This window comes from Chiloscyllium plagiosum, unplaced genomic scaffold (assembly GCF_037043375.1).
Source record: "Chiloscyllium plagiosum isolate Xiang-an unplaced genomic scaffold, Cpla_swu_hap1 HiC_scaffold_31, whole genome shotgun sequence".
NCBI lineage: Eukaryota > Metazoa > Chordata > Chondrichthyes > Orectolobiformes > Hemiscylliidae > Chiloscyllium > Chiloscyllium plagiosum.
In genome coordinates, this window is record NW_028270169.1 from 77,686,608 (window position 1) to 77,758,696 (window position 72,089).

Below are 72,089 nucleotides of genomic sequence, written 5' to 3' on the forward strand. Positions count from 1 at the left end.
GGCAGGAGACAGTGTGGTCGTGGATGATTGTGTGTGTTTCTGTGTATATTTGTTTAATGGCAGAAAACAAGGTGGTGGTGAAGGGTTGTGTGTGTGTGTGTGTGTGTGTATGTGTGTTTCTGTTATATTTGTTTAATGGCAGGAGACAGGGAGGTGCTTTAGAAATTTGTGTGTGTCCTCTGTGTATATCTGTTTATTGACCGGAGGCAAGGTGTTGGTGCAAGGTTGTGTGTGTGTGTGCTTCTGCGTATATCTGCTTAATAGCGTGAACCAACGTGGTGGAGGAGGCTTGTGTTGTGTCTTTTAGTGTATATCGGATTACTGGCAAGAAACAGGGTTTTGGTGAAGAGTTGTGTGTGTGTGTTTTTGTGTATATCTATTTAATGGAAGGAGACAGCGTGATGATGGGGGATTGTGTGTGTGTTTCTGCATATATCTGCTTAATGGCAGGAGAAAGTGTAGTGGTGGAAGGTTGTGTGTTTGCGTTTCTGTCTGTACCTGTTTAATAACATGAGACAGGTATTGGTGCAGGTTGGTGTGTATGTGTTTCTGCAATTTACGTTAACTGTGCAATTTGCTGCAGCGATGTTCACACCTGGACATGAGCCACATGGATACCAATTGAGTTGGAAATGTGTTGGAACTGAGTTGGAAACGTGTTTTTTTTTTACCTTTTCAAGATGCCAATTACGCTGGACAACAACGAGCTATTGGTAACAGAAAGGTGAAACGTAGAATGGCTTCAACTTTCAAGGCAGGATGCCGCTGAGACGTAGGACGGGCGGCTGAGGCTTGTTTCTGTAGAAGGGCTTTTGCCCGAAACGTTGATTTTCCTGCTCCTCTGATGCTGCTTGAACTGCTGTGCTTTTCCAGCACCACTCTAATCTAAACTCTGGGTTCCAGTAACTGCAGTCATTGTTTTTACCTAGGTAAGGTGCATTAGTCAGGGGAAATGTCGAGTAATAGAGCAAGGGAGTGTCTGGGTGGGTTACTCTTTGGATGGTCAGTGTGGACTGTTGGGCCAAATGGCTGTTTCAACACTGAAGGGATTCTATGACTCTATGATCCTATGATTTTGGGTTAAAATGATAAGTGAGTGATAAAGATACTACTAAAAGTCAACAAAATCTTTTAAGTTTAGCAAGGTACATTGAAGCCATCATGCATGAAGTGAGATAAATGTGTGTGTGAGAGAGAGACAAATTAAATGTTCAAATGAAAACACGCCAATAGTTTCACAGCATATCAATCTTACATTCAATATGAATAGGTGAATGGAAAATAAAAATAAATTCCTGACAATTCATGAATAAGTAATAATTAGGAAATAAATTTGATCAAAGCACATACCAGTATTTAGATGAATTGCAATATTTAGTTACAAATGTAGGTGATCAGCTGACCAATGAATAACATGAAGTTGCATTTGGTTATTTTGCTAAAGAAGAATTTCGACTGTTTTCATCTTTATAATACCGGAGAATAAGGATTTATGTGCTTGAAATGTTTGAACGAGGTTCCTTTAAACAGTAAAACAAATCATGATTGCCATGTCTTAGACTCTTCCAACTTTAATATTGCAACATCGTCAACTATTTTTCCAAGAATGTAGAACCAGCAAAATTAGATGCATCATTTTATTAATAAACTGAAGAAAATAAATAGGAAATATGGTGATGATTGAAATGCAGAACAGATTGAAGAATATCTAATGTTGTGGTAAAAAGCAGTTCAATCTATACTCAGATATTTTGTAATGACATTTCCGAGCTGCTCTGACACATCTCCGCTGAAGGTGGAAATTGAAATCATTCCTCCTGATCTTGTCGTAGAGACACTGTCATAGCTCCACAACGACCCGTCATAACGTTACCATCCGGGAAGGGCAGGTGTACAGTCGCATGCTTACGGCGGCAACTCAAATGAAAATTAATCAGATGTTTCTTGTAATTATTTGAATGGGAATTAATTGCGTATTTCCTGTGTAGAATGAACTGACAAAACGAATTAGTAATTTACAGTAATGATGTAACAAAGCAATAATGACTTTAATTAAATATGAATCTCGTGATTATTCATGACAAGAAAAAAACTAATTATTTGATCAGTGTACACTGATGAACGAAAGTCAATCAATCAAATAGTTCCATATGTTCAATGCAGTTTGTCACAGAATGAAAAGAAAATTAATATGCATTTGCAACATAAATGATTTTAGGAAAATAAATGAATTAGTCACTCAATACGGCTATTCATCTGAAGACAACTTCCCTTCTTTCCAGAAATGTTCAACTTCCCAAAGTTTAAAATGTACTGTGACTATTTCATGCAACAATAAAGATGTTAGTTCCTTTTGTTGTACTTCAAACAGTCACAAAAAGTTTAAATGATTTGTTCCATGAAAAGTGATTAACTTGTATTGTGTTTATAAATACAGTAAATGTTAACATTGAAGTTAAACATAATTAAATCAATTCAACTGTTTCCCACGGTTAAAATAAAAATTGATATTCACAATGCCCGCTGCAAAATCTTTGCATTATTTAATTTATGAGCCATAATTTCGTAGTCATACCCTGAACTATATTGAGCAATGATTAGATAATAGCAACAATTGAATTGTCAAAATTATATAATTTCGTTTAAGAATACTGAGAAATCCCAATTAATTATTTCACTGAACAATGTGGAGAAACGACCAGGAATTATTCTAATGAAAAGTAATTACAGTTCTCTGAATGCTTCAGGCTGAGATTACCGCGATCATTCAAATGAGCAATCATAAAATATTTACAATGAGGCATCGAAAGGGAAGTCATTGGTTCCATTATGGGATCGTTCACTTGAACAGTAAATTGATTTTTATGTTGTAGTGTTCGTACGAAGAAGCAATTGATGCAATTAAAATGCGAATAGCACTATATTTGTTAGCAAGACTAACTCCAATAATTGTGCAATTATTGCCATGGCAGTGACTGGAAAATTACGTTGTAATCTAAAAAAAAGATTCAATATTTTAAAAGCACTTTGTTGTGATGATGATTGGATATTAATTAAGGTCGGTAAACTGAGAAATATAATATGGTAGCTACCTTTATGATTCACAAAAACGAGCCATTCAGTGATTATTCAGCAGAATTGCTTTTGGTTCAAAAATGCAGGATTACAAGAATTACATGTTTCGATCCATTGGTTTGCTTATTGAGATGTAGCTTTAATTTACAACTCTCTTTGTTCATGACCAATGTTTAGACATTCATGTCAGACGTAGGAAGTAAATAAGTAAAGAGTGAAAGTGCATATTGCAGTGAACATAAGATACAAGGATCTTCCATAATTTTGTGATTATTGCACATCGACAAATAACTCGGGAGTAAAAAATAATTAGAAATCAACATGGAAAGCAGTTTTTTTTTCTTATAACAAATTGAAAGAAATCCTTATGCGTTGCACATGGTTTGAAAACACATCACTGTAAGTAATCTAATCTAATCTAATCTAATCAGTCGCAAAAACACCAGTCAGAAATAAAATCAAGGTCATAAAAAGCTTCGGTTGAAGACAATAAGACCCTTATGAAGAGTATTCTGCTTAACAGTAATTAGAGGACCTTGAACATCTTCATGTCGTTCTTGCAGAGAAAACTCTTTCATTATGCATAAAGAGTTAATATCGTATATATTTTGATATGTGTATCAGAACTAGGAAGAAAATGAGAAGCAATTCACATGATTGTTTTGGTGAAAGAAACTCAAAATAAATTAAATTTACAGTGCTACCTTTCAGTATTTTCTCTGAATAAGCAGATAACGATTTTTAATGCGTAAAATCAACATGTTTTCACCTACAGTTGTACTAGGCCGAAATTAAATTATTTTAATTTGCAATACTTCAACTGGAACCTTGATTGGCAAGCTGCTACATATGTTGATGTTAGCATCCTCGGTCATTTGTGATAAAGCATGGTTATTGGTTTTAGGTAAATATTTTGTGTGCAATTACTGAACCAAAATGTAAGAAATCAAATGCATTTATTGGATGGAACTGGTCACCAAATGTTTATTGTTGCTCTTGTTTTCAGGAACGATAAGATACTTACTCCGGTTTTTCTCCTAAGCAGTAATTAGATGACCAGGAAGACAGTTGTGTGGCTGTAACTGCCCTATTGTGTGAGCATTGATTTCATTGACATTGAGATGTTTTGCTTATATAGGAATAGATTAATAATCACGTGTTAAAGTTCTTAATTAAAGTCATATTTTCTTTTTAAAAATTATGAGAATTCCTTTGTGAAACAATGATTTAGAGATGCCGGAGTTGGACTGGGGTGAGCAAAGTTAAAAATCACATGACACTAGGTTAGCGTCCAACAGGTTTATTGAGAAGCACGAACTTTCAAGCTGCTGCCTCTTCATCAGGCGATCTTCAGCTCTTCAGCTGCTCGGCCAAGAGAATAAGGATTGGTGTACGTGAGGTGTTGAAATGCACAATAATGATGTGTTAAATGTTTATTGAAACTCTTCTGCAGAATTAAGTTCACAGGATAAACAATATTTGAACATTCTTGAGCTGACTGGAAGTAAAATCCTGTTGCCCACCATATGGATAACACTTGGATGTATTTTGATTAAATAAAATGATTTTCATTACTTAGATACTTTAAAATGTTAAAAATTGCAGTGTCCTCAAATCTAAAATTTAAATACAATGTAATGTGATATATACTTTTATTAATGACCTGAAGATAATAAATTGCAGATTGAGAGATTATTGGAATGAACAACAGACAGAAGCAGATCCAAAACTGGATTTAAAATCAATTCAAACTCTGCTTAAATATTTTCTAATCACCATTCTAAACTGCTCTGGAGTATCTCTGTTGGAGATGGGAACTGAACCCACACCTCCTAGTCTCATAGGAGTGACACACTAGAGATCCACAAGTGTATTTCATTATATTCCTAACAAGGAAGGGTGGGATTATAATCAATTGTGATTACTCAAATGAAAACTAATCAGTATTCATTCCGATGATTGGGCTGGGAACTAATTAGACTGTTTCTGTGTGTAATGGATTGAGAATGAAATGGTAATTCACAATAATGATGGTACTAAGCACATATGCTTTTACTTAAAAATTAAAACCATGGCAATTTAAAGAAAGATAAATACACACATATCATGCGCTTATTGTAAATTCATGAAAAATACAACTGCGGAATATGTTTAAAGCAGTTTTTTTATAATAAAAAGATAACTAGAATGCTTAGCAGCAGGATGTAATCGCAAAAAAAACATTCAATGTGACTATTCAGCTGCAGGCAGCTCCCCTTCCTTACACACATGTATAACTTCCAACAATTCAAACTTTACTCTGATAAAGAAAAGAACGTGTGCATGTAAATTATTTTTTCTTGTTGACAAAAAAGTCACAAATTTGATTTTTTTTAGCTTTAAAATATTTAACTATTACTGTGATCAGAAATACAATAAATCTTCACGTTGAAGAAAAATATAACCAAATCAAATCGAATCAAAATACACATCGATATTCACAATAATTGGGCGAGTGAACACAACAATATCTTTCCATCAGTTAAGCCATAAGTCCACTGTTATATCCCTTACTGGATTGATCAATTATTAGATATTAACAGTAACTAAATTATTAATATGCTGTCAGTGAACTGAATATTAATGAGAAATCTCATTAATGTTTGAACGAGCAATGTGTCGACATAAACAGTAATTATTAGTGAAATGTCTTAGACATCTCTTAATCGATGAGGCTGTGATTACTTTGATTGTTGAAATGAGTAGCATTCAGATATTTATAATGAGCATTGGCTGGAAAATCAATGCTTTTTGGTGTAGACCAGAAAGATTTTGTTATTATTGTATAGGCAGTAAGAAATAATGGATTAAATTATGATGTGCATCTCACCTTACTGAATATTTTCAAGTTTTCTAACAGGTTTCTGGTCCAATCTTCAGTTTAACAAGGGTAATTTTGGGTCAGAACATCAGTAACTGCAAACATTTTCAACACATCTCCATCAAAGTTACTAATCTGATAATTCAGAACAAATATCAAAAAATTACCTCTGTAAATTTAATTGACTATATCTTTAGATTATAGTCAAGTTCGTTCTCTACTTATTGCCTTCCTATTTATGACACCAGTGGCTAAATATTGATTAGATTAATTGTCATATGAGTTAGACATTAGTTTTCTCTCAAAGGCCTGTGCAGCACAGGAATTGGCCATTTGGCCCATAACGTTGTGCTGAACGTAATGCAAAAGAAACTCATCCCTTCTGCCTACCCTTGGTCCATATCCTTCCAAATTATCAAAATGAACATTAAAGAGCCTTAATGTATCTGCCTCCACCACCAACCCTGGAAGTTCATTCCAGACACCTACCACTCCCTGTGTAAAAACAAATTGCCCCTTACATGCCCCTTGAACTTTCCCCCCTAATCTTAAACGCATGTCACATAGTTTTTTATGCTTCAACTCTGGGAAAAGCTTTCTGACCGTCAACCCTATCTACGTATCTAATGATTGTACAGACTTCCGTCAAGTCTTTCCCCAGTCTCCACCACTCCACAAAAAAGCAATCTGAGTTTTTCTCGCCTCTCCAAATCCAGGCAGCATCCTGGTAAACGCCCTCTATATCCTCTCCAAAGCCTCCATACCCTTCCTGGAACATGGTGAACAAAAGTGAACACAATACTTTAAGTATGCATTAACCAAAGTCTTATAAAGTTACAACATGACTTCCTGACTCTTGTAACCAGTTCCCTGACCAATAAAGGCAAGCATGCCATTTGCCTTCCTAACCACCTAATTACTTGCATGGCCACTTTCAGGGAGCCATGATCTTGAACGCCAAGATCCCTTTGAATAATAAAGCTGTTAGGGTCCTGCCATTAACTATCTACCTTTCCTTAAAATTTGAGCTTCCAATGTGAAACACCTCACACTTGTATGGATTAAACTTTACCTTTAATTACTCTGCCCATAGCTGCAATTTATCTTTTTCCTGCTGATTTATTTGACAACCCTCTACATTGTCCCCAACTGCACTGAACGTTATATCATCTGCAAACTTATTAACTCACCCAATTAGATTTTAATCTATGTCACTTCTATATAATTGTATCGTAAACAGAAGGGTTCCAGTACAGATCCCTGTGGAAAAAAAGACAGAAAATTAGGGAAATGCAGAATTCTTGAAGAACTGAGGTTTTTTTCAATGACACAACAATTCTGATGAATAATCTTCTAAAGTGTGATTTTTTAAAAAAATAACCCAATATTTCAATTCTGAGGTTACTGATCTTAATGAATATCCAGTACAAACTGCTTTGAAAATATTGAATCATTTTAAGTGTTGCGTTCTCACATTAAATATTATTTAATTGTCATTTAAATTAGCACACCATCATGAGATTTACATTTCAGTTCAATCCATTATTTATTAGAGCCGGTATCATAATGAACTATTAACATTCTTTTCAGTTCAACACCTGCAATCAACCAAAGTTCTCTCACCCAACAAGCATTCTAACTCTCTCATTTTCTTTCATTTGAATTCTTGCATTAATGGAAGGATCATTAATCAGTCTTATCAATTAAGAGATGGATAACTATTTTTCACATCAATATTTCAGTTTTTTCCAACATGATGTACAATTACATTGCAATAGGGTTTTCTCATCTTTCTTAAATTTGTTACCAGCCATTTTAAAACTAATTATTACCAAAATCTAACCGGTAATCATTGTTGAAATCCAATATCTCCAGCTGTAGATGTGGAACTATGTCTCAGTACATCAACTAATACAACAATACTGCACTCTACAATCTCGTAATCTTAGCAAAAATAATTTTAAGTGTGGAATCTTAGCTGGATTGAATCGGTTGTGAGAAAAAGTGCAGTCTGAAGAAAGGTCACTGGGCCCAAGTATGAACACTGATTTCTCTCCAAAGAGGCTGCCAGACCTGCTGAGTTATTTTCCAGCAATTACTGATTTTGTTTGTGATTTCCAGCATCCACAGTTTTGTTTACGTTCTTGTATTGATTGTATTTCACTTCAATTCTAACATTTCTACATTTCTGATTATTACAATAAGAGCTAAGTATTTTTCGTGTTAAGCATTATTTAAATTTCACGTGTTCCTTGTGTAAATAAACCAGAATTAACAAATGTTTGTTCTATGCTTTTACAATAGATCTTGAATTCTTAGAAATCACATTTTTTTAAAAAATGAGGTAAGTTGTCTTTCGCTGAGTAGTCACATTGAATGACTAATGCTTTATTTCCAATTCATGTGCATTAAAAGGCAGGTTAATTTTAGTTTATACAGATGAATCACTGCTTCAAACAATTTGACTTACTTGATTATCATGAGATTTATATTTATTTAAGACCATTGTTGCTTCGTTCCATCATTATTAGAAATTACTAATTCTTTTTATCGGTCCATTACACACTGGAACTGTCTAATACAATCCTAGTCCAATTATAACAATAAATATCTGAGCGGTTTTCCCTGTGAATAAACGCAGTAAGTATATGATTATATCCTGCCCTTCCTGCATGGGAATTTTATGGAGGGCTCTGGTAATGTGTGTACTAGGAGACCAGGTGCCATGGGTTCAATTCCCACCTTCAACAGAGATGTGTCAAAACACCTCAGAGTTGATAAGAAAATATCTAAGTGTCTACTGAATTGCTTTTCAACCAACGTTGTCTCAACTTGTAACTGTTGTTCATTATAATTATCACAACATCTTGAATTTATTTGCTTCACATCACTGATTAAAGTATGAATGTTCTTACGCTGCTTCTCAATACCTCTCAACTTTTAATAATTTTGCAGTCTAAAGATTCTACGGTGTAAATAATATTCAAGGTGAGGGGGAAAGATTTAAAAAGTGTCTGAGGGGCAACTTTTCCACACAGTGGGTTTCACATATTGGGATGAGCTGTGAGAGAAAGGGCAGTGGCTGGTACAACTACAACATCTAAAAGACTTTTGGACAGTTTATTGGATAGAAAACGTCTAAAGGGGTATGGAACAAACACAGGGAAATGGGACTAGTTTAGTTTCGGAAACCTGGCCGGAATGCCAAGTTAGGCTGAATGGCCTGTTTCCGTTCTGTATCAATCTAGCATTGTACAATTCAAACTTCACTGTGATTGGTAAAGAAAAGAACAAACGGGTGTTAATTCTATTTTGTGTCCATAAAAAAGTGACATGAACTTTAAATAATTTTGTCACATGAAATAGTTCGCTCTTATTGTGATTAGAAATACAATGAATGTGAGCATTGAAGTGAAATATAATTAAATCAATTCAATTCGTTCATGTGTTTCCATGGTTAAAATAAACATTGATATTCACAATCATTGTGAGTTTGTACTTTGCAATATCTTCACATTACTTCATGTACTGAGCCATTATTACGCATTTATACCCCTTACTGAACTGAACAATAATTAGATATTAGCAACACTTAGATTTTCGAAACTCTATCAGTACACTGAGAAGAAGGAAAATTTAATTTTGCTACATGACTGTGCAATGCGCAGACATGAACAGGAATTATTGCAGTGAAAAGTAGTTATAGTTCTCTGAATTCATAAGGCTGAGATTACTGTGATTATTCAAATGAGCAAAAGTCAGTTTGCAAACGGTGTTGGATGCAAAATGATTGCTTTCATTGTGGGATAGTTGACCTGAAAACAATAGCATTGTTGCAATGGATTAAATTAAAATATGGATTGAAATAATATATGGATCTGACGATACACGTTGGAAAGACAAACAAATTATTCTGCAATTATTATAAGGATAACAAATTCCTAATAAATGTTGTATTCTGAACAAATAAATTGACTCAATATTTTAAAAACACTTTGCTCTGATGTTGATTAGACGTACATTAAGATCGGTAAACTGAAGACTGAAATATAATACCTGGATTGTTGGATTGAGGACAATAAATGAGCCATTCAATAGTTATTGAAAATAATTTATTTTTTGTCAAAATGAAGACAATACAGATGTAATGTATTTCATTCAATTAGTTTACTTGTAGAAACATGTGTTTTTAAGTTATGTAATTTTATTCCGATCGATGTTCAAACATTTGTGTCTGAATTCGGAAAAAAATAAAAAGATAATTAAAGTGAATATGAGAGTGACCACAAGATACAGTCCATGACATTTGATAGAAAAAGGAATTTGCATAATCTCATGACTATTTAATGTCAATAAATAATTAACTCCTCAGGTACTGAAGCAGTCCAAGTCCAAGTACAACAATATCTGGACAATATCCAGGCTTGGGCTTACAGGAGGCAAGTAACATACATGCCACACAAATGCAGGCTATCACGTATAAGAAGTAACCTAACCACCATCCCTTCACATTCGACGGTGTTACCATGACTGAACAACAACTATCAACATTATCCTGTGGATAATCATTGATCAGGAACTGAATAGGTCTCACCACATAAACACAGTGGCTACAAGAGTAATTCAACTACTGGCTCCTGAAATCCTGTCCAAACGCTACCAGGCACAAGTCAGGAGTGTGTTGGAATACTCCCCACTTGCCTGGATGAGTGCAGCCCTAACAACACTCACGAAACTTGATACCATCCGGAATAAAGCACTTGATTGGCACTGCTGCTACTGAGCATCAGTGATGGTGAGGGTGGATGCTTGTGGATGTCCTAGCTGCATTCTCTGCCTGTTCTTATTAACAAAGATAAAAGAATCCTACATTGCTCAACTTTCTCGTCAAAACCGAGTACAGTATTCACCCCAGCCCTCTGTTATACCAACCAGCAGCATTTCCACCACCAATAGCAGCTCCTCTTAAAATATTTTGTCAGTAACTTGTAATTAACTGGATACTACAATTACAACTGAAAATGTGTTGCTGGAAAAGCGCAACAGGTCAGGCAGCATCAAAGGAGCAGGAGAACCGACGTTTCAGGCATGAGCCCTTCTTCAGTAGATCCTGAAGAAGCAGTGAACCAAATTTTGAAATGATCTTTCTGAACATAATATAGATCAGGTTAAAACTGAAATAGGTGTCTTGCACAACTTGCTGCAAGGACACAGACAGAAGAATCTGAGGTGATCATGAGTATGTGGAGGTGAATGTGGGAGACAAGCTGGGACTGTATTGGATTAGTGATGGTAAGAGGGAACAAATGCTGGATGCAGGGTTTCAGCAGCTGGTGGACTGACACTCAGGTCAGCCATCGGAAACTGAGCAAGTGATCACCATCTAATAGGACAGAGATACTGATCCATCAGCCTGAAACTGACTGACCACGTGGCTGTCAGTGATTCCAACACAAGTGAATGGAAACATTGCTCAGAGCCTGTTTCTGTAACATTCAACACAACCAGGAAAAGGAAAGTGAATAATTAGCTGAAAACAAAGCCACTGCTCTGTTAGAGGCTAAACCGTTCAATGGTCAGTTATTGAACATTATTGACTCTCACAATATTCTAACCTGCACAATCACAGTAAAAGGTGAAAGTAAACAACATTCTTGGCGAAGACATCATTAACCAACTGCTTGTATAAAAACAGCTCAAAACAAAGGGGCTGAATCATCCACAAACTGACAAACACAGATACCATCAGATTATAGATAGACAATGACATTCTTCAGAAAAACACTTCCCTGCTTATGATGTGTGGTAGCCACCATTCTCAGTGAGAACTGCCACTTATTTCCTTTGAAAAGAATCTCTGTTTCCCCTCAGAAAAGCAGGTATGTCGCGCACTTATAGATTGACTTACAGACAAAGGAAACCTGATCAGGGACTCGCAGGTTAATTAAGCTATTAGTGACAGTCCATTGCACACAACAAGAGCTTAGACCACATAGATTCTAGTGAAACCAACAATGCAATGAAAAGGGTGAATTAGTCTTTATAATCATGCAGCCTCTCTCAATCAAATAATCCCAGTCAACTTCCAAGCAGTTTAAAATCATTAATATCAATGTATACATATTTATTTCCTTTCCTAATTTCCTCCAAAAAATATATCTGACTATTCTCTTCAAAATATATTTTAAATGGTCAATTCATAATCACAATTCATTTCCAATTATGCTTAGTACAAAACAACTTGCAAACTAAAATAGTTTTCACGTCAATAATGACACTGGAAACTTTGTTATGTAGTTTAACCGTATTTCCAAATATTGTTTTGGTTCAGTATTGCAGTGAAGCTAAAATTAAAGTCTATTTATTTTCTCTGATATCCTTCCATTACTTTATTCCCTAATAACAATGCCCATGATGCATGAGTGACAAACATTAAATAAAAGTGAATTTTCAATGCAAGAACTGGTACAAATAATCACATATTATTCACTTCATTCATTGTCGTTGATTATCAGTTATTTTCACTGTATGATCACGTTAAAATCACTTAAATAATCACAGTAGAATTTTCACCTCTTTAGATCTGTAAAGTGATTGTCAAATTATTCTTATTTCAAGTCAAACCAAATTCACATTTGCTCTGTTTTATTCCAGGAATGACAGGATGTGTTACATTATTATGGGAAACAGGAACAAGTGAAGGTGGTGGCTCTCAGACGTGAGGCCTTAAAGGCAAAGGGCCAGGTGGTAGTTACAGTGGGGGAGGTACCGAGTCTCCCACTCTCCTCAGAAGGCAGTGAGGATGGTGACACTGACTGGAACAGGTTAGATGACAAAGCGCCCATGTATGGACAGAGGGACGGCAATGGGTGGGATGACCCACCGTCCTGTAAGGTCCAGAAGGCCGTGTCTATGGCACCACTGGGCATCAAAGCTCAAACTTGGACAGACAGGAGTGGGGCAAGAAAGGGAACTGACAGAAACCAAACTGAACCGTTTAACAGGCTGAACGACAGATGATGGTGAATGAATACCCAGCCTGAAAGAGAAATGGTAATAATGGGCCTCATTGGAAGAATACAGATAAATTAGTTGAGGTACAGTCTCACCGATGATGGTGTCAGGTCAAAATCTTTTAGGCCATGATGCCCCGACGTGTACAGCAGAACCTGCCTCTGCAATTAGAGGGTGAGGGTGTGTGCCAGTCCCCCCCACCCCACCCCAGTGCACAGCCGATCAGTGCCTCCAGGCATTTACAGATATTACAGGGATACACTGGGGAAGGGACAGGCTGAATGGGCTAAAATACCCTTGGTGACTCCGGGAGCCAAGGGTAATATCGAGGATCATACAGAGAGGAATCCTGAGGAGTGTAAGGACCACGGGGGATTACCAAACCCCAACCTGTGATGATGAAATAGGTTTGATGTATTTTAAAGATGACATGGGACCCTATTTAACTGTAATTATCTCCAGTGGGAGATAATTCTAACCACATTCTGAATTGGGCCATGAGAGCTGAGGCAAACTCAGAAACACAGGGGAATAGCTGCAGTACAGGGAGGGTAACCAGACCCACAATGTTACAAGTGAAGCATGAAAGGGCATATAGCCAAGGAACGTAGGCAGAGAGAGGGAGGTAGATGTTCACATTGTGTGTGTACCTGTGTTCACGTGGGCACATGAATATTCATTGATGCTGTGTTTGGGAACCAGCAGAACATAATATTAATACAGGAGCATCTATATCAGTTACCGATACGGATTTGCCCCTCACCCCTCAATTACTAAAATGAGAGCAGTTGGAGAGGGAATCGAGGAAGCTGGATGAAATAAACCTGTCCCAGTGCAGATCATGGATATGGCAAAATATATTCAGATATGGGAGTGTGAAACTGAATTAGATTAGATTACTTACAGTGTGGAAACAGGCCCTTCGGCCCAACAAGTCCACACCGACCCGCCGAAGCGCAACCCACCCATACCCCTACATTTACCCCTTACCTAACACTATGGGCAATTTAGCATAGCCAATTCACCTGACCTGCACATTTTTGGACTGTGGGTGGAAACCGGAGCACCCGGAGGAAACCCACGCAGACACGGGGAGAATGTGCAAACTCCACACAGTCAGTCGCCTGAGGTGGGAAGGGACCATTCCGGGAGGGACCATTCCGGGAGTTGCCATTTTAGAACAGTTCGGAACAACTATTGATGTAGAGACACAAACTGTAACATGGGAACAACCTAGCCAGCCCCGGGACAGGAAGCAAAGGAGAGGCGACATCTCCAGAGTAGTTACCTTGCAGGGAGACTGGAACAGTCAGAGAATCTGGGGAGTTATAGCTAGGACCCAAAGAGCAGGACGGGTAACTCAAACAGGAATGTGGGTTATTATCTATAGATCCTGTAAAGATCGAGGGCCCTCTCACTCCCCACACAAACCGGATCCCATTAAAGTTGGGGCTGAGGAGGCAATAATTGTGTCAGTAACAGATTGAGAGAAGCAGGGAATAGTCAGACCAACAGTATTCCAGACTAACTCACAGAAGCTGAACGGTTCATCCCACCTCACTTTTGAGTATACCTCCCTCAGTAAATCCGCCACTAAAGAGTATCCTACAGTAGTGAACCACACCACTGTATTTAATGGATTAAAATTGCAACAGGATACAGTCTCAGCCCTTGATATTGTGAATGGGTTCCTGTGGACCTAGAATGGCAGAATAAGCTAGTATTTACTGTCTGAGGAAAGCAGTAGAACTGGTTCCAGTTACCTCAGGGATCCCATAATATTCCAGTATATCCCACTGATACATGGCTGATGGAGTTCGTCGATTTAATCTTACCAACACCTCATTACCTCAGTTGGAGAGAACGAACATATCCGGATATTACACAGATTATTGAGTCAGGTCAGGCAGGCCGGGCTTAAAATTAACCCACACAGCGTGGGAAGGTTGGGAGAGATGTACCTGGGACATCACACCAGGGAGATTAAATCAGGAAGGGAGAGGGACAATCCCAGTGGAACGAAAGATCATGATTTCAAAACAATCCACCCGCACACCGTGAAGGGGGTAAGGCAAACTTTAGGATTGTTTAATTATTGGAGGACTTTTGTGGAGAATTACCCAGAAATGGCAGAACCATCACGAGCCCTGACTGAAGCACGGACATTAGCCAGGGGTCAGGGAGTCAGCATATTCAGAGACAGACAGCATGCCTTTGTTATAGTTCATGACCAAGTGATGGCCTGGGCTCGGTGAGGGTAAATCACCCTGTCTGGGGGCACATAGAGCATGAAGGAAAGGTCAGAGAGTTAGTGGAAGCAGCTAACGTTCCCAGTGGAGCAACAATAATGAAGATTATAGCTCACAGGAAAGTAGAAACCTCACACGACCGAGCAGTGAGTATGTGGGTAAGGCAGGTGAATAGGCAATAGACAATAGGTGCAGGAGTAGGCTCTTCTGCCCTTCGAGACAGCATCACCATTCATTATGATGATGGCTGTTCATCCTCAATCAGTATCCTGCTACTGCCTTATCCCCATAACCCTTGATTCCACTATCCTTAATAACTCTCTCCAACTCTTTCTTGAAAGTATCCAGAGACTTGGCCTCCACAGCCTCCTGGGGCAGAGCATTCCATACACTCACCACTCTCTGGGTGAAGAAGTTTCTCCCCAACTCTGTTCTAAGTGGCCTACCCCTTATTTGTAAACTGTTTCCTCTGGTTCGGGACTCACCCATCAGCGGAAACATGCTTCCTGCCTCCAGAGTGTCAAATCCTTTAATAATCTTATATGTGAAATACTGACTGAAACAGTGCAGACATTTGAGGAGATGGCAATGGCCGTAGCGACAGAAGTGATAGAGGAAGGTTTAAAGATATTCCCAGAAACAGTCCCACAACAGGAGAAACAGGAATGGGAAAAGGGTGGGGCAGTAAAAGGACACGTCAGAGTCTGGATGATCCAGCAGTGCCACTACATTGTACAATACAAACATTATTAAAACATATCATTGGCTGGCCCATATTGGGGAAGATAAAATGCAATATCAGATGATCCACTACAATCCTTGCCTGGAACAGGGAGAAATATAGCAAGGTTTTGTCGAAGGTGTGTAGTCTGTTCACAGTGTGAGCCAGGGAAAGCAATAAAATGGAGGCAGCAGCAGGGACCCAGGGGCCCATGGGAACAATTACAGATGGATTTTACAGACACACCCATCCCAATCCCAGGGAAGGAAGTCCTGTTGGGTTTTAATAAATAGGTTTACTCAGTGGATGGAAGCATTCCCCTGCAGATTCTGACCAAGGGAGAAATGTTACAGGGAACATAGCTAAAGAGCTATGTGCCCTGTTTGGTACTGAACAGAAATCCCATCCCCCATACCACCCCCAGAGCTCTGGGACAGTAGAAGGAATGACGCAGACACTGAAAGCTAGTCTGACTAAGGGTCTCTCAGAGACAGGACAGCGATGGGTTGGAGTACTCCCCCTTTGAATTAGTGACTGGATGCACTATGCAGATGCCACAGGGTATGGTAGTGGGAGGGCCGGAGACATGTGGTAGTGGGAGGCTGGAGATGTACAATGACAGGATAGGGTTAAACCATTTGTGAAAGAACTGGCAAAGCAGCTGCATGAGCTGAGAGATTCCGAGACTGTGAAAGGGAACATGGAAATATCCGAGCTGACATTCCAAACGCTGAAGTTCAGGTCAGGGGGAAAATATTACTGGAACGTATGAAGTAAACACATCAAAATGCTGGAATTATCTGGGGGAGCCAGAGAGGGACCTCTCCCATCATGTATTAGTAAGGAGCTCTGAATAAACGTTGGTCATGCTGCTCAACACAGATCTCAAGGCTCCTCTTTGATATTTCTCCCAGCAACAGTTGTGCAGGGGCATGTTGCTGGCCGGAGGTCTATGGCTAGTGCTGTTCCACAAGGATCAGAACTGAGACATCTGTTGCTTGCAATGTATATAAATGAAAAGTTTGAAAATGTAAACGATTTATTAGCAAGTTTGTAGATGGCACAAACTGTTGAAGTTGTGAATCATGAAGAATGATGTCAAAGGATACAGCAAGAAAGAGAGGAGTCAGAAAGTTTTGTGGAGCAATTGCAGATATATTTTAATTCAGACAAGTGTGAGGTGATGGGTTTTGGAAGACACGTGGCAAGAGGAATGTATACAATAAACGGAAGGGTCCTGAGCAGCACTGATATACAGAGGGATATTCAGTTGCAAGCTGAAAGATCCCTGAAAGTGGTGAAGGAGGTGAATGGCAGGCTTGCCTTCTTCTGTCAGGGGAGTGAATATAAAACTATTATCAGACCACCTTTTTGGTATTGTGTGTCGTTTTGATCACACATTATGGGTAGAATGTGAAGGCTTTTTGGAAGGTGGAAACAGGTTTGCCAGGATGTTGCCTGGATTGGGAGAGGTTGGAAAATCTTGGATTGTTGTCTTTGGAAAGTCAATGGCTGTGGGGTGACCCAACTGGCACAGACAGAGTTTGTAAACCATGGTTTACTACAGAAATTGCATCTCTTGTTGAGAAGAAGAATGAGACTTATGTGTTGATGAGGCAAAATGGTACAGATGAAGCAATAGGGAGCTAAAGATCAGCGAGGAAGGATTTAAAGAGAGAGTTAAAAAATAGCAAAGGGAGGACACGAGCAGTTTTTAGCAAACAGAATAAAGGACATCCCTGAAATTTTCTATAGGTATGTGAAGAATAAAAGGATGATTAGGGTAGGAATAGGGCTAATCAAAGACAGAAGTGGGAAGTTGATTGTGGACCCTGCAGAGATCGGAGAAGAGCAAAATGAACATTTCTCATCGGTGTTTACACAGGAAAAGGAGAATATTGTAGAGGACAAAAATGTGGTACGAGATATTAGACTAGAAAGGATTGAGGTTAGTTCCGCATGGGTGTTATCAATTCTAGAAGGAGTGAAAGTAGACAAGTCCCCAGGCCGGATGGGGTTTATCCGTGGATTCTCTGCAAAGCCAGGGAGGAGATAGCAGATCCTTTGGCTTTGATATTTGAGTCATCATTGTCTGTGGGTTTAGTACCCGAGGACTGGAAGATTGCAAATGTTGTGCCCTTGTTCAAGAAGGGCAGCAGAGATGACCCAGGTAATTATAGACCAGTGAGCCTTACTTCCATTGTAGGAAAGGTTTTGGAAAGGATTATAAGAGATAACAGTTATAATCATCGAACAAGCAACAATTTGATTTTAGATAATCAACATGTTTCGTCAAGGGCAGGTCGTGTCTCACAAACCTCATTGAGTTTTTTGAGAAGGTGACCAAGTGTTTAGATGAGACTAGGGCAGTTGACGTGGTATACAAGGACTTCAGTAAAGCCTTTGATAAGGTTCCACATGGTAGGTTGATGGAGAAAATGCAGAGGCATGGAGCTGAGGGTGATTTAGCAGTTTGGATTAGAAACTGGATTTCTGAAAGATGGCAGCGAGTGGTGGTTGATGGAAAATATTCAGTCTGGAGCCCTGTTACTTATGGTGTTCCAAAAGGATCTGTTTTGGGACCACTGCTGTATGTCATTTTTAGAAATGACTTAGACGCAGGCATAGGTGGATGGATTAGTAAATTTGCAGATGACACTAAAGTCTGTAGAGCAGTAGACAGTTTGGAAGAATGTTACAGGTTGCAGTGGGATTTAGATAAATTGCAGAATTGGGCTGAGAGGTGCAAGTGGAGTTCAATGCAGCTAAATGTGAGGTGACGCACTTTGGGAAGAATAACAGGAAGGCAGAGTACTGAGTCAATGGAAAGATTCTTGGTAGTATGGATGTGCAGAGGGATCTTGGACTCCATGTACATAGATCCCTGAAAGTTGCCACCCAGGTGGATAGGGCTGTTTAGGCGGCATACGTTGTGTTAGGTTTCATTGGTAGAGGGATTGAGTTCTGGAACCGCAATATCATGCTGCAACTATACAATATACTGTTGCGGCCACAGTTTTAACATTGTGTGCAGTTCTGGTCGCCCCATTACAAAAAGGATGCGTAAGCATTGGAAAAGGTGCAGAGGAGATTTATCAGGATGGTGCCTGATCTGGAGGGAAGGTCTTATGAGGAAAGGCTGAGAGACTTGGATCTGTTCTCATTGGAAAGAAGGCGGCTAAGGGGGGATTTGATAGAGACACACAAGATGATCAGAGGATTAGATGTGGTAGACAGTGAAAGTCTTTTTCTTCGGATGATGACGACAGCTTGTATGAGAGGGCACAACTACAACTTGAGGGGTGATAGATTTAAGACAGATGTCAGAGGCAAATTCTTTACACAGAGAGAGTGGTAAGTGTGTGGAATGCCCTACCAGCTAAGGTAGTCAACTCAGCCACATTAGGGAGTTTTAAACAATCCTTAGATAAACTCATGGATGATTTTGGAATAGTGTAGGGGGACGAGTTGAGAAAATTCCACAGGTCGGCGCAACATTGAGGGCCGAAGGGCCTGTTCTGCACTGTATTGTTCTATGTCCTATGTTCTATAATCTGAATCTTTTTCCAAGGTAGCAATGACAAATTCTAGAAGCCATAGATTTCAGGGGACAGGGGGACATTTAAAGAAAATAAAAACCGAGAGAACAGCAGATGCTGTAAATCAGAAACAAAAACAGAAGTTTCTGAAAATGCTCAACAAGTCTGGAAGCATCTGTAAGGAGAAATCAGAGTTCACATTTCTGAGGAAGGACCCGAAACATTAACTTTTTTTTATTTTCTCAGATGCTGCAAGACCTGCTGAGCATTTCCAACAACATGTGAAAGTTTAAAGGGAGTTATGTCAGGCAAGTTTCTTATGCAAAAGGTGGTAGATGACTAGAATATACTCTCCTGCGAAGTTGTAAAAGCAGAAACAATCTCGATGATTAAGAGGCATTTGGGCAGGCGCATACGCTGGCAGGGGTTGGCAGGGATATGGATCATGTCCAGGCAGGTGGAATTAATTTGGAATGGCATCATGGTCCGCACAGACATGGTGGGCCGATTATTCCAGTGCTGCACTGTTCTGTTTTCCGGGGGTAGAATGTGTGCAGCGAGAGATAATATTTTGAGTGGAAGATGCCTCTTCTTTAGAACTCAAAGTAAGTTGATGCATTTTGAGAGAAGCAATGTAGAAAGGGAATATATATTTGAATGGCACAGACACAGAGAACAGGACAGCAGGAATGGGGGACAATGTGTACAAATCATTATAGGAGAGAAAGCATAAAGTGTTTTGAGTAAAACAAATGGGATGCTGGGCTTCATTAATGGGGGAATGATAACAAACTCACGGAAAAGATGCTGACCCTTGACAAAGCTCTAGTTAGGTCAGAATCAATCATTGCATTCAATTCTGATCAACAGATTCCTGGTCAGAACGAGGAAGTTAAAATACCATAGAGGGACCAGTTCCATACCTTTTGCTTCTCTTTCGGGGCACCGTGGGGTCTCAAGGGTTAAACATTCCCTTGGCAAAGGCCTTATTTCATCAACTGAATGCCTGTAGTCTTAGAATACAGACAGAACTCCTCAGAAGGGGGGAGGCTGACCGTATCTCAAAATAGAACCTCTTGCAGCCACACATGTGGATTGCCCCGTAACTCCAGACAGAGGAATTTGCCCTTTCCAGACAAGACTGAGAGCGCTGGGCACAACCTTGTTAAACTGCCTCCCACTCCCATTATCTTACCTCCCCGCCATATGAGCATAGGTAAGTGAATCCCCCATTTACTGAAGGAAGAACCCTACTGCCTTAAACTCTTCCAATCAACACATAATCATGAACAATATGATAATCGATTTCTGTAATCCACTCGCACGTTATCACCGGACATCGTCATTCATCAAGCTTTGTAAGGTCATAATTACCTGCTTTAAACTATGTAATGACAATCGCCCATGTGACTGATATGCCTTTGTCTAATTCCTATTAAATATACTGTCTCTGTGGGTAAGGCAGAGATTCGTGAAGAAGAGTCTCTACAAGTAGACATTCGGCTTTGAAACTCTCACCGGCTGTCCAATACTAAAGCTACTGCTGTTGTGCAGAAAACTTGCATCGTCTGGATTCGTGGAACAAAATAGGCATCAGCAATGAAGGATATGAGTGATCTTCAGAGTGTGGAGTACAGACTTACTGGAGTGGTTCACTGATGAAGAAAATGCAGTCACTGGATTGATTTGAAGAAATTGCGATTTTCTTTGAAGTGAAGAAGTTGGATATATTTTTGATAGAGCTGTATAAAATTATAACACCTCGATATAGCAGACAAAAATATATGTATTCGATAGGCGATGGCACAAGAGTTAAGGTCAGATGTAAGGTTTTGAGACAGCGGGAGATGAGCAAGTGTTTCTGCTGATTGTATTGGCTGGAAATATGCAGAACATGTTGCCTATTATGGTGGTGCAAGTAGAGAAGATCAATTATTGATAAAAACAATTAGATCAGTTCTGAGGGAAATGAACTTGCAGAGTTTGGGGTTCGTATGGGGAATGAGAATATTGGATTCTGCTACAGAGAGCCAGCTTGGATTTGATGGGCCTCTTTCTGTGCTATAATGCATTTTATTTGGACTTGCTTAACTTGCTCTGGTCACCGATTAAGTTGTTTTTTAGGTAAAACTGCTCAGTGTTCCTTCTCAGACCAATACAGGCTATCCCTCCACAGCAGGAGATAATGTTTATTGTTTTATACTGGGTTAATTGGGGGTGGGTTGGGGGCAGGCTAACGGTGTGTGTAACAGTCTGCTAGCATTTATCTGAAATGGCAAAACGCCAGTGCAGCCGCACTAGGGATCGACTCTGGAAATGTGGGGAATGCCAGAAGCGAATTATTTACCCATCCCACCTGGAAACTGGCCAAACCAGTCAGACTGGGGAGCTGTTCACCTGCTCTGTGTGTGTGTATGGTGGTGGGGGGGCGGGGGAGGGAGGGGGTAGGGGTGGGGGGGGAAGGAATTCACTCAGGCATCTATCCTGCTGAGACACCAGTCAATTTACTGATAGCCACAGTTGAAGATTTTTTTCTCTTTTTCACGCCAAGTAATGAACAATGGTTTTGGCAGCTCATAAAGTTGTGCACATAGAGATCTTAGCTTTGGAAATATTCACAACATTGTTGAACATGTACAGATTTTTATTTTCCTTGATTTATTCACAGGATGAGGGTGTCGCTGGCCCGGCAGCATTTACTGCCCATCCCTAATTGCCCAAAGGGCAGGTAAGAGTTGACCACATTGTTTTGGGTCTGAGGTCACAATGTTGGCCAGACCAGGTAAGGATGGCAGCTTCCTTCCTGAAAGGGCATTAGTGAACCAGATGGGTTTTTCTGACAATAGATTAATGGTCATCAGTAGACTCTAAATTCACAAGTTTTTTTGATTGTATTAAAATTCCCCCATCTACTGCAGCAGGCTTTGAACCCTGGTCTCTAGAACGCTATCTGGGGTTTTAGATTAACTGTCTCGCGACAATACCACTAGGCCAGTACTTCCCCACATCGCTGTCCATCTGCACAGAGTGAACAGCGATTTTCTGGGTCATCAGAACTGGGTAATCACACATAAGTTTGCTCAATGATTGCAGGAGTTGGATGTTGATTGGCTATTGACATCCATCTCTGAACCATGTATTCTGGGGTTTGTTTCTGGTGATGATTGGAAGCATCATCAGTCTTGTTATCTTTTGGGGATAAAACCAGTTTCAATTAGCTTTCTGTTAAATGCATGGCAATCAATTCTATCTCACAACTCTCAGGCAGATTACTTTCTTTTGAAGGACTCTCCATCTCGCCAACCTCCTCCACCCTCACCTCCAACAATACAATAATCTCACAGAGTCTCTTTGTGACTATGAATGAGACAATCTGATCAGCTGCTTCTTTCCCAACTCCGATGTCAAGTTGGATCTTAAACTCCCCTTGCTGCAGTTGTGATCCTGCATCATTGTACAGTGTTGCTCATATTTCATGTCTTGGCCTAACAGTGTTTGTGATACTGCATGTAATATATGGGGCCAACGGTGCAAGAGTTTAGCTCTTTCCTTCCAACAACAGCAGTAGAATTGTACTCCAACAAAACTTACAGAATCATGGCCCCGCATATTCCCCAACTTACCTCTTACCATCAAACCAGAGGATCAATCCTCATTCAACTGAGAGAATTCAGGAGGGCATGTCAGTAACAGCAGCATGACTAACTAAAAATGAGGTGTTAACCTGATGAAGTTAACAAAGAGGACTACTTGTGTTCCAAACAGCATAAGCAGCAAGTGATAGACAGAGTGAAGCAATCCGGGAAACAACAGAACAGATCTAAGATATGCAGTCCCCAGCTACATCCAGTTGTGAATGAAGTCAGAGCACAGGTGGAGTTCTGAGGACAGTTCTCTTCAAGATATTAACAAATAAGAATGTCAGACTGGATTAATTATCATAAATGCAAGTCCGTTTGATATTCATATATTTCCAATCAGTGTTCAATTATCCAAATGTAGCTAAAGGTAAAGATAATCTTCAAGTGATTGTAACCGTGAAGACATCTGAATACTTGATCAGCAAATTAAAGCCAGTTGTGTTTAGATAGTAATAATTTTAAAGTGATTTTAAAAAGTAAGGTGACTTGAGTATAATGGAAGAAGTTGATTGGTGGGTAGCTGATAATCTTGTTTTAATCTGAAGTTAATTTAGGATTAGTTAACACATGGTAGGGAATCCCAGCCCCATGGAGTGCACATCCAGTTCCATGTGGGAAATCCAAGAAACTTCTTGTGTGATTGACAACCAGAGGACACGGAGGCGACGGGAGAAATGTCAGGAACACTCGTTTGACCACAGCTAAAGTACTGCACACACTTCTGATCCCCACATTCCAGGGTTAATGTGATCACACGAGAGCGAGTACAGAGGAGATTGATCAGAATGTTTCTACAATTGGAAAATTTCTGCTCTGAGGAAAGGTTGGATAGGCTGGGGTTGATTTCCGAGGAGGATGAGCTGAGATTTAATTGAAGTGATAAAATGCTGAGGAATCCAGATCAAGTGGATAGGAAGGAGCTATTCATTAACTGAGAGGTCACTAAATGAGGTTTTAGATTGAAACTAATTCTCAGAAAGAAGGGGAGGGAAGAATTCATTTCACTCAGAGATGGTGGGGAGCAGGAACTCACTGATGGGGTGGGGCAGAGGCAGTAACCAGCATCACATTAGAATAAAAGGATATGGATGTGACTGAAATGCTGGAGCACGCAGGGCTCCGGATTAAAGTCTGCAGAATGGGATCATTGTGATTTAGATTAGATTACAGTGTGGAAACAGGCCCTTCGGCCCAACAAGTCCACACCGACCCGCCGAAGCGAAACCCACCCATACCCCTACATTTACCCCTTACCTAACACTATGGGCAATTTAGCATGGCCAATTCACCTGACCCTGCACATCTTTGGACTGTGGGAGGAAACCGGAGCACCCGGAGGAAACCCACGCAGACACGGGGAGAACGTGCAAACTCCACACAGTCAGTCGCCTGAGGCGGGAATTGAATCCGGGTCTCTGGCGCTGTGAGGCAGCAGTGCTAACCACTGTGCCACCGTGCCACCCACAATTCTCCAGAATATTAAAGTCAAGTCCAATTTGAGAATTTATGAACATCATCCAACCTGAATTCCAAATGTCAGAATAAATTTATCAGAAAGTTACAGCACAGATCGAGGCCACTTGGCCTATCCTGCATGTGTTGGCTGTAATAGGCTTTACGGCGTTCTGTACTCACCAATGAGAGCAACAATTTCAGAGAGCGTACTCTGCCCTCTATGTTGTTATCTGTTTTTTCAATGTATTTCTTTGACAGCTGCTCACCTTGTTTCCTGGTTTCTTTCCCAGCCCAAACTCCATTCTCCATGGCCTTGAGGGACTACCATTTCTGTAATTTAATCTCTCCTGCCTTCCCCCGTGTGACAGACTGTCTTTTTGTCCTTGTCTCACTCCCACCTTGCTCACAACTTGTTACACTTCTGATGGTTCCCAGACCTCTGTGACTTAACTGCGCCCCCTGGGTCAATGGCGCGAGTTTTGAATTCTCTTCCTGATGAGATAATCGGAAATCTTTCTGGCTGCAGTTTCCCCCAGATTTTATTTTGAAAAAAAAAGAGGATTTGCGTCAGTGTCAAGTATTGGTGAGCCTTCATCCACAATCCTGAGCACTTAGACATAATATGTGACCCTCTCACAGATGTGCAGGTTTGATGGATTGGCCGTGCTAACATGGCCTGTAGTGTGTAGGTTAGGTGGTTTGGGTGAGCTACGCTAAATGTGGGGTTATGGAGGCAGGGTGGGACAGCAGGTCATTGCAGACTCGATGGACCAAATAGTCTCTTGGTGTGCCTAAGGGATTCTGTAATTCTAACTAGTTGTGATTGTTGTCACATTTTCCTAAGTCCAGGTTCATTCAACTCAGGTACACATGCTGCCTTTTGTGTTTCTGTGGGTGCTCACTCAATCCTTTCCTTCTGTTTTACATCAATTTCACACTGTATGTGAGGGTGGGAATGAATGTGTAAATTTAAATACTCCAACCGAAACCCCTCACAAGTCAGGAACTGTTTCTGCTACTAGCATCACCCACAACAGGAAAATAAAGGTTCAGTCACAAATCTGACAGAAAGCAGAATTTATAATCACCAGGTAAGGCTTAACAGCTTAAAACTCTTTACTTAAGAAAAGAGGAGGCTGAGAGACAACCTGGTACAAGTAGGAAGCTTTGTGTCTGTGTTTTCAGAGAATTGAGGTTGAAATCATTGGGATGGAAGCATGTTTCATTGCCTCAGGTCATCAAAGGTGCTATCTAAATGTGCATCTTTCTTTCTGCCGATCTGTCTGAGTCAACAATCAGATGGATATGTCATCGTCTGAGTGTTTTCCCAAATCCCTGATTGAATCTGCCTCCCCCCACAATCTCAGGTGCCAGCTGCCTCTAGTCCACCTCCATGGACATGTTGAAGAGCATGACAGGAGAATGGATTGAAAACGAGAGTTCAATGCCAGAATGAAATAGGAAAAAGGAAATAAACGGGATTTTTGGATCCCAGGGGATACAGACTCCAGGATTAGTCCTTGTTGGCATTCCCGCAGTAACACGAGACAGCATTCCATGATGAGAGTTAAATCCGGGTGGCAGTAGAGGGAATCACTGAGCATGAGCAGGTTTAGTTCAAACACAGGAGGTTTGTTCAGTCAGTAACAGTGTGTTAAACATGGATTTGAAGTGAGCAGTGAGGGGAAATGTTACCACAAGCTGCAGATGGATGACTTTCATTGGAACAGGAGGAAGCCATTCAGCCCTTCAACCCTGCTCTGCCATTCAATAGATTACTGCTGATTTGTGGTCTAAGTTGCAATATTCAAAACTCTCCAAACTCATCAATAAACTCCTCTGCAACAGACAAGATCAATATTCAAAAATGAAACATCTGCAAATGCTGGGAAATCAGGAACAAAAACAGAAATTGCTGGAAAAATCAGCAGAGTGGAGAGTTAACCTTTGGGTCCAGTGACCGGTCAGGTAACCACCTGCAGCTGACCATTCTGCCTTTTCTGTAACACTCTCTGGTACAGGTTCTGGTGCGAGGGGAATGAGATTGTCAATAGCAACTGAGAAAACAGGAGGACGTGCTCAATCAGAATAAAACACATTTTGGTCTTTCACTTTTAATTCAACTGCAAACATTATTCATTATCATTTCAGAAATAAGATAATAGGCCAGAAATCAACTCTTCATGACATTAGGTCTGAGAAACTGTTAATTCTGACCAGGACCAGCCTACATGTGAATCCAGACCCTGAATAACGTGGTTGACTCTGAACCATCTCCTGGGCAGGTGGAATGGATGGCAAATACTGCCCCAGCAAGTGATGCCATGATCCCATGAACAAACAAAACAAATCCAATCGCTGTGGTTACTTGTGAACTCGCCGGTGTTATTGGAAGAGGATGAATGGGAAAGTTTATGGGGTAAAGGGAGAAGAATAGCATTCGGTGAGGTGATCCTTTGGAGAGCTGATGAGCCAATCAGCCTACTTTCGCACAGTAACAATTCTGTGAATATTTCATTCTGAGCCCTTTAAGGAAATATCCGGGCAGGGTTTATAAAGAGGTCAGACTGAATGAGTGTCTCAGTGAACACAAGTGAGACACAGGTACAGAGAGGTTTCAGGATGAATTAAATTATATTTTATACATTTGCATAGTCATCAACAATACATCAGTTAAAACTGGGAGTGTAATGAGAGCAGCAAATAAATCTTAAGCATTCATGCAGCTAAAGGGAATGCTGGGTGAAGATACCGTAGTTAGTGCTTATTTTACTCCAGGCGCACCAGCCTAGGAGCACATCCTTCCTGTATCTATCCTCTCAAGCTCTTTTAGATTTTTGTTCATTTGAAGTGTTTCATGTTTAGATAGTACAGAGAAGACAGCTTCAAGCTCCTCAATCTCTCCTGCCAGGGCAATGCTGCTGTTAGAATTCAATTCACTGGTGCATGCTACTGGCCTTTTCATGGACTGGAACTGGCAATGGCAATTGAGACTGAAAGGTTACTGTATAAAATATCTTCAATGGTATTGCCAGACGTGAGTGGTTTTAGGAAAATGACCTTGCCTTACGGGCATTGAGTGTCAGAGCACTTCCTGTTGTGGGGCATCCTGTTTAGATACAATCTATTGATAACTATTAGAACTGACTTGCACTGGCTCTGTCAAAGTGGTCAGAGCATTATGGCTGTCATCGGAGCTGGTAACAAACTTCCCATGGGTTAAAAATCGCAAATGATAGAGTAGGTACGAGGTCTGGTGGCACTGCTGGAGTATTGATGTTGTTATTAATCTCATTAACTCGGCTGGAGTTGACTGAACTTCCATTGCCACTTTCTGAACCTCAGGATGTCTCTCTGGGCAGTAAGACTCCACAGACAGCAATCTGACAAGGAGCAGGGATCATCTGTTTTGATTTACATTGTGACTGTAGCACTGCTGCTTCACAGCACCAGGTACAAGGTTGGAGTCCAGCCTTGGCCAAAGGCTTGTGTGGGGCTCCTACATTCTCCCCATGATAGTGTGGGTCCCCTCCAGGAGCTCTGGTTTCCTTCCACAGTTCAAATATTTGTGGGTTAGGTGGATCAGTTGTGCGAAATTGTCCACAGTGTCCAGGATTGTGCAGACTCAGTGGATCAGCCATGGGAAATGCAGTGTTACAAGGATGGAGTGCTCCAGGTGGGATGCTCTTTGGATGGTTGTTGGGGTTTGATGGGCCAATGCTCTCCTGCCACACTGTTGGGATTCTAATCTATGATTGAGGATAAAGCAGGTTGTCCTTAGAGAAGGAGCATGTGGTATGTTTCAATGCTCTCGATGCATTTAGATAGAGGTTGGCATCGCAGGGGATACCGTGCTTTATCTCCACTGCTGCCTCCTCACCCCGAACTCGACTTTGATTTAGTCCCTTCCCATTCTGTCATTTGAAATGGTTCGCTTTGCCCGTAATGGGCTTTGTTTGTAAATATTCAATTGGTTACACGGGTGGATTACTGCAGGTGATTATATATTAACAAAACCCAAAATGGCGTAATGATGAACGTCGAAATGTTGCTCAGCTGTCTGTGATAACACTTCTGGGTAGGAGAAATGGGGGAAAAAACACTTCACAGCTCACAGAAGGAAAACTGAAAAGCAGTGAAATCAAACCAAAGGTTCAGACAGGGAGGGTTCAGACAGGGAGGGTTCAGACAGGGAGGGAATATTTCCCCGGAGTTTGAGTAACTGGAAAGAGATGGTGTCTGGGAATAGACAGGATTTTGTTTTACAAGGCATTTGAAATTTTTAAAAACTGTTATATTCAGATAGTTTCATTTCTTTTCTTTTAGTTTTATTTATTGTGGAATAAATAGCTACAATATTTTAAAACCAACTTCACAAATGTTAAATAAAATCCATCAAACCGTCCCTCACTGAAAACTGATGTGGAGGTGCAATCTCCTGGAGAATCCCTGCCTACTTCTTCCTAACAGGGCTCCAAGGCTATATACATACCTGGGAGATAGCAGCAGGAGGCCATTCGGCCTTTCAATCCTGCTCCACCATTCAAGGGAAAACAGCTAACCATGCAGCTCAATCTCCTGTTCCTGCTGTGCTCCAATCCCCTTTCATGACTTTACCTTGAAGAACTATATCTAAGTCCTCCTTTGGCTTCACCACCTTTTGTTCCAGTGGCGTTGCAGTGTTAATGTGTGGGTATAGGCAGGGGTATTGTGATGGTGCTGCCTCCTGGAGGATGCACTCAGCGTCCCTCATCATCCTACAGTAACATCAACTGGGTTTCAGCAACTAGAGATAGAAACCGTTTCCAGGATATGGGCATCACTGGCTCAGCCAGCATTTATTCCCCATCTCTAGTTACCCTTCAGAAGATGGTAGTGAGCTGCTGTCTCGTACCATTCACAGTCCATTTGGCGCAGAGAGACCGACAATGCTGGGAGGGAGAGTGTTGCAGGATTTTGGCTGAGTGATTCTCTATCTTTGGTTCTTCAAATGTTGTTTAACTTAATCACGATTGGCACATGATTTTGAGATTTCAGTCTGTAAATCTTCACCATCTCGCACCCTGTATAAAGGAATATGTACAGGTTAGAAATTCAGAGCAGACAATTCTAGTTTCTCTGGAATATCTTTTCCCCCCTTTCTTCCCTCAAAGCTGTAACCCTCCAGCCCACTTACTCTCTCCCACCATTCTGAGTCTTCTACCCCCTAAGGTACACCCTCCCCATTCTCATGGAGTTGTTGATAAACAGATCCATGCCACCACTTCCCGTCCCTGGTTAGACTCTGCACCCTTTCTGGGTTCACTTCCTTTCCCTTCAGTTGCTGCAAGTCAATAATGTAACAGCAGAATGAAACGAAAGGAAACAGGCACGGAGGTGGCAGATCCTGGATAGTAGAGGAACCTTCAGTCTGGGAGAATGGGTCAGATCCTTCTTTGTTTCTCATTGGTAGATTCCAGTGTTATGACAAGTTGGGGATGGAACTTGGTCCCATGTGGGTGTGGTGACACTTTGACCCTCCAACAGATCAATACTACAAGCAAATACGTTCCTCCTCCAGCCAATCACAGTGTGAAATCCTTTCCACTAGTTACCCCAAAGCACAAGCTCCAAAACTCACCCACATTATGTACTTGTGCAGTGCCAGGTTTCCCCACAGACGTGTGGTCCCTGCCTCGGAATTTGGGAGTTGCAGTCCTCATGCAGCCACTGGATCCCTGTCTCTGGAACTTGAATGAAAAGTGTGGGGTGGAGGATGTTGTGTATCGGATCCCCATTCAGACACATGGGACTTGTGGGCTGTCACTGGGATTTACTGAGACATCCGCTTAGACAACCTGATTTCTGATGTAAGGAACATAGATTCAGCCAATTGGGGGTTAGGGAGGTTAATAAGGGGCAGCAGATTTTAAGCAGAGGTGGCTCAGTGGCTAGCACTGCTGCCTCACAGCATCAGAGACCTTGGCGACTGTGGGGAGCTTATACATTCTCCCCATGTTTGCATGGTTTCGTGCAGTTCTCCAGTTTCCTCACACAGTCCAAAGATGTGCAGGTCAGGTGGATTGCCCATGCTAAATTGCTGATAGTGTCCATGCATATGCCGGTCAGACAATTAGCCATGGGAAATGCAATGTTACAGGGAATGAGTGGGTCTGAACGGGATGCACATCATAGGGTTGGTGTGGACTCGATGGATGAATACCCTGTTTCTGCACTATAGGGAATCTATTCTATTCTCATGAGGAAGAATGTACTTATCTCGATGTGTTGTGAATCTGTGGAATTCCCTATTCAAAATGCGGTGGATGCCAGGAAAATGAGCTAATGTAATGAAGAGATACAGATGTTGAATTTGCAATGAGTTGGAGGGTGAAAAAGAGCTGGCAGGAAAATCCAGCTGAGACCGATGTGAGCTCAATGATCACCGTATTAAATGGTGGGGCTGGTTCTCCTGTGCCCAGTGCGTCTCTTCTTACGGTAATAACTGGAAAGCTGAATCCAAAACTCACCACCTTCACCAAAGGAGATTTTCAGAAAATGACATAGTCAGGTGGATTAGCGTTCCAAACTTAGATAGTAAGGAAGTGTGTAGGAGATAATGATTTTGCAATTTTAAACTGAGGGGAGACAGTGATTTATGGTTTTAGATTGCGTCGTACATTCGCAGCGTCCAGTGTGCGCTGTTGTGAATATCTATCCTGTACTTTATTACAAAGCCAAGGTCACTGACAATGAAAACCAAAACACCCAGGTAACATCGTCTCACCTCGCAATCTGATAAAAGACTTGTGATAAGTCTGGTTGAACTTAGAACACAGATGGAAAGCTGGAAGATTAGATCCACTCCCAAGATCCTGTGCTTTTCAAACAAAAGGAGACTACAATAGGATGAGGCAGAAGTTGGCGAATGTAGACTGGAAACAAAGACTTTACCGTGGGAAAGTTGACAGACTGCGGGAATATCAAAGCAATTTTTTGAAGTGCTCAGCAAAAGTATATATCAGTGAAAAGGAAGGACTGTAGGAAAAGGAATAATCTGCCATGGGTGGCTCAGGAAATAAGAGTCTATCAAACTGAAATAGAATGCATACAAATTGCCAAAGACCAAGGAGATTAAAAAAAACTTTAAAGGTCAACAGAAAGCGAGATGGGATTGGGGGAGAAAAGTGATGAGTAGCTATCCCCAGGGCCAGAATAACAGTTTACCCTGCTAGAGGGGAACCTATTGTGTGGGGAACATATGGCCTCTGTAATTGTTGAAGCACTGAACTGTTACCATAGAGATAATCCTGATCAAGTTACAAATCACAGCACACTCCAAAAGCTTGTTCTTCCAAATAAACCTGTTGCACTATAACCTGGTGATGTGTGGTTTTTAAACTTTGTCCACCCCGCTCCAGCACCGGCTCCTCCACATCAGAATCCTGATAGACAGCCCCACTGAAACTGAAGCGCCTGTCAGATACTTGAGGGAGCCACGGGGGCATGGGGGAGGGGTGTGTGGTTTAACCACAAAGTGCTGAACTGAACCAGACTTTCTAACTGACCGTTGCCATGGAGATAATACTGAGAGACAGTCTCTATTCAAAGTCCCAAACCACAAAGGTATAAGAATGGGAGCGGCACATCGGACAGGCGGGGAGTTACCTGATGCTGCCTGGAGGTGTTTTGCATGTACACTATCCAGGTAACTGCCATGTCTCATCAATAAAGACTCAAAGAAGACCTCTCAGAGTTCTGTGTCTAGTTATACCTATCCAGCAGGGTTCAGGAATATGAGTACACAGCAGTCAGTCTACACAGTGGAGGATACGAAGAACATGCCAGTAATTGATAAGGAGACTGAGAAAGGTGAGGACCTAGATAACCATTATCATGAAAGAGTTAGAGCTGGTCAAGGTATTGGAGCTAAAGGTAGACAAGTCTCATTGCCCTGATGGAATACATCCCAGGATACCAACAGAGTTAGTGGGAGAAATAGCAAATGCACTTAGAGTTATAAAATCCTACAGCAGAGACAGGACCTTTGGCCCAAACTGGCCCATACTGACCAGAATGTCCATCCATGCTAACGCCATTTCCCTGCACTTGGCCCATCTGCTTCTGACCCTTTCCTATCCATGTATTTGTCCAAATGTCTTTTACCTGTTGTGAGTGTTCCTGCCTGAACCACTTCCACTGGCAGCTCATTCCATATACTTAGCACGCTCTGTGTAAAACAGTTGCCCCTCAGCTTCCCTTTTATTCTTTCTCCTCTAACCTTAAACTGATCCAATCAAGCCGTCCAACCCTTGAGTTCCTGGGAAAAAAGACTGAGTGCATTTACCTTATCCAGGCCTCTCATGGTGTTATACACTTCGAGAAAAGAACCCCCTCTGTTTCCTCTGCTCTAAACATAAAATCCTCACTTGTCCAACCTCTCCCTATAACTCAGACCCCTGAGCCCTGGCAACATCCTTGTAAATTGTTCTGCACTTATTACAGTTTACTAACTGAAACCTACATTACATTCATATTTCCAGTATTTCCCCACAGCGCTGGAACCGACGTGACAATATCAACGGATTAGAATCCATGATCGAGAATGAACTCCTTTACAACAATCCCGTTTTCATTGTGTTTCCCATGGTGCAGGTATCCTTGTGTCTTTCTGGTTGCATGGTTAATTAAAGACTTATCCTTCTACAAAGCAAAGTTGTGGCTTAATTGTTCCTGGGAAATGTGCCATGATTTTCCAGACTTTCAAAAGCAAATGTAATCTCTCTCCACACTCACCATGCTGACATGGACTTGGCTGTGTCTTAGTACTTTTGCAGTCACACTGAGATTTGGAATATTCGCCCACGGACAGAATGCACACCTTTCCTTCCAGATGAAAAGGCCAATGATATTCAGAGCGGCACGGATCAAGTAACTATCACATCTGAACATGAAGTTCAATTTGAATTTCTCATCTGCAAATCCACCCTTTCAGTACCTTACAACAGAGCACACAAGTTACCACTGTTAATACAGGATGGAAATTCATAAGACAATTGTAGTATTAAACTGTAGCTTCCTTGTTCCTCCAAAGCTTTAAGCCTCAGTCTCTCAATTTCTCTCTTCTGTGAACTGAAATCCAAACCAATCCCCCCACTCCTTTCCTCCACACCCAGTTCTCACACACTCTCTCTTCGAATTCAGTTTCCTAGCTCCTGATGAGAACCATCCTGCATACACTGCTTCCTGCACACTCTGGCCAAGACCCATCTTACTAAAATGAGCCAAATTAGAATTCTAATTGCAGGCCCATCCTTGTCCCTTTCCATAACAACTCTGAATCTTCACAAAAGAGTTCTGATAATTTTCTGCAAAACGCTGCACCACTGATAGTCTGATCACATGTCAGGGTAGCAAGAAAAGGGCCATTCCCCTGGGTCCTGCTCCCAGAGGGATGAAGCTGCTAATGATAGATTAATTCCTCACACCCACAACCTCCTTCCCAGGCACTGACCTAGACTGTGCATACTCCCACAGTTGCCAGCACTGCGACCGTGCACTGGTCTCCCTCCTACAGCACGTGCTCCCGATCATACAGGAGTCCGGGTGATTGACAGCAGCTGCTGCCCAATATATCAGAATCCCTACAGTATGGAAACAGGTCCTTCGGCCAAACAAGTCCATACTGACCCTGCAAACAGTAACTTACACAGACCCATGCCCCCTAACTAATGTAACTAATACTATGGGCAATTTAGAATGGCCAATTCACCTGCCCTGCACATCTTTGGATTGTGGGAGGAAACCCGCTCAGACACGGGGAGCACACGCAAACTCCACACAGACAGTTGCTCGTGGCCGGAATCTAACCCGGGTACCTGATGCTGTGAGGCAGCAGTGCTAACCACTGAGCCGTCTCTATCGAGTGGAGGGGGCGTGGCTGGAGGACTGGGTCAATGGGATTGTGAACAGTGAATGAATGTGGAGGACACTGGGGGATGGACATGTCAGTGAGCGACAGGATCAGTGCAGCAGCAAGAGGGGATCCTGGACAAACTGAGCAATGGGAGAGTCCGACAGGAGAGAAACTACAGGAAGGTTCTGTTTGGAGGCTCAGGCAGGGACAGCTGGGAGACAGCATGGCCTGGTGGCTTGGGCAGGTTTACTAATCAGCCTCTTCAAAGATGCTTTTACACAACTCAGTCTGATCCTCCTAGTCCAGAGGTAAGGACACTTACACTATTTCCTGGTGGGCAAGGGATACAGGGACTGCCTTTCAAAAGGAACTCACCTGTGTTGGTGACATTAACAGGACTCAATACAGACTCACTGACAAAATGCTGGTGTACTTGAACTTCATCCAGAATATTAACACCTATAACTGGGCAACGCAGACCCCAATGTACAGAGTTAAATCCTGGATACTAATAACAGCTTTGTGCATGGGAAATCATATCTCATGAATTTGACTCTGTTTTTTTGAAGAAGTAACAAAAAGGATTGCTGAGGTCAGAGCATGGACATGATCTACATGGACTTCAGTAACGTGTTTGACAAGGTTCCTTATGGGAGACTGGTCAGCAAGGTTAGATCGCATGGAGTACAGAACTGGCCCGAAAGTAAAAGTGGAGTGTCACAAGGATCGGAGCTGGATCCACTACTTTTCGCAATTTATATCCATGATTTGGATGTGAACATAAGAGGTATTGTTAGTAAGTTTGCAGATGACACCAAAATGGGAGGTGTAGCAGACAGTGAAAAAGATTACCTCAGAGTACAAGGGGATCTGGATCAGAAGGGTGAATGGGCTGAGGAGTTCAGTTCAGAAAAATGCAAGCTGCTGCATTTTGGAAAAGCAAACTTTAGCAGGACTAATACAGTTTATAGTAAGTTCTAGGGGAGTGCTGTTAAACAAAGAGTCCTTGGAGTGCAGGTTCATAGTTCCTTGACAGTAGAGTAGCAAGTAGATAGAATAGTGAAGGCAGCAGTTGGTCTGCTTGCCTTTATTGGTCAGAGCATGGAGTGTAGCGGTTGGGAGGTCATATTGTGGCTGTACAGGACATTGATTCGGCAACTTTTGTAATATTCCATGCAATTCTGGTCTCCTTCCTATCAGATGGATGTTCTCAAACTTGAAAGGGGTCAGAAAAGAATTACAAGGATATTGCCAGGGTTGGATAGGCTGTTTTCGCTAGAGCGTCAGAGGCTGAACGGTGACCTGAAAGAGATTTTTAAAATCAGGCCGGGCATGGATAGGGGAAATAGACAAGATATTTTCCCTGCAGAGAGGGGAGTACAGAACTAGGGGGCTGAGAGGGGAGGGTAGGCAGAGAGGGGGTGGGCGGAGGGTAGGAGAGGGTGGATGGATTGAGAGGGTTGGGACAGAAATGGGTGGGGACAGAGAGGGGGGATAGAGAGGGGAGGCACAGAAATGGATGGGGACAGAAAGCGGGATTAGAGAGGAGGAGAACAGACAGGGGGATCAGAGGGGGCGACCGACCGACGATTGGGGGGGGCGACCAACAAAGAGGGGGAACAGACTGGAGGGGGGAAAGAGACGGGTGTGCGACCGACAGGGGGCGACTGACAGAGGGGGGACAGACCGAGGGGGCAAAAGATGGGGGGACAGACCGACAGATTGTGGGACAGACCAACGGGGGAGGGACGACCAACGAGGTGGGAGAGCCGACAAAGGACTGACCGACAGAGGGGGGTACCAGACAGAGTGGGGGGAGACGGGGGGAACAGAGAGGGGGAAGATGGAGAGTTATTTTATAGATCTACAACTCAACCCTGTTCGTGTTTTCTCCTCCTCACCTTAATTTCCTCTGAAGGGCTCAGAACAACTGCATAGTTCCTGGAAAGTGGAGTTTCAGGGAGATCAGGTGCTGAATGTGGCATTTGGGACACTGACCTTTCATGGAATGTGCTGGTCAATACATGGACTCTGGTTTGATTCCACTGTCTGTGTGGTATTTGCACATTCTCCCCGTGTGTCTGTGTGGGTTTCCTCTGGGTGCTCTTAATTTCCTCCCACAATTCCAAAGACATGCAGTTTAGATGGATTAGCTTTGGGTAATGGTAGGTTACAGAGTTAAGATGGAATACTGTTCCGATGGTTGGTATGGTCTCATGGGCAGAAAGGCCTGCTTCCACACTGTGGGGATTCTGTCACTGAGTATAGGGGTTAGGAGGTCACGTTGTGGCTGAGTAGGGCATTGGTGAGGCCAGTTTTAGAATACTGCATTCAATTGTGGTCTCCCTGATTTCAGAAAGATGTTATCAGAATAGGACTCAACCTCTTAATGACAAGTTCCTGGGAAGTGTTGACAGACAAACAGACCATGCAGTGTGGGTGGATAGTTCCTTGAAAGTGTGGTTGAAGGTAGACAGGTCGGTGAAGGTGGTGTGCTGTATGCTAGCTGTTATTGGGCAGTGCATTGAGGATAGGAGTTGGGAGATCATGTTTCGGTTGTACAGTTTATTGGCTCAGCCACTTTTGGAATCCCCAGACTGCTTTCAATTCCAGTCTCCCTGTTACAGGAAAGATGTTGGGAAACTTGCAAGAGTTCAGAAAAGTTTTACCTTGTGGTGCCAGTGTTGGAACATTTGAACCATAGGAAGAGGCTGAATAGGCTGAGGCTATTTCCCTGCAGTACTGGACATTTTAGGTGGCTTTATCGAACTTTGTAAAATTATGAAGAGCAATGATAGGGTGACTAGTCATGGTTTCTTTTTCCCAGGGTAGGGGAGACCAAACAAATGTGAATCTTTTTTCCAATGTGGAAATGACAAATTCTAGAGGAGAGTTGGCAATTTTAAAGGATGTGAAAACCGAAACAACTGAAGATGTTGTAAACCAGGAAAACAGAAGTTTCTGGAAAAGCTTAGCAGGTCTAACAGCAGGTGCGAAAATAAATTAGAGTTAACGTATCTGAGGAAGGGTGACCAGACCAGAAACTTTAACTGATTTTCCTTCACAGATGCTGCATGACCTGCTGAGCATTTCCAACAACATCTGTGCAAGTTTAAAGGAAGTTGTTTGGAGTATATACCTGAGAGTAACTTTATAAAGTGCGAGTCAGACCACATCTGGAGGAATGACAGAAGTTTTGGTCCCTTTATTTAAGGAAATACGTCATTTCATCAGAGACATTTCACAGAAAATTGACTGGGATGATCCCTGGTTTGCAGGGATTATTTTTTAAGAAAAGACTGAAGACGTTGGGACTCTACTCACTGGATTTGGGAAGAATGAGAGGGGATCTCATTGCAACATGCAGGATGCTTAAGGAGTTTGACAGGGTAAATACTGAGTGGATGTTTCCCATCATGAGGGAGTCTGGAACCAGATCCTGAGTCAGTCACGGAATCATGGGTTCTGTTTTGGATTCATCAAGTTTAAGGCAACACCGACATGAATCAGGGGTTTCATTAGCAATGGAGCTGGAATGAGGTGGAGATCAGCAACATTTTAAGAGATTGGAATTCATGGTGTTTGTGATTGTGTAGATGTCTGATCAGAAGGTCACCTTGGGGTCAGATATGAGAGCAATATTGTGAAGAGTGCGGTTCTGCCTCAGACAGTTCCCAGGGAGAGGGAGGGGCTCAGCAGTAAGGGAAAGTAATTTGTAATAGCAACTGAAGGCAATGGGTTTAATCGTTGCAACGGTCCGTTGCAGGAAATTGCAGCCAATCGCGTAGTGGGAGCATGATGAGCAGTTTGATAACTGAGTAATGGAGAGGGATGATGGGGAGGGAGAGCTGGGCATTGTCAGTGTACTTGTAAAACCTAACACGGTGCTTTTGGACGATGTCACCTCCTGGGAGTATGTAGGTGAGAAACAGGACGGACCAAGGCGAGATCCTTGAGGGACACCAAATATAAGGAATTCAGAAAGGAAAGGGAGAGTCGGGATGGAGCAGGTTTTCCAACAACGGTGGGGTCAAATATTAGTTTGTAGCAGAATGGGAGAGAAGGACATAACCAGAAAAGACAGACAGGTAGAACAAGGAACAATATGTGATTTGGTGAGGGGGAGTGATGAAGAGGAGGAGCAGCAGCCCAACTCCAAAAGCACTATTTCTACATTAGTGACATCACCCAACCCCACCCTAGTCTCAGCTCATTGACCAAAATACTCATCCATCCCTGTGTTATCTCCAGACTTCATTATCCAAACACTCCTGGCCAGCCTCCCACATTCAACTTACATGTAATCTCAAGAGTACCTAAAACCCTCCTGCCCAAGTGCTCACTTGTACCAAAACTTGTTGATCCATCAAAAGGCTCCTATTAACAAGCAACAATTTAAAATTCTCACCCTTGATGTAATTCCTGGCTGTGAACATCCCTGTCTCCCTGCACCACACAACCTGTGAGACCCCGACAACTCATTTTCTTTCAGACCCCCAACGATGAGTTTATTCATTGCTTCACCTGTCTGGCTGTTTCTACTTGTTGCCAAGGCAACACTGTCTGGAATTCCCACCCTAACGCCCTCAGACCTGCTTTCCTCCTTTAAGGTATTCCTGAAAACCTGCTTATTTGGCAATTCTTTTGATCACCTGACCTAATATCCCCATCTGTGGCCTTATGTCAGAAGTTCTCAATAGTATTTCTGTGGATTTATAAACATGATAAAAAAACAAATTGTTGTTGATTTGCACATACATTGTCAACTCTTCAATGTTACTGAGTGAATAATCTATAACAGCTCTTACCCAACCACATTATGGGAGCACCTTCACCACACGAATTGCAGCTGTACAAGGAAGTCAAACATCACCTTCTCCACAGGTAATGGGGCTTTGGCATTGATCAATGGTATCTGTGGAGGGAGAAACACACAGTTGATATTTCAGGGAGTGCAAAATGCATTATAGGGAGGGAAAATGGTGCAGAATTTGGATTTTGAAATTTGTGTTTTACAATGTGCACTAAGTTCTGTAAAACCTCTCATCCCATACCATGAAAATTTCCTCCTCTTCCTGGTCAATGTGTCTTTCCTTTCCCCTGCCCTTCACCTTCACACATTGCCAACGCCTTGGCCACAACAACACTGTGCTGTCAGTGAAGTTTATCACGTGGTTGAGTATAGTCCCGCCCCTCATTCACTCCGATTGGTTGAAGGCCCAACTAGCACCTCTCGCCCCCGTTCCCCCACTCTTATTGGTCCTGCGCTGACATCAATAATCCGAGGCCCATTGTGGGCTGGAGCATGCTCAGTGCTTCCTGCTTTTGCTGCTGTTCATTTGGTATGAGAGAGGGAGGGCTCATCCCTGTTTCTCCTGATGTCAGACAATAACAACAACTACCTGCATTGTATGGAGCCTTTCACACTGACAAATCTCCTAAAATGCTTCACGAATGATGAAAACGTTGATTAAAGAGAACAATTTTTAGATACATCTTTAAGGCAGACAGAGGGGGTTAGGAAGGATATTCCAAAGGTTTGTGTCCTCGGCAGCTCCAATCGTGGAGTGATATAGGTGGGCAACAGCTTACAATGGAGACAGTTAGTGGCTAACCATAGGTTAACAACCTCATGTCGTAGCCCCCTACCCCACACACCAGTTCTTGTTCTCACAGCCTGCCATTACACACTACCTATGGTTAGTCACTAACAGTCTCCATTAACAACTAGTCACCCTCCCCCAGCCAGATCGTTATCCTTTATCCAACTGTTCCTCTCACTCTATCCCCACCTATCCTTTACTCCTTTTATCCTCCCCCCACACAATCTTCTGCACATAAACTGACTTTTTTTCTGAGTAACATCTGTTCTGTGGAAGGGACACCGGATCTTAAACTTTAACTCTGATTGCTCCTCACAGATACTGCCAGACCTGCTGAGCTTTTCCAGAACCTCCTGGTTGTTGATTCTGATTTACAGCATCTGCAGTTCTTTAATTTACCGGGAGTTTGTAATTCAGTTCCAACAGCCTCTGTCCCAGTCTCTGCTGTCTCTCCCAACCCCAAACAGTGACACTGCACTGCACAGCTCATGGACTGGTGTTGTCTTGCTGGCCACACACCTCATTCAATCCCATTGGCTTCAGGACCACACAGACTCTCCTCCCATTGGTCTAGAGCTGCCGTCAATCAGCCGGGCCCCATTGTGATGAGGGTGGAGGGCTAATCCCTCTCTCTGCCCTGGGATGAGCTTCATCATTCACAGTGAATGGGGCAGTATCACAGAGCACAGGGGCTGGGGGCTATTCAGCCCATTGAGGCTGTACTCTCTCCCTCTGGAGATGCTGCAAGTCTGTCCCAGGTCCCCTCCCATGTGCCCACAGTCCCCAAATCTTTCCTTATAAAGTAAAATTCCAAGTCTGTTTCAGAATACCTGCTGAATCTGTGTCGTTCAGACTGTTCCAGATGCTCAGAACTTACTGAGTAAAATAGTGTTCACATTTTCACCTTGTATTATTTGCCAATTACTTGAAAGTAGTTACTAAAGATTGTGAAAGTGTTAACAATTCCTCTCTCTCTCTCTGCAAATTCAAGACCTTGGAACCAAATCTGGCACCAGATCGAAATCACTGCTTCACCTTCTCAGCTCCAAGGATAATTATCGGTGCTTCAGCTAGCTCTCCACAAAAGAGAGGAATGCATCTTAATTTATTAAGATCAAAGAAACAGACCTTCGGTCCAATTCGTCCGTGCCAACGAGGAATCCTAAACTAATGGATTCCCATTTACCAGCTATTGGCCTGCATCCATCAAAACCCTTCCCTTTCATGTACCCAATTGGAAGCCTTTTAAATGTTGTGATTTTATCAGCCTCCACTACTTCATCTGGTAGCCCCTCCCATACACACACCACACTCAGCTTGAAAAAGTTGCCATTTAGATCCCTTTTAAATGTTTGCCCTCTCAACTTAAACCCGGGTGCTCTAGTTTTGGACCCAACTAACCTGAGGAAATAGGACTCTGGCTGCTCACCTTATTCACACCCCTCGGGATTTTATAAATCTCCATGAAGTCACCTCTCAGTCTTTGACTCTCCAGAGAAAATAGCCCCAGCCTATTCAGCCTCTCCCTGTAGCCCAAATCCTCCAATCCTGGCAACGTTTTTGTAAATCTTGTCCAAACCATTTCAAGTTTCACAACATTCTTCCCAGAACAGGGAAATTCAAACTGAAAACAGAATTCCAGAAGTGGCTTAATCAATGTCCTGTCCAGCCACAGTATGACGTCCCAGCTTCTGTATTCAATGCATTGACCAATAACGGAGAGCATTAATGGAGTCCCATTTGCCAGCGGTTCACCCTTATCCCTCTAAATCCTTCCACTTCATGTCCCCAATCAGATGCCTTTTAAATGCTGCAATTGTACTAACCTCCACCCCTTCCTCTGAGAGTTCATTCCATACTTGCAATGCCCTCAACATGAACAAGATGCCCCTTAGATCCCTTTTAAATCTTTTCCCTCTCACCTTAAGCCTGTACCCTCTAGTTCTGGACCCACCGAACTTGGGAGAAAGTCCCTGACTGCTCACCTTATCCATGCCCTTCATGATTATATAAGATCACCTCTCAGCCTCCAACTCTCCAGGGAAAATAGTCCCAGCCTATTCAGCCTTTCCCAATAGCTCAAACCGTCCAATCCTGGCAAAGTCCTTGTAAATATTTTCTGAACCCTTTCAAGTTTCTCAACATTATTCCAAGAACAGGGAGATTGGAACTGAAAACAGAATTCCAGAAGAGCTGTAATCAGTGCCCTGTACATCCACAATATGACGTTACAACAGCTGCATTCAATGCATTGACCAATAACAGGGTGCGTACCAAATGCTGCATTCACTACCCCTGCCTACCTGTGACTCTACTTTCAAGGAAATATAAACCTGCACTCCATGGTGTCTATGTTCAGCAACATTCCCAAGGACTTTACCATTAAGTGTACAAGTCCTGCTCTGATTTGCCTTTCCAAAATCCAACAGCTTACATTTGTCTAAATTGAACCCAGTCTGCCATTCCTCGCTCCAATGGCCCATCTGGTCAAGATACTGTTGCATTCTGAACTTGTCCACTTCTTCATTGTCCACTACACCTCCAATTTTGGTGTCTTCTGTAAACCCACTGACCATATCTCATATATTCACATCCAAGTCATTTATTTAAGGACCCAATATCCATTCCTGCAGGACAATGCTGCTCACAGACCTCCAGTCCGCAAAGCAACCCTCCATCACCACCCTCTGCCTCCTCCCTTCAAGCCAGTTTTGTATCCAAATGGCTCGTTCTCCCGCCATTTCATGTTGTTATCTAACCTTGCTAACCAGTCTGCTTTGTGGAACATCGTTCATTGTCCACATAGACAACGTCCACAGTCTGCCTTCATCAATCATCTTTGTCACATCTTCAAAAAAACTCAATCAAGTTAGAGAGAGAGAATTTCCCACACACAAAGCCATGTTAACTATCCCTAATCAATCCTCGTCTTTCCAAATACATGTAAATCCTGTCCCTCAGAATCCCTTCCAACAACTTACCTACCACTGACGTTAGGCTGACTGTTCTCTTGTTCCCTAGTCTTTCATTACCACCTTTTTTAAATAATGGCCACCCATCTTCCAGCACCTCACCTGTCACAAACAATGATATAAATACCTCAGGGAGGGGCACTGCCATCACCTTCCTAGCTTTCCACAAATTTCTGGGATACACCTGATCAGGTCCCAGGGATTTATCAACCTTGCTACTGTTTAAGACATCCACTATTTCCTCCTCTGTAATCTAGGCACTTTTCAAGTTATCACTATTTATTTCTCCAAACTCCCTAGAATAGAATAGCATAGTATTTCTCCCACCTCCTGTTGTTCCATAGATGACCTTGTTGATCTTTAAGGGGTTCTATTCTGTGTCTAGTTATTATTTTATCCTTAATGTATTTGTAGAATCTCTTTGGATTCCCCTTAAAAACTATTTCCTAGAGATATTTCAAGTCCCCTTTTTGCTCTCCTGATTACCCTCGAGTAAATTCCTGTAAAAACGTGATTCTGTCCTCCCAATTCCTCCGCCTCTGCCATATCTGCTCCCAGCAGAAGCAATTCCACTCCAGGACATCCCAGAAAGGTTTCCTCTTTCAAGGACCGGATTTCCCTCCCACTTGATCAACAATGCAATACAACGCATATCCTCCGCCTTCCCCCCACCCCTCCAACCACAATAAGAATATAATCCCCCGGTCCTCACCTGCCACCCACTAATCGCCATTAATCTCTGCTATGTCCGCTACCTACAGTCAGACCCCACCACCAGGGATATATCTCCCTCCCCAGCCCTTTCGCAGAGACCATGGGATCTTTGGTGCTGATGTGCTGCCCTACGGATACCTCAGTCACTCACCCTGCCAAATGGCCTCGTGAGATTATCACTAGATGGATAATCCAGACACCCAGATAACGTTCTGGGGCCCAGGGTTTGGATCCCGTCACGGCAGAGAGTGGAATATGAATTCAATAAAAATTTGGAATTAAGAATCTATTAAAGACCATGAATCCATTGTTGATTACTGCGAAAAAAAACCTCATCAGATTCGCTAATATCCTTCAGGGAAGGAATCATCCATCCTTACCTGGTTTGGCCTACATGTGACTCCAGACCCACAGCAATGTGGTTGACTCTTTACTGCCCTTTGGGCCCAGCCAGTGACACCCTCATCCTGTGAATGAATAACAAAGAAGGTCAAGTCTTGTACACAACCATACTATTCTTACAGAGAAGTGATCTCTTAGTAAATTTGCTTCTCAACTCCCTGCTGACTATTGGGGAAGGGGGGCGGGGGGGGTCAATAGTACCATCCCAATAAGGAGATCATCCCTTTCTTATTTCTCAGTTCCACCTGTATAACTTGCCTCGATGTACTCCCAGGAATACCCTCTTGAAGCCCAGCTGTAATGTTATCCCGAATCAAAAATACCACTCCCCCTGCTCTGTTGCCCCCTTTCTATCTTTGCTATAGCATCTAAACACTGGAACATTAAGCTGCTGGTCCTCTCCATCATGAACTCATACCTCTGTAATTGCTATAATATCCCAGTGCGATGTTCAAAACCATACCCTGAGCTCCTCTGCCCAACCTATCGGGCCTCCTGCATTGAAATAAATGCAGTGTAACTGCTCATTCTGTGCCTTGCCCTTGTCTGCCTTGACTGTTTGACGTCTGAACTGTACCAGCGTCAGACTTAGCTCTTCCCTCATTCTCTCTCTGGGTTTACCCACATTCCTTCACTGGTTTAATGCCTCCTGAATAGCACGAGCAACTGTTCCCTTCCAGTGCCAGTGCAATCCATCCTTCTGATGGAGGTCAATTCTACCCCACAAGAGACTCCAATGATCCAACAATGTGAACTCTTCTATTCCTATGTCATTGATACAAATAAACAACAGCCTCCCCTCAAAATGGTTATTCTCCCCTTTAAGAATATTCTGCTCCCTCTCTGAGACATCCTTATACAAAAATTACACATTCGAATAATAAACCTTACACTCAGCAAATCATCATAAAAGGATTACATGACACATTGAAAGTTTGGGGAGACCTTTTGAGAGAATGCGATGATTCAAAGGAGAATTTTTAAGCAGCAAATGGGATTGATCTGGAACACAATACTCACACACAATGCGAATATCCAGGTCCTGATATACTGAGTAATTCAATCAGAGTTTAGCAGAATATTTACTGAGATTACCATCTGAATGTCCACCTGTAATATCCTGTAATACAAGTTTATAAAATCTGTCACTCTGAGTTCAAGTTAGAAACCCACACCATCCCCTCCTTGTGGCCCAGGATTACTGTACATATTACCCTCGAGGACATCAGCAGTCAACTCAGGGGGAAATCTGTGGGTTTCTGGGAAATTGCAACTTGAGATCTCATGTGACTGAACACAGCAGTTCTTTGACACATTGGAGAAAATGATCCAAGCGTCAGTGAGATATGGGGAACAAGAATTACTTTCTTTTCTTTCATTCCGTGCTGCCGCTCTGCCTCATCAATAAGACATGGGTGTGAAAGGCTAATGCCTAACGATGGGCAAGTTGTCTCCATCCTGACCAATGGGGAGGAAGATCCTCTCAATAACTCCAAAGCGTATCCCTATAAAGATAGCAACTCTGTCTGCTTCCCACTGCCCAGTGCTCCCAGTAAATGTTTGGAAGAATGGGAAGGGGGGGGATATCTCCTAGAAAAGGCATAACTGTAAAGGTCTAAGAGGATTATGAAAAGAGAGAGATGCATAGGAGAAGGGGGCAACAAGTTGCCAGATGGGGTGTAACTTGGGAAAATGGGAAGTTGGTCATTTTGGAGGAGATAATAAAAGAACAAAGTATTATTTAAATGGTGGAAACTATAGAAAGCTGCACAACAAAGGGACCAGGGTTAATTGTTCAGGAAACACAGAAAGCTACCACACAGTTACAACAGGGAATCAGGAAGGGGAATCGAATGTTTTGTTTCAAAGGTTTTCAGTATGAGAGTTTGGAGTATATACCTGAGAGTACCGTGTGGAAGTGCTGGTGAGACAACCATATCTGCAGTAATGAGAGCAGTTTTCGTCGCTTTAGATAAGGAAATGTGTCACTTTATTGGAGGAATTTCAGGGAAGATTCAATGAGATGATCCCTGGTTTGGAGGGATTATCTTTTAAATAAAGGCTGAAAAGGTTGGGACTCTACTCACTGGATTTTGGAGAAAGAGAAGTGATCTCATTGAGACAGATGGGATTCTTCAGGGGTTTGACAGGATAAATACTGAGAGGATGTGTCTGAGGGTAAATACTGAGAGGGGAGTCTGAAACCAGATTCTGAGTCACAGAATCAAGGGTTCTGCTTTGGATTCAGGCTTAAGGTGACACAGACGTGGGTAAGGGGTTTCAGTAGCAATGGAGCTGGGGTGATGTGGAGAAAAGCAACGTTTAAGAGATTGGAATTCCTGGTGTTGTGATTGTGTGGATGTCTGATCAGAAGGTCACCTTGGGGTCAGATATAACAGCAATATTGTGAAGAATGTTGTTCTGTCTCAGAGAGTTCCCAGTGAGAGGGAGGGGCTCAGCAGAAAGGTAAAGGTAAGGCAATGGGTTTAACCGTGACAATGTTTCATTGGAGGAAATTGCAGCTAATCGAGTAGTGGGAATGTGATAAGCAGTTTAATAACTGAGTAACAGTGGAGTAATGGAGAGGGATGATGGGGAGGGAGAGCTGGCCATCATCAGTGTACATGTCAAACCTAACACAGTGTTTTTGGACGATATCACCTCCTGGCAGTATGTACGTGAGATACAGGAGAGACCAAGGATAGATCATTGAGGGACACCAAATGCAAGGAATTCAGAAAGGAAAGGGAGAGTGGAGATGGAGCAGGATTTTCCAACAACGGTGAGGTCAAATATTAGTTTTTCACAGAATGGGAGAGAAGGACATAACCAGAAAAGATCAACAGACAGAACAAGGAACAATATCTATGAATTGGCGAGGGGGGGTGATGAGGTGGCAGCGGAGGAAAGAGAGTTGGAAAATGAATTTAGCGAGATTAGGGTAAAGGGTCAAAGTGAGCTCTGATAAGGCTTGACAAGAGACTGGAGAAAGATGTAGGTTTAGGACAAAAACCAGGAACACCACGTGAGGCAGTTTGGCTCTGTGGGCTCGTGGGAGGGAGAGAAGCAGCAGATCGGATTATCTCAGTCTTAGTGACAGAGAAACTCCATGTGCTCCTCACTCGTTGTTGGAGGGAAGGATAGAGGAGACAGGATGATGGACAGTGTTTTACAAAGAAACAAAACCAGGGTTAGTGATATTTAAAATGAGTGAACAAACCTGATGTAGCTTTTATCCAGATTATTAAAACAAACGACTGAAGTCCTGGTTCGAATCCCATCTTGGCAGATGGTGGAATCTGAATTCAAGAAAAAAAAACGTATTAAGAGTCTCCTGATCTCCACGAAACCATTATCAATGGCGAAAAAAATCCTGCCAACCTGACAGCGGCCCAGCCAGCTATTCACTGTATTAATCATTGCAAAGTCTCAACACAGGAATGAAACTGGATGGACCACTCGGCATCTAAGAAGGCACCATTTAATACAACCACAGATTCAGCCCTCTCAGTGGTGCAACGTCCTCCTCACTAACATATGGTTTTTGATGCCATAATGTGCAGAGCTGTCTCACAGACTAGTCAAGGAACAGCCTGACATAGTCATACTCACGGAATCATCCCTTACAAACATTGACCGGACACCACCATCACCATATCTAGATATCGAGAGTGTGGTGCTGGAAAAACACAACAGTCAGGCAGCATCCAAGGAGCAGGAGAATCGACGTTTGGAGCCTAAGCCCTTCATCAGCCTGACCTGCTGTGCTTTTCCAGCACCAGACTCTTGACTCTGATCTCCAGCATCTGCAGTCTTCACTTTCTCCTGAAATCTCTGGATATGTCCAGTCCCACCGGCAGGACAGAGCAGGCAGAGGTGGTGGCACAGTGGCGTACAGACAGGGAGGATTTGCCCTAGGAGTACACAGCATTGACTCCGGAGACCAGGATGCCTCATGGCTCCTGCTGATTACCATGTACTGTACTGGCTGATGACTCACTTCTCCTTCACGTTGAACAACATTGGGAGGAAGCACTCAGGCAATAAAATGGTGTCAAACGTACTCTGGGTACAGGATTTCAATGTCCACAATCGAGACTAGCTCTGCAACAGAATTACTGACTGAGCTGGCCAGGTCCTAAAGGTCTTAGCTGCTCAATTGAGTCTGCAGCGGGTGGTGAGGGAACCAACAAGAGGGAAAAACATACTTGATCTCATTGTTATGAATTGACCAGCTGCAGATACATCTGGCCATGACAGTATCAGTACGAGCGACCATCACATATTTCCTTTGGAGACAAAGTCTTGCTTTAAAGTTGAGAAAAACCTCCATTGTGTTGAGTGACACTATCACCGTTCTAATGGGGACAGACTTTGAATAGATGTAGGATCTCAAACTGAATATCTCTGAGGCACTGTGGGACATCAACAGCAGCAGAACTGTACTCCAGAACAATCAGTAATCGCATGGGTTTGTAAATCCCGGTCTCACCCATCACAATGGACAGGAAAGGAGGGCATGCCATGAGCAGCACCAGGCAGACTTAAAACTGAAGTGCCAACCTGGTGAAGCTATCAAACGGAACTACTTGCATATCAAACAGCATCAGCAGCAAGCAACAGAGCTAAGTGATTCTACATCCAACGGATCAGATCGGAACTCTGCAGTTCTGCCACACCCAGTTGTGAACAGTGATGGACAATTAAACAACTCACTGGAGGAAACATCACAGATATCCCCACCTTTACTGATGGAGGGGTCTCACACACTCATGCATCAGATAAGACGACAGCATTTGCAGCAATCTTCAGCCAGAAGTGCAAAGTGGGATGATCCATCTCAGCCTTCTCCAGTGGTTTCTAACATCACAGATGTGAGTTTTAAGCCAGTTCGATTCAGTTTGAATAACATCAAGAAATGGTTAAGTAGTGCAAAGGCTACGGTCCCTGCCAACATTCTGGCAATAATACTGATAGCTTGTGCTCCAGGACTTGCCACCCACCAAGCCAAGTACCGCTCCAGCACTAGCATCTTCCGACAATGTGGAACATTGCCCAGGGATGTTCAACACAAAAACACTGGGAAATCCAACCCAGCCAATTTCCCTCTATCAATCCACACTCGATCAGCTGTAAAGTGATGGAAGATGTCATCAACAGGGCTACCAAGCAGCAGCTGCTCCGCAACAGCCAGCTGAGTGACACTCATTTTAGGCACCACCAGGGCCACTCAGCTCCCGATTGTGTTACCGCCCTGATTCACAATCTGGCAACCAGCTGTATCCCAGAGGTGAGGTGAGAGTGACAGCTCAGTCCCACTCCAAGACCACTAATTCTAGCTGATTCCACCCTCCTCTCAGCTCATATACTGAAACTCTCATCCATCGTGTGTTATCTCCAGACTTTGTTTTCCAAACACACTCAGGGCCAGCTTCCCACATTCAACCTCCCTGTAATCTCAAGAAAGTCTTAATCGGTGCTTGTTGATTCATCAAAAGACTCCTAATTATAATCAACATGATGCAGCTATAGAAATGTACACCAAGGAAACAGACCCTTCAGTTCAACCTGTCCATGCCGACCAGATACCCCAACCCAATCTAGTCTCACCTGCCAGCAGCTGGCCAATATCCCTCAATTTAAAATTCTCACACTTGATTTAATTCCTGGCTGTGATAATCCCTAGCTCCCTGAACCACACACACTTTGAGACCTTGACAACCCATTTTCTTCGAGACTCCCAACCATTTGTTAACTCATTACTTCACCTGTGTGGCTATTTCTACAGTTGCTGAAGCAGCATGATCTGAAATTCGCAGCCAAATCCTCACAGGTCTGCGTTCCATCTTTAAGACATCCCTCAAAACCTGCTTTTTGGCAATGCTTTTGGTCACCTGACCTAATATCTCCATCTCTGGCCTTATGTCTAAAGTTCTCAATAGTATTTTTGTGAAATTATAAGCATGATAATAAAAATACGAACTGTTGTTGATTTGGACATTATTCATTCAGCAACAGTGATGATCTGAAAATAACCTATAATGCCACATACCCAACCACACTGTGAGAGCACCTTCACCACACAAACTGCAGCTGTACAAGAAAGTCAAACAGCACCCTCTCCACAATCAACAGGGCTTTGGCATTAATCACTGCTGTCTGTGGAAGGAGAAACACAGTTGATGTTTCAGGGAATGCAAAATGCATTACAGGGAATGAAAATGGTGCAGAATTTGATAGTCAGAAATGGAAGGAAAATACACTTGCTTGTTGGAAAAAATAATTCATGACTGTCAAAAATAGTCGAGAAAATAATCTGATAACAGAGCAGTACTTTGTAAAAAACTCATTTACAAAGGGTCTATAAAAGTAATAATACAGTCGTAAACAGACCAAAAATACACCCATGGTTCGAGACTGAGGAAGATAGATATTGACAAAGTGGTGATGAGGGAGCCCAGAGGTGAATCAGAGCAGTTTTGGCTGCTATGATCCCAATGACGCTATACCAGAGAAAGTCTGCACATGCGCCTGGCTGCAGCTTGCCCCCTACAAAGATGGCGGCGGTGCACGTGTCCAGTGAATCATTGTCCCGAATAAAGATGGCGGCGCTCACTCAGGCCTGCAGCCGCGGAGGCAATTCTTCATTTACTGCAAACACGGGACTGGGACGTTCAAATTTGCGTTTTCCGACGCGCACAATTTGTTTGTAAAACCTCTCCGCTCATAGCAACACAGTTTTTCTCCCGTTTCCTTGTTTATTTCTTTCCTTACCATATCCTTTCTCTCCATAACTTCCCGATCCTTCATTACAGCGACTCTGCGCCGCGCGTGAGGGTGATCACATGGTTTAGTTTAGCTCCGCCCGACATTCACTTTGATTGGTTGGAGGACCAACCGCCCGCTCGGTTCTCCAGCTCCGCCCACCGTCCTTTCATTGGCCCGGTGCTGACATCAATCACCCGGGGTTCCTTTGTTGGCTAGAGCATGCGCAGTGTGTCCTGCTTTAGCTGATATGTTGGGTAATGTGATGGGAGAGTTTACTGAGGGTAAGTATTCCCTTTGTATGAGCTCTGCAGTAGATTTCCTTTATTCATAGAGGGAATTGCCTTCCTAGTCATGACTGAATAGCTATGATTGATGAATCAATGCTACCTGAATCAGTACATAAACACCCCATTTTCTCTCCTTTTCACAACATCTGAGATCTTTAGCACATTGTATTCTTTGGAAACAAAAAAAAGCATGAAATAGAGCCTCAAGGAATCGGAGCAGGAGTAGGGCATTCATCACCTTCAGCTTGTTCCCCCATTCTATCAGATCATGGCTGGGCCAATCCAGACCTCAACACCTCTTTTATGCTTGATCTGCATAGCCCTCAACTGCTCAATATTTCAAAAATCTATCTGCCCTCTTTTAAAATAATTTGTGATTGAATCATAGATTCCCTACTGTGTGGAAACAAACAGGCTCTTCAGCCCAACAAGCCAGAACAACCCTCCAAAGAGGAACCCAACCATTCCCCTCCCACATTTAACTTTCACAAAAGTTTGGGCCAGAAAATTCTAGCCATTCACTGAGAGAAAAAATTCTGTACTTTTTCTAAAATGCATGTTCCCTTATGTAATGTCCCCTGGTTTGAGACTTCACTGGTGCTGGAAGATCTAGTCAACATCCACCCTGTCAAACTCATCAGAATCTTGTTTCCATAAGATCACCCCTGCTTATCTATTCTTGATAGGTGAACCCTTTTGTCCTCAAAGCAGCTAAGTGAATCTTTTTTTGAATGGTCTCTGATGTTGGTTTATCCTTTATTAAATAGGGGAGCTAACATTGTATACAGTACTTCAAGTGAGGACTCAACAACAGCAAGTGTGGTTAACCAATCCTCAGTCCATGCTAATACATTACCGTGATACCATGAGCTCCTAAATTGTGCAATTAACTTTTATGTAGCACCTTATCATTTGCATTTTTAAAATCCAAATACAGAACATCATTGGATTGCCCTTTATCAGCTCTGCTTGTTATCTCCTCAATGAACTGTCGTAAATTTGTCAAATATAGTTTCTCTTCCACAAAACCCAATCTACCATGTTTAATGATAAGCTTTTCTAAATGTCCTGCAATTTCTTACTTTAATATTCTGTAGATTCTTTCAGTAGATTTGCTAAGTACTTAAATCCATGCGGACTCTGTCCAATCCTGTCACTGTTCAGTAAGAAACTTGACTGTACTCCAATATAGTTAGTAAATGTATCTGTATTTATTTTTAAAAATTGATTACTTATAAATGCTGGACCCATGCAATATCAATGAATTAGTGACTCTGAATTGGGGTTAGAATTTTTTTTTGTTAATTCCTTTTTGTACTGTGTTATGCAGACAGCACCAAGTGATCACTCTTAATTGTGAGTAACGTTAAAATAATATGTTAAAAGTGACATCCGAAAATGCTGCCTCATTATTGTGCAATGACGATTTTGCATTCAATAGTTTGCAGATAAAATTGAACAGATTTTTGCTGCAATTTGGCCAGACTGCAGGTTACACCAAAGTGGCAACCCTGTTGTCAAATTCTTACTTGAAACTGCCCAAGGCGATACTGATGGGACTTCACTTTGCCATTCTTGTTCACCAGCTTTATTTCCAGGTTTAATTCTATAATCATTCTAGAGCTTGTAATTTTAGACAACTTCTCCTTTAGGTACATATGTAAATATCATACTGAAATGTTGCACTGAATGGTACCAATTCTGAAATTAGTCTCTAATCTGATAGTAACATACTCTGACCCTTCTACATATGTATTGGCATAAGTCTATGCCAGTTATTTTTCTGTAGCCTGTGATTCCTGATGAAGGGCTTATGCCTGAAACATCAAGTCTCCTGCTTCTCGGATGTTGCCTGACCTGCTGTGCTTTTCCAGCATGACAGTTTCCGTCTCTGATGTCCAGCTTCTTTGAGTAGATTAAACCAAGAATAAGTTTTGTTGATCACAGTGCAATAGGAACCAATTCATGAAATTCAGATATCTCACATTTACCTGAACTGTGTGAAGGCTAAGACATTACTAAATTATTGTCAGTAATTGAATTTGTGCTGACAAACTTGTGCAGTATCAGTGCCTCACCTTTAGAGTGTTCCCAGATAACACTCAGCTGCAGTATTTGTTTTGTGCTCAGCTATATGTTGTTCTCACTTGTTTCTTTGTGAAAGATTACAAAATTAACTTGGATGAATGAATTTATGATTTCTTAAACCAATGTTGGGAGAAAAAAAATGTCAGTATTTCAAGTGCTGATAAAGTAAAATAAACTGATAATCAGTAGAAAGGGTTTAAGATGGATATGGAACAAATGCTGGCAAATGGGACTAGATTAATTTTGGATATCTGGTCAGCATGGGCAAGTTGGACTGAAGGGTCTGATTTTGTGTTGTACAACTGTGACTTCATTCTCTCAGTTATTCAAGAAGTTGAATACTTCGAGGAGGAAAAGGAGAATTTATGCAGAGAATGCACTTGAAATGATGATTGAGGTATATCAAACTCACATTATTTCATGACCTTTTCCTCTGGGTTCTTCAATGAACAAACTTGTTTTATTATCTGAATAACTATGTATCATGTGATTTGTTTCACACAAAATATTTCGTCAGGATCTGGTGAACTATTAAGAAGTGTTCATGTTTAAAATTTAGGCAGCGTGATTGTTAAGCAAGGAAAGGTTAGCGTTTTACTCCCACTGAATCATTGCTCTATATAAGGTAACAAGCCTTTTATCTGTTCTGGGCACTGAATATATGGAAGTCAATTCTGAAGGGAAAAAATCCTCGTCAGTAATGTGCCCACATTTGTGGAGTAATTGCTTCTGGTCACTCTTCAGGTGATAGAGGCTCGGAAAGAAATGAGTTGGCCAAAGTTAGCCACATCATTTCGATGGACTATGCTCATTGGGGAAACTTGCAGGATCTGTAGAAGGAACATGTGTTTCAGAGTGTATGCAATAAACCTGAACATTGTTATTTTTTCACAGAGCTTGAGACCCGACTGGAGCAGCAATGAAGCTCGTATTGTTTTTTAAATTTCCGAGTTTGCCAAATTATTGTTGGTAAATGCAGGTGACTTTATCAAAACACATTTCACATGCCCCAGCCAGGAATTTGGTCCCAATTCTGTCAGTCCATCCATTCATATGGATAACAGGTATTTTAAATGTGAACACTCCATTTAACTATTTGAATTGAATAATTCAGTGGTTACGTCCTCTTGGATTCTTAATTACTCAATGTGATTTTTTTGTCCCCCCTGAATTTGCCAAGCACTGGGCAGTTCTGGAATATTCCAAATATTTACAATAAATGCATTCACACTATTGAAGGCAACCTGGCAGATTTTAATACCATTCAGGTAGTCAACAACAATACATAAGTAACTTTATGAATTGCTTACTGTACACCAACAACGCAAGCCAAGTATTAGTGAAACCACAGATTGTTTCCTATGGATTCCCAAATCTAAACAGTGCATTCCAGATGTGCTCACTATCACCATCTGGGAGCAGTCTCCCAAAGTGCTCCCAGAATTTAGAAAGCGCATACACTGCCCTCCAAAGCTAAATCTGTTGTCACAGGCTTCACTCTTATTGTATACAATGATATTTATTGTCCAGTTCTTTAATGTGACAATGATTTTACAAACAATTTATAAAATACTTTAAATCCTGAAGAAATGTGATGTCAGCCCTTTGTAAAAGTGAATGGAAAGTGTGATGTTTGCTTGACCTTTGGCTCTATGTATCAGGCCAAACTGAACCTTTAGCAAGGTGTGGGATGTTTCCCACACTCTTTGTTTAAAAAAAGCAAAGATTATGCTCTGAGATTTAAGTGTTCAATCAGGTTTAATAAAAATCTTTCCAAAAATTGAGTTTGACTTCAGCTCCTTTAAAGAGACATGCTCTTGGCCTTCAATTTTGTGACATGTGATCATTCTTTGGTAAAGGTGGCTGTGTGCAACACTGCAGGATGTTGTGCTGAAGTGCCTCATTGGGTGGATGAGCTTTATTACTGGTGTAACTCGGCTAATTTTGAGATGGAATGTTACTTTGAGTTAAATCTTGTTTTTAAACTGAGACGTGCTTGTGTAACTCAAGTGTGGAAACTATGCTCATGTTTGCAATGAACCTTTCACTTTTGGAGATTAGTATTTTTCCGATCTGTTTGTAAATAAAGTTCAATATAGAAAGCACAGTGCTGGAGAACCGCAGGTCCAGCAGCATCTCTGAGGGGGAAAACATTGTAAGCTCCAAGTCTCATGACCATTTGTCCATTCAGACGAAGAGTCACTGAAATTGAAATGTAACATTTTTTCTCTTCACCGATGCCCTCAGAACGGCTAAGTTTCTCCAGCACTTTGTTTCTGGGGTTCAGATCTCCAGCACCTGCAGTTTATTGTTTTGTTATCGATCCTATGATTTGACTTGGGGAGCGAGAGGCAGCAACTGTGATCAACGCGGATAAAACTCCCCAACCATGAAAAAAAAACCCATAGTTCTTTATACTTTGCAAAACACGATTGTAAATAAGAAATGCAATTAAGCTAAGTGCAAGATGGTATACCACCTGCCTTGTCTCAAACTTGCTACTCATCTTTGAGGACTAATCTGTCAGAATTGTGTTTGCTCCCTTCCTTTGAGATCACAGTCCACAAATGTCCCAGTTCCAATTCCTGGGCCGGGCCCGGTTACCACATTGCAGTGGGGTGGGGAGCTTTGTGTCAGCCTGAAGTTTTTGTTAATAACAACATTGCAGGTTGAAGTTGACGGTTTTGACGAATATTGTGTCATCAAACTTGGAGGAAATCCTTCCGAATGTATTGATTAACTGGACTGAGCCTGTTTACATGCAGTCCTGTTAGTAGTGCTGTAATATTCTCAGTTAAGAATCACACAACACCAGGTTATAGTCCGACAGGTTTAATTGGAAGCACACTAGCTATCGGAGCGACGCTCCTTCATCAGGTGATTGTGGAGGGCACAATTCTAAGGCACAGAATTTATAGCAAAAGTTTAGTGTGATGTAACTGAAATTATCCATTGAAAAATACCTTGATTGTCTGTTGAATCTTTCATCTGTTCGAATACCACGATAGTTTCACTTCTTTCATGTGTAAATCACAAAACATTTTTTTAAAAGTTGCATTCCTGACAGTGGCCCATCAAATCACTCATTTGTATTAATCACTGCACAGTCTCAACAAAGGAATGAAACTGGATGGACCACATTACAGCTACCAATGCACTGGAAAATACAACAACACAATCAGCCCTCTTTACCCTGCATCTTCTGTCTCACTGTGGGCCAAAACAGCAGCAGAACTGTACTCCAGCCCAATCTGAAATCTCATGGCCTGGTATATTCCCCATTCAACCATTAACATCAAGCCAAGGGATCAACCTTAGTTCAATGGAGAGTTCCGCAGGGCATGCCAAGAGCAATACCAGGCATACCTAAAAATGTGGTGCCAACCTGGTGAAGCTACCCAACCTACATGCCAAACAGCACAAGCAACACCAAATAGAACTATGTGATCCAACAACCAATGGATCAGATCTGAGCTCTGCAGTTCTGCCACACCTAGTCAGGAATGGTGATGGACAATTAAACAACTCACTGCAGGAAGCATCACAGATATCCCCACCCTTACTGATGGAGGGGCCTCACACATCCATGCAACAGACAAGATAACAGCATTTGCAGCAATCTTCAGCCAGCAGTGCCAAGTGGATGAGGCTTCTACATTGGTCCCTGACATCACAGACGTGAATCAACTTGGTTGAAAACTTATTTCAAATCAGATCAAGAAATGGAGAAGTAGGGTAAAGGCTGTCGGCCCTACCAACATTGTGGCAATAATACTGATGGCTGTGCTCCAGAACTTGCTGCCCACCAAGTCCAGCACCTACACCTACTGACATTGTGGAATATTTCCCAGGGATGTTCAACACAAAAACGCAGGACAGAGCCAACCCAGCCAATTTCCCTCCATCAGTTGACACTCGCTCAGCAGTGAAGTGATGGAAGGTGTCATCAAAAGTGCTGTCACGCAGCTGCTCAGCAATAACCTTCTGTGACACCCAGTTTGGGTTCTGCCAGGGCCACTCAGTTCCTGATCTTGTTGCAGACTTGATTCACAAACTGACAAACAGCTGAATTCCAGAGGTGAGGTGAGGGTGATAGCCCAGTCCCACTCCAAGACCACTATTTCGACTTCAGTGATATTACCTGACCTCACCACAGTCTCAGCTCATTTACTGAAACTCTCATTCATTCATTTTGTTAACTCTAGATTTCATTATCTAAACTCACTCCTGGCCAGCATCCCACAATCACCCTCCCTATAATCTCCAGAATATTTAAAACTCTACCGCCCAAGTGCTCACTTGTACCAGAACTTGCTGATCCATCAAAAGGCTCCCATTTATAAGCAACAACAATTTACTTTCACATCCTTGACTTAATTCCTGGCTGTAATCATTCCTATATTCCTGCAACACACACCCTTTCATATCTCAATAACTCATTTTAGTTTAGACTCCCAGTGATGTGTTTATTTTTGAGTTCAGCTGTGTGACTGTTTCTATAGATTCCAAGGCAACACGGTCTGGAATTCCCACCCTCTAAGATCTGCTTTCTTCCTTTAAGGCATTCCTGAAAAATTGCTTATTTGGCAATGGTTTTGGTCACTGGACATAATATTCTCCAGCTGTGGCCTTATGTCAAAAGTTCTCAATGTTTTTGTGAAATTAAAAACATGTTGATTTGTACAGATATCTTCTACTTTTCACTATCGCTGAGTGAATAATCTGTAATGTCTCTTACCCAACCACGTTGTGGGAGCGCCTTCACCATTCAAACTGCAGCTGTACAAGGAAGTCAAACATCACCCTCTCCACAAGCAACACGACTTTGGCAATGATCACTGGTATCTGTGGAAGGAGAAATACACATCATGTTTCTGGGAGTGCAATATGAATTATAGGGAATGAAAACGGTGCAGAATTTGACTCTCAGAAATGGAAGAAAAATCCACTCACTATTGGCAAAAATTCTTGACTGTCAAAGATATTGTGGAAAAAATAACCTGATAATGGAGCAGCATACGGTCAGGAGTTGGGCAGCAGTGGACAATCCATTTACAAAAAGATCTGTGAACGTAGGAGTAAAATACTAAACATGGCAAAAATACACATGTCAGACTGAGGAAGCTAGATAATGAACAAGTGGACATCAAGGAGCCCAGAGGTGAATCAGAGCAGTGTTCACTTTTATGATCCCACAGTCAGAGATGTCTAGCACAAAAACAGACTCTTCAGTCCAACCCATCTATGCAAACCAGATATTCTAACCTAAACTATTCCCATTTGCCAGCACTTGACCGACATCCCTCTGAACCCTTCCTATTAAATGCCTTTTAAATGTTACAATTTTGGTTGCCCTTTAGGCTTCTTTTGAATTTTTCCCTCTCACCCTAAACCTATATCCTCTAGTTCTGGGCTCCACCACCCCAGGGTAAACACCTTGTCTATTTACGCTATCCATGCCCCTCACGATTTTATAAACCTCTTCAACATCACACCTCAGCCTGTGACACTCCAGGGAAAATGGCCCCAGCCTATTATGCCTCTCCCTGCAACTCAAATCCTCCAACCCTGGCAACATCCTTAAAAAATCAATTCTCAAACCTTTCATGTTTCAGTGCCTCTTTCTAATAAGAGGGAGACCAGAATTGCACACAATATTCCAAAAGTGGCCTAACCAATGTTCTGTACAGCTCCTTTATTCAATGCTCTGACCAACAAAGGGAAGAATCCCAAACAATTTCTTCACTATCCTATCTACCTGTGACTCTACTTTCAAGGAACTGTGAACATGCATTCCAAGGTCTCTTTGTTCAGCAATACACTCCAAGACCTTACAATTCAGTGTGAGTTCTGCTCTGATTTGCTTTTCTAAAATGCAGCACCTCACATTTATCTAAATTAAACCCTATCTGCCACTCCGCAGCCCATTGGCCCATCTGATCAATATCCCATTGTATTCTGAGACAACCTTTATCACTGTCCACAATACCTCCAATTTTGGTGTCATCTGCAAACTTACGAACCGTACCGGCTCTATTCACATCCAAATCATTTAAATGGATGAAGAAACAAATCCAGAAAAAAAAAACATCAATTTCTCTGGGTTTGAATGTGCTCTGTGTAAATCCTGCCTATGACTCTCTACCAGGGAGGGCTGCACATACACAACGCTCAACTTTGCCCCCGACAAAGCTGGCGGCCGCACACGTGTCCAGTGAATCTTTGCCCCGAATAAAGATGGCGGCGATCACACGATGAGGTTATTTTCCAGTTTACTGCAAAAACGGGACTGTAAGTTTCAAATTTGTATCTTCCGACGTGCACCAAATGTTTGTAAAACCTCTCAGCCCATACCAACACCATTTCCCTCCCACTTCCTGCTGTTTATTTCTTTCCTGACGAACAGCTCTCCATCCACACGTCCCGCACACCCGCGCCCACCGTGAGAATGATCACGTGGTATAGTCTAGTCCCGTCCCTCATTTACTCTGATTGGTCGGAGGACCAAATGCCCCGCCAGGTCCTCCAGCTCTGACACTGCCTTTCCATTGGTCTTCCGCTGACATCAACCACCAGGGGCCCATTGTTGCCTGGAGCATGCGCACTGCTTCGTGGCTTTTGTTGCTGTTTTTCAGTTACAAGAGTGAGACACAACGTTAAAATCACACAACCACCTGATGAAGAAGCTGCAAAGCGAGTGCTTCCAAATAAACCTGTTGGACTATAACCTGGTGTTCTGTGAATTTTAATTTTGTCCATCCTAATCCAACACCAGCACCTGAAAGTCAAGAGTGCAGGAGGAATGCAAAATATAACAACAAAAGAACTAGGAACAGTAGAAGGCCGTCCTGCCCTTTGAGCTTGCTCTGCCATTCATTAAGATCATGGCTGATCATTTCGTGGGCGCACAACCATTTACCAACGTTCTCACCATATCCCTTAATGAATTAATTAATTCTTTTAAATACCTTAGCTTTAAAAACGTTTACTGAACTAGCATCAACTACTTCCCTGGGCAATGAATTCCATAGAGATCAAGAAGTTCCTTCTCAATTCAGTCATAAATTTGCTGCCTCTAATCTTGAGGTGATGCCTTTTTGTCCTGGCTTCATCTGCAGTGGAAACATTCTCTCTACTTCTGTTTTATCCATTTCATTCATTATTTTATATGTTTCCCATTCTTCTGATTTCCAATGAATATAATCCCAATCCAATCAGTCTCTGTTAAGCCAACCCCTCAACTCCAGAATCAACCTCGTTAACCTCCTCTGCACCCCCTCTAGTGCCGGTACATCCTTGAGCAAGTGAGGAGACAGAAACTGCATGCAGTACTCCAGGTGTGGCCTCACCAGCACCTAATACAGCTGGAATATAGCCTCTGCTTTTAAACACAATCCTTCAGCAATGAAGGCCAAAATTCCATTTGCTTTCTGAATTGATTGTTTTACCTGGTGACCAACCTTCATGCAGAAGGTTACTCAGGAGCCCCTGCAACTTTTTAAAATTCAAGTAATAATCTCTTTTTTTAATGTTACTCCAACCAAACAGTAGGACTTTACATTTATGAACATTCTATTCCAAATGCCAGACCATTGCCCACTCACTCAATGTGTTTATGTTCCTCTGCAAAGTTTCACAGTCCTCCGCACACTGTTTTTTGCAACTCATCTTAGTGTCATATGCAAACTTTGACACCCTACATGTGGTCGCCAACTCCAAATCATCTGGATCAATTCTAAATAATCGCAGTCCCAACACTGATCCCTGAGGCACACTATTAGTCACTGATTGCCAGCCAGAGTAGTACTCATTTATCCCCACACTTTGCTTCCTATTAGTCAACCAATCTTTTATCCATGCTAATACTCTACTCCTAACGCCATGCACCTTTATATTATGCAACAGCCTCTTGCACAGCACCTTGTTGAAGGCCTTTTGGAAATCCGGGTACACCGCATCCACTGGGTCCCCATTGTCCACCTTGCTCGAAATGTCTTCATAGAATTCCAAACGATTTGTGAAGCATGACCTGCCCTACATGAACCCATGCTCTGTCTGTCCAATAGGACAATTTCTATTAAGATTCCCTGCTATTTCTTCCTTGATAATAGACCCAAGCATCTTTCCCACTACAGAGAATAAGCTAACTGGTGTATAATTCCCCACCTTTTGTCCACCTCCTTTTTAAAAACGTGGCATCACTTTTGCTGCTTTCCAATCTGCTGGGACTGCCACAGAGTCCAGTGAATTTTGGAAAATTACTGCCAGTGCATTTGCTATTTCTCCTGGCATCTCCTTTAGTAACATGGGATGCATTCTATAAGGGTCAGAAGACTTTTCTGTCATTATCTCAAATACCTCCAACAGTCCAACACTAGCTGTTCCGTAATAATGATCGTTTCCAATCCTCACCTATCTTTGTCTCTTTGCTAATTATTGGCAAGGTATTAGGGTCCTCCACTGTGATATCACATAATTAAATGTTCCTTCTCATTTTCCAAAGGACCAACATTTAATTTAGCCACTCTTTTCTCATTCAATATAAAATTTTGCTATCTGTCTTTATAATCTGTGCTAGTTTATTTTTCTCATGATTCGGAGATGCCGGTGTTGGACTGGGGTGTACAAAGTTAAAAATCACACAACACCAGGTTATAGTCCAACAGGTTTAATTGGAAGCGCACTAGCTTTCGGAGTGACGCTGATCAATCACCTGATGAAGGAGGCCTCCGCCGAGTTCCAGGGAGGTGGAAGAGAGGATTAGCAAAATTATTCTGGATAGGAGTGAAAGTAATAGGATGGTCATTATGGGGGACTTTAACTTCCCCAAAATTGACTGGAAATGCTATAACTCTAATACGTTGGATGAATCACCTCCAACACACTGCATCCACCTGGACACACCATGCTGGCCTATTACCTGCCCTCAACCTCTTCATTTCCAACTGCCGACGGGACATTAACCGCCTCAACCTGTCGACCCCCCTCCCCCACTCCAACCTCTCACCGTCACAACACGCAGCCCTCCAATCCCTCTGCTCTAATCCCAACCTCACCATTTCACCAGCAGATAAAGGGGGTGCAGTGGTAATCTGGCGCACTGACCTCTACCCCGCTGAAGCCAAACGCCAACTGAAAGACACCTCTTCCTACTGCTCCCTTGACCATGACCCCACCCCCCATCACCAAACCATCATCTCACAGACCATACAGAACCTCATCACCTCAGAAGATCTCCCACCCACAGCTTCCAACCTCACAGTCCGGGAACCCCACACTGCCCTGTTCTACCCCCTTCCCAAGATCCACAAGCCTAAGCACTCTGGCCGACCCATTGTCTCAGCATGCCCCTGCCCCACTGAACTCATCTCTACCTACCACGACACTGTCCTATCCCCCCAGTCCAGGAGCTCCCCAAATACGTTCGAGACACCACCCATGCCCTCCACCTCCTCCAAGACTTCCATTTCTCCGGCCCCCAACGCCTCATCTTCACCATGGATATCCAATCCCTCTACACCTCCATCCGCCATGACCAGGGCCTCCATGCCCTCCGTTTTTTCCTCTCCCGACGTCCCCAACAGTACCCTTCCACCGACACTCTCATTCATTTGGCCGAACTGGTCCTCACCCTTAACAATTTCTCCTTTGAATCCTCGCACATCCTCCAGACCAAAGGGGTAGTCATGGGCACAGGTATGGGCCCCAGCTATGCCTGTCTCTTTGTTGGCTATGTAAGACAGTCGATCTTCCGTAATTACACCGGCACCACTCCCCACCTCTTCCTCCGCTACATTGATGACTGCATTGGCGCCTCCTCGTGCTCCCGCGAGGAGGTTGAGCAATTCATCAACTTCACCAAAACATTCTACCCTCACCTTAAATTTATCTGGACCATCTCTGACACCACCCTCCCCTTTCTTGACCTCTCCATCTCCATTAATGACGACCGACTTGACACTGACATTTTTTACAAACCCATCGACTCCCACAGCTACCTGGATTACACCTACTCCCACCCTATCTCTTGCAAAAATGCCATCCCGTATTCCCAATTCCTCCGCCTCCGCCATATCTGCTCCCAGGAGGACCAGTTCCACCACAGAACACACCAGGTGGCCTCCTTCATTAGAGACCGCAATTTCTCTTCCCACGTGGTTAAAGATGCCCTCCAATGCATCTCGTCCACATCCCGCACCTCCGCACTCAGACCCCACCCCTCCAAGCGTAACAAGGACAGAACGCCCCTGGTGCTCACCTTCCACCCTACCAACCTTCGCATAAACCAAATCATCCGCCGACATTTTCACCACCTCCAAAAAGACCCCACCACCAGGGATATATTTCCCTCCCCACCCCTCTCCGCCTTCCGCAAAGACCGTTCCCTCCATGACTACCTGGTCAGGTCCACGCCCCCCACAACCCACCCTCCCATCCTGGCACCTTCCCCTGCCACCGCAGGAATTGCAAAACCTGCACCCACACCTCCTCCCTCACCTCTATCCAAGGCACTAAAGGAGCCTTCCACATCCATCAAAATTTTACCTGCACATCCACTAATATCATTTATTGTATCCGTTGCTCCCGATGCGGTCTCCTCTACATTGGGGAGACTGAACACCTCCTAGCAGAGCGCTTTAGGGAACATCTCCGGGACACCCACACAAATCAACCACACCGCCCTGTGGCCCAACATTTCAACTCTCCCTCCCACTCTGCTGAGGACATGGAGGTCCTGGGCCTCCTTCACCGCTGCTCCCTCACCACCAGACGCCTGGAGGAAGAATGCCTCATCTTCTGCCTCGCAATACTTCAACCCCAGGGCATCAATGTGGACTTCAACAGTTTCCTCATTTCCCCTTCCCCCACCTCATCCCAGTTCCAAACTTCCAGCTCAGCACTGTCCCCGTGATTTGTCCTGACTTGTCCTACCTGCCTATCTTCTTTTCCACCTATCGACTCCATCTCCGACCTATCACCTTCATCCCCTCCCCCGCTCACCCTATTGTACTCTATGCTACTTTCTCCCCAACTCCACCTTCCTCTAGCTTATCTCTCCACGCTTCAGGCTCTCTGCCTTTATTTCTGATGAAGGGCTTTTGCTCGAAACGTCGATTTTACTGCTCCTCGGATGCTGCCTGAACTGTTGTGCTTTTCCAGAACCACTAATCCAGAATCTGTACCCCACCACATCACTTTGCCCCACAATCGTGGTATCTGGCTGTGCACAAGGAGGAGTGGCTACAGTCTGTACTGGGATGCCCTGGGGCCCTGAAACACATGGTAAAGACTAAAATGACCAGAGCATTGAGAGCCCCACCACATTGTTTGCATATTCTATTGTTTTTACTCTGTTCCTGCCTTCCCTTGTTTTTTCTTAATAAAGCTGTGAAATGAACTCAGGCATCTCGATCCAAGATTCGGGATATTTTCACCACATCATAAGGCATCGACTCTAACTTCCCTTGTCCCTTAGCCTGCTGAGTCGCGCCTGAATCAACTTCTCAATTGGGAGGAAGGGGCGGAACCGGAGGACTGAGCAGCGGCCGGTCCGCCAACCAGAGTGAGTGAGGAGCGGGGCCAACGCATTCTCGGGGAGTGAACGCTTCAGGATTGGTCAGAAAGCCAACTATTTTGCAGGATTGATCATTCTCACGACATAGTGGAGCATTAAACCTCTCCCATGAATCAATGTGAGATTTTTAAGAAATAGTTGAGATGTAAATCTGATAACGTACATTAGGGAGATTTAAACAATCCTTCGATAAACACATGGGTGATTTTGCAATAGTGTAGGGGACGAGCTGAGAATAATTCACAGGTCGGCGTGAATAATTCACAGGTCGGTTTACACAACTCGAGTAAGAAACTTATTTTCAAACTCCCAGAACGATTGGTAATTTACTTACCTGGCTAATATGGTTAAGTTGGAACGAATAATCTATTTGCATAGTAATCATCTCAATGACTGTAACTCGACAGAGCAATTGTTAATGACTTATATTTCACCCATGATCCTGTGCAGATATGAATATTCTCTATAAACTCACGGATAATCTCAGACGCACGCGCAGTTTAGTTTCCATGTGGAGCATGCGCAGTGTCACATTGATCAGGGCACAGAGAGAGAGAGACATGGAGCTGCTTTCTCCGGCAGCGGCTGCGATCGGCTTCAGAGAGCGGCGCTCAGAGCCGGTGTGTGGGAGCCTCGCTGGGAGAAAGAAGCGGAGAGATTTCACAAATCCTGGATACAGGTTAAAAATAACTCGATAAAGACCCTCCAGGCCCGGGTAAGGAGGCGGCGGTCTCTGTTGGGGAAGCGGCCCAGGGTCACGGCCGCCATTTGTTTGAGGGAAGAGGGAGCGCTCAGGGCCGCCATCTTGAGAAGGTCAAGGTGCAGGAGGGCGGGGCTCTCGGGGTCTGTAGAACAATCAGAGGAAAGGGAAGACCCATTGTTACTGATTAATCCCACGGACACAGCGTCACTGGGCGGTCCCGCGGGAATATCCTCTCTCAGTCCTGCTGGGATGGTTCACCCAGTCAGAACCAGCAGCTCTCCTCCTCTCTCAGCTCCCCTTCTGTCCTTCCTGCAGCATCTGTCCCCTGGGACATTGAGCTGCCTGTCCTGTCCCTCCCTCAGCTGTTGTTCCTGTAATACCTGTGATATCCCAGTCCCATTTTAGATTACTTCACTAGAGACAGGAATGCACCAGATGGGTTTTTCTTAACATCAGCAATTGCTTAATACTCACTTACAGGCTTTTAATTACATCGTTTTTGAAGCATTTACTTCACATTCAATCATTTGCAATGGTTGGATTTGAACCTGTGTCCAAAGAACACTTGCTGAGTTTCTGGATAAATTGTCTCACAATAATGCCACTAGGCCATCACTTCGCCTTCTCACAGTTTGTATATCCCAGTGCAACATGAATCAAAACCCTTTCTTCCTGCACAATTGTTTGACCCGGCACTTTGGTGATGTGACTCAGTACCTCTCCATGTGGTATCCCTCACTGTGTGGGTCTAATTGCTGCCTCTGTCACCGTCTCTCACTTTTGAAGCTACTCCAGATCATGAGCCAACAGAATTCTCCACTCCAGAGAGACGAGGCAGCACAGGTCAGGAATGGAGACTGGGATTTTCCAGATCTCTGTGGGCTCAGTGCCATTCTATATGTGTAACCCTCAAAACATTAGTCTAATTTCCCATTCTGCCTATTTCTGCGTCTTCTACAGGTACTCATGGAGTTCCTGACTCAATAGGCTTGCCAACTGCTGGTTGGGACGATGGTTGGTCAGCCAGAAAGACAAAGTCAAGGAGGTCGGGAGTCTTCAATAAATCCTGCTGCCAGGTAAGATCATTCCAGTGCACAGAGCAGAAAGTAATAAGGGGGATCCAACCATCAGCTAACAAGACATGACAGAGAGAATGTGCTGGAGGGGGAGCACAGTACAGACATGCCCCAGTCTCAATCACCATGCCTGCTGCAAGTTTTGTTGTAATGAGACAGCATCGGGAGTTCCCAGTTATCAGTCCAGACCTGTGCTTTCTTAGGGAGCATCAGAACAACTGAGGGGAAAGCAGGCCTCCCACGAGAGGGTGGTAATGCTGCCTGGGATCTTTCTGTTCCCTATTCCCTCTCCAACACTGTATCTATCGCTTGTATTGAGGACCAGTGTCTTCAATTATTCTAACTCCTATAACTCCTAGTGGGCGGCACGGTGGCCCAGTGGTTAGCACTGCTGCCTCACAGCGCCTGTAGACCCGGGTTCAATTCCCGACTCAGGCGACTGACTGTGTGGAGTTTGCACATTCTCCCCGTGTCTGCGTGGGTTTCCTCCGGGTGCTCCGGTTTCCTCCCACAGTCCAAAGATGTGCGGGTCAGGTGAATTGGCCATGCTAAATTGCCCGTAGTGTTAGGTTAAAGGGGTAGATGTAGGGGTATGGGTGGGTTGCGCTTCGGCGGGTCGGTGTGGACTTGTTGGGCCGAAGGGCCTGTTTCCACACTGTAAGTAATCTAATCTAATCTAAAAAAAACAGTTCCTATCTCTGTCATCTCCTCCCCTCTCAACAATTATTTTACACATTTGAAACCTCCAGTCCAGATGACCATCCATATCGCTGTAACTTGCTTCAGTCTCTACAACATGCCTTGACTCGATAGTCTCCTCCTCCAATAACTGGAGACATCGGGTCTGTTTCTGTGCGGCATGACTCTTCGGCCGAGGTTTCCTAAATAGAATGAGTCGCGTTTGCCTGTGTTTGGCTCATATCTCTTCAAACCTTCTCCTGTCCACGTACCTGCCCGAGTGTCTTTTCCATGTTGTAATTGTACTTGTTTTTACCATTTCCTCTGGCGGCCCCTTCCGTCTATGCACCATCCTCTGTGGATAATGTTGCCCCTCAGCTCCCTCTTCAAATCCTTGCTCTCACCTCACGTTTATGCCTCTAGCTTTGGACTCACCTACCCTTGGCAATTCACCTTATTTAAACCCTACATGGTTTCATAAACCTTTATAAGGTCACCCCGTGGCCTCCTCTGCCCAGGAGAAATATTGACGACGGTGTTACCAATATCTCCAACTCATGTACTGAATGCTCTGACCAATGAAGACAAGTGTGCCAATTGCTGCTTTCAACACCCTGCCACCCTGTGATGCCAGTCCAAGGAACAATGTAACTGCACCCCTTGGTCTCTCTCTTTTCTACAACACTGTCCAGGGCCCAACCATTACCCGTGTTAGTCCTCCCTGGTTTGTCTGAACTAAATCCAACACCTGAATTAAACTCCATCTTTCATTCCTTGGCCCAGTTGATTAACATCCCCTTCGATAACTATATTCCCTGCCCACTTTTCCACTAATCTTGGTATCTATAAACATATTAACAGGGACTCCTATATTTTCACTCAAATTGTTTATGTAAGTGGTGCACAACAGTGGTTCCAGCACCAATCCTTACAGCACACTGCTGGTCAGAGGCCTCCAGTCTGAACAGCAACCCTCTCCCAATACCTTCTGTCTCCCACTGTCATCCCATTTTGTATCCAGTTGACTAGCTCTCCCTGATCCCTTGTGATCTTCCCTTACTAACCAATGAATCATTCTACATCCTGAACAAGGGTTTGCGGAAGCCAGAAACAACGTCTGTTGCTCTGCGTTCATCTTTCTTTTTGGTCACAGCTTGAGAAAACACCATTCAAGTTTGTGGGACATGTTATCCCATGCACATGGCTGTCCGTAATCAGGCCTTATCTTTCCAAATGCATGTAAGGCCTACCTCTCAGAATGACCTCCAACAACTGACCCACCCTGATGTCTCGCTCATCAGTCTGTAGATCCCTGGCTTTCTCTTGCAGCCTTTCTTAATTGATGACACAAAATTATGATCATAGTCAGAGAGTCATACCGCACTGCTGAGTTAACGCTAACCATACTCTAATAAGGATCTCATCCCACCTGCCTGTTCCTGGATCATATCCCTTCAAACCTTTCCTATTCCTGTACTAATCCAAATGTCTTTTAAACATTAAGACAACTCCCATTAACTCTATCTATCCCCCTCATGATTTTATAAACTTCTATGAGGTCATCTGTCAACATTCAGGTTTCAGTGAAAAATACCAACCTATTCAGCCTTTCTTTATCCAGAAGCCTTTCGTCCCCAGCCACATCCCAGTAAATCTCCTCACAACCCTTTCCAGCTTAATAATATCCTTCCTATAACTGGGCGACCAGAACTGGACACAGTATTCCAGAAGAGGACTCACCAATGGCCTGTATAATCTCAATGCGACTTCCCAACTCCTATATCCAAAGGACTGAGCAATGAAAGCAAGTGAGGTAAGCACCTTTTTTTAAACTATCCTGTCTCTCCATGTTGCAAACTTCAAAGAATTATGTTGCTGAGGTTCCTCTGTTCTACAACACCAGCGAAGGTCTTGCCATTAATTGTATAAGTCCTGCCCGTGTTTGTTGTACCAAATGCATTACCTCGCATTTATTCAGATTGAACTCCATCTGCAGTTTTTCAGCCATTCACACATTTCATCAGGATCCCTTTGTAATCTCAGAAAACCTTCTTCACTGTCCACAATGTCACCCTCCAGTCTAACAGCCTATCACACATCGCTCTCTATGGTACAAATATCTCTGCTCGGGGCCCTACAATTTCTTCACCAGCTTCCCACAATGTCCTGAGATACATTTGATCAGGTCCTGGGGATTTATCTACTTTTGTGTTTTAAAACCTCCAGCACCTCCTTTTCTATAATGTGGACTCATTTTAAGACATTGAGTCATAGAGATGTACAGCACGGAAACAGGCCCTTTGGACCAACTCCCGCATGACGTTTCTAGTCATGTTTGCCACAATTTTGCCAATTTCCCTCTAAACCTTTGCTATTCATACACCCATCCACATGCCTTTTAAATGTATTTCTATCAGCCTCCACTATTTGCTCTGGCAGCTTATTCCATCCACTCTGTGGGAGCCAGTTGTCCTTTAGATCCCTTTGAAAAGTTTCCCTCGCCTGGGGAAATGACCTTGTCTATTGACCCTGTCGATGACCATCATGATTTTAAACACCTTTTATCGGTTAACTCCTCAGCCTCCCATGTTCAAGTGAAAACAGCCCCAGCCTATTGAGGCTTTTCCCTGAAGCGCAAACCCTCCAACCCTGGCAACATCTTTGGTCATTTCTTCTGAACCCTTTCATGTTCCACGACATCCTTCCGATGGCATTGAGACCCGAATTGCACACAGTATTCCAATAGCAGTCAGGCTAAACACTGTTTAGTTCCCTGAGTGCCCAGTCTTTCTCCACAGTAAGTTCCAAAGTGAAATATTTGTTTCGGATCTTGTAGTTTCACACATCGTTGGCTTCATTGATCATTAAGGATACCGGGTTTGTCCCGCGCTCTTCTTTTGCTCTTAATGCACTTGTAGAGTCTCTTTGGATTCTCCTTAACTTTCTCTGCCAAAGCTATCTCGTGTCCCCTTTTTGCATTCCTGATTTCCATCCAAAGTGTATTTCTACTGCCCCGATGCTCCTGAAGGGATTCCCTTGAGTCAGCCAGTTATCTGACATGTGACCCCTTTTTTTCTTGACCACAGTCTCGAACCTCAGCCAGTGTTTCCCAATTCAGTCAGCATTGAGCTGCACACTAACAGGAACACGCTGGCACTGAACGCTCCTTTTATCTCGGTTTTAAAATATTCCTACTTGCCAGACTTCCTTTTACCTGCAAATAGCCTCCCCAGATCTACTTTAAAAATTCCTGTCTAATACTATCTTGCTCCATTGAATAACTTTAACTTGTGGACCAGGCCTGTCCTTTTCCATTGCTATTTTCAAACGAATACAATTGTGGTAATTTTCCAAAGTGCTCCCCCACTAACACCTCAGTCCCGTTCCCGACCTTGTTTCCCAAGGGGAGGTCAGGTTTAGCCTCATTCTCCAGTTGGGCCACTTACATAATGACTGGGAGTTTCCAGAACACACTTAACAAATTCCTTCCATCCAAATGCTTAAATTAGTAGCAATCCCAGTCCAGGTTTGGAACGGTTAAGATCCCCTCTCATTATTCTAAGAGATATCTGAAATGTCCTGTCATATTTGCTCCTTCATCGCCCATTGCCTTTCGCTGTAGTCCGACCGTAGAAAACTAATGACCAATTTTTATTTCTCAGTTTCACTAATATCGCTTAACTGGGCGATCCTGCATGAATACTCCCTCAAGGTACTGCTGGGATGTTTCCCCCAATCAAAACCACCAGCTCTCCTCCTGTTTTGCCTCCTGTTCTATCCTTCCTGTAGCATCTGTCACCGGAACATTGAGCTGCTGGTCCTGTTGCTCCCTTAGCTGTGTTTCTGTAATACCTATGGTATCCCAATCCCATGTTCCCATCCATGCTCTGGGTTCATCTGCCTTATCTGTCTGGCACTTTGCATTGAAATAACTGCAGTTTAATCCACCAGTTTTCACTAATTGTCAGCTATGTTCTTGCCTGCCTTGCCTACTTATATTCCTCTCTTGAACATTTGTACCAGCCTCAACTTTCTTTCTGACCTTACGACTCTTTGGGGTCACACAGCCCTGCCAGACGAGTTTAAATCCTCTCAAGCAGCTCCAGCAACGCTCCCCACCAGGATGTGGGTCCCCCTCCTGCTCCCAGTTCAGGTGTATTCCCCACCCTGTCGATCTGTGCTGACACCTCCAGACTTCCAGGGGCTTGCCCACCAAGGTCCCTGTGTTCCTCAGTACTCCAGGAGGACCTACCATTCATGATGTATATCATTCGTTTATTAGACTTGCTACAGTGCATTACCTCACAGTGATCAGAATTAAACTCTGTCTGACATTACTCTGCTCAGTTTATCATCTGATCGATATCAGACTGCAGCCTGAGTCCATCCCCCTCACTATGGACAACACCCTCACCTTCCATGTTATCCGCAAACCTACCAATGTTACCTTCTGCTTTCACATCCGAGTGATTAATGTCCATAATGACCAGCAATGGCTCCTGCACAGACCCCTGTGGTACACCCGCTGGACAATGGCTTTCAATCACAAAACCAACCCTCCACCAATTGTGGAGCCAATTTACCAACTTACCTTGGATCCCATGGGATCTTCCCTTTTGGACCAGCCTTCCGTGTGGGACCTTGTCAAAGACCTTAATGAACTCCATATAAAGCACATCATCTGCACTGCCCTCATCAATATCAGAGGACAGTCGTCTAGCAAATCCATACAGACAATCCCGAATGAAATTGTGGGGGTATCCATTTTTGGCAA

The 72,089-nt window shown here is 43.0% G+C and overlaps 1 long non-coding RNA gene across 4 annotated transcripts; it reads right to left on the reverse strand.

The window, feature by feature from the left end:
• Nucleotides 1-27,196: 27,196 nt before the first annotated feature.
• On the reverse strand, nucleotides 27,197-58,333 carry LOC148142079 (uncharacterized). Of its 4 annotated transcripts, XR_015752299.1 has the most exons (8): nucleotides 58,237-58,333; nucleotides 58,022-58,128; nucleotides 47,361-47,439; nucleotides 45,161-45,260; nucleotides 44,119-44,205; nucleotides 39,258-39,364; nucleotides 33,330-33,531; nucleotides 27,197-29,617 (listed from the first exon to the last, which is right to left on the reverse strand). It is a non-coding gene; the product is annotated as an uncharacterized LOC148142079 (long non-coding RNA). The 4 variants fall into 4 exon arrangements; XR_015752297.1 differs by lacking the exons at nucleotides 33,330-33,531; nucleotides 58,022-58,128; nucleotides 58,237-58,333 and adding exons at nucleotides 30,175-30,277; nucleotides 50,193-50,295; XR_015752296.1 differs by lacking the exons at nucleotides 58,022-58,128; nucleotides 58,237-58,333 and adding an exon at nucleotides 50,193-50,295.
• Nucleotides 58,334-72,089: the final 13,756 nt, after the last annotated feature.